The sequence below is a fragment of the Strix aluco genome, chromosome 13 (assembly GCF_031877795.1).
Source record: "Strix aluco isolate bStrAlu1 chromosome 13, bStrAlu1.hap1, whole genome shotgun sequence".
Taxonomy (NCBI): Eukaryota; Metazoa; Chordata; class Aves; order Strigiformes; family Strigidae; genus Strix; species Strix aluco.
In genome coordinates, this window is record NC_133943.1 from 22,141,857 (window position 1) to 22,207,387 (window position 65,531).

Genomic DNA, 65,531 nt, shown 5'->3' on the forward strand with positions numbered 1-65,531 from the left:
CCACGACATCTGCTTTGGTTTCCATCCCCCTCATCCTCACCCCGAGGCTCCCAACCACGTCCTCGCTGACTGTCAGCCCTGCAGCATCGCACCTCTCCCTCACATCGCCTGCCAGCCCTCCCCTCGCCTGCCCTGCCTGCCCCTCCTGCCCCACCTGCCCCCTCCAGCCCAGCACTCCAGGTGTGGGGCTCCTGCCACCAAGTCCCCCTGATCCCAAGGCTGTCTCAGCTCTGCCAACGGACCAAGGCTTCCCGTCCAAGGCACCTGCACCCACAGGCCCCTTTTAACCCTTTCCCTCCCCAGGAGGAGCCGGGGAGGTTGCTGGGGGCGGGGCGTAACCTGGGGACCCCCAACATTCCGTCCCGGGACACCCCAGAGAGTCCTTAGCAACCAACACCCACCACAAACCATGGTGCTGCCACCAGGGTGGGTGTCTCTGCGCGGCTCCTGGGACCCCCCAGGGCCCCGGTTCCTGCGGCTCTCTCTGCTCCCCAAAATCTTCTCCCACCAAGGTAGGCACCGACCCCGACCCCGACCCCTGCAGCCCGGGGACGCTCTTGGGGGCCAGAGCGGAGGTGAGCGCCGGCCATGGCCCCCGTCTCTCTTCCAGGCTCAGCCAACCTGTGCCCACTGCCCGGGCAGGAGCAGCCCTTCCCCACAGCCTGGGCACCCCCGGCGGGGGGAGCACCCCACGCCCCCCAGGCCCCTCCACAAGGTATGGCACCCCTCTCTGCTCCACCACCCCGGCACCTTTCGCACCTTCAGCACCCCCGACCACGGGCACCCCAGAGTCCCCATCACTCCCGTGCCCCCTCCCCAGGCAGTTTTTGCACGGGGGTTTGGCAAGCCTGGGCGAGCGTCCCTGCCCTCACCTGGCTGATGTGTGCCCAGTACAGCCCACGGCCAGAGAATTTACCACATACTTGGCGCCATCTCTCCCCTTTTCACCTCGGAGAAGCCAGACTCGTCCCCGATTTCTGAGCCCGTCCCTTTGGCACAGCAGCTCATCCCGCGGGCATCGCCCTGGCAACGAGCTCCCCACGTGCGTGGCGCGGAGCCGGGGGATGTTGGTGATGGGAGGCCGGCTCGGTGGGTGCCCCCAGAGGGTCCCCCTTGCCCAGCACAGCTCCCTCTCACCTACACAGGGCTGCTGAGGGCTCCGTGTGGCTGCCGTTTTGACCCCCGACTCTTTGGCTACGAGTGGACCAACATGCCACCACCATCCACCTCCATCCCCAGCTACGGGCACATCGAGGGGCTGTCTGCTCCCTTCAACATCGCCAGCACGGCCACCTCTGCAGGGGCACCCCTGGGCACTGACATCGCCCCAGGCAGCAACGTCCCCCTAGCAGCCGGTGCTGACCCCTACAACCAAGGCCCTGGGGACGCCACGGACGACCTGGTTGTGACTGAAGACATGCTTCAGCAAGAGGCCCTCAGGCTCTTCAGTCACTCCCTGGATGCGGTGGGTGTCAGCCAGGATGGTCTCAGCAGCGGCCCCATGCCTGGGGACAGTGGAGTCACCAGAGAAGAGGGGAGAGCGATGGCCCCAGGCTCCCCAGTGCTGTCGACGTCCATCCCCACCTACGAGGACGTCCAGGGGCAACCGGAAAACAACATCTCCGGCGCGGCCACCCCCATGGGGCCAGTCCCAGGCAGCAACATCCCCCCGGGCAGTGACGTCCCCACCAGCCCCGCTGCTGTCCCCCACAATGAAGACCTTGGGGGCACACCAGAAGATCTCAGTCTCAGCGATGAGATGCTGCTCCAAGAGGCCCTGAGCCTCTTTGGTTGGTCACTGGACTCGGTGGGGCTCAGCCAGGACGGTGCCAGCAGCAGCCCCATGCCTGGGGACCTGGCTGACACCTGCGCAGCCATCCCCCCCTGTGACTCCCCCTCGCTTTTGCTGCCCGATGAGCTGCTTGGCCTCGACAACACCATCGACACCGTCCTGGGCCTGGAGGACTTTCTGATGGGGCTGGAGGCCCAGGAGCCGTGGGGGGATGCGGGGATGGAGCCGCCCCCGTCCCAGCCGGCCATGCCAGAGAAGCGGGACTGGAAGCGGGGGCAGAGCACCCTGTCACCGCCCCCCAGCAAGCGCAGGGCACTTGCAGTCAGCCCGGGGAGGGCAGGGGGGAGTAAAGATTGATGTAGGGAACGGGGCAGTGGGTGATGAGAGTGGGGTATCTTGGGGGTGCGGGAGGAGGGTGGTGTATTGGGGGGGTATGTTATTGTATTTGGGGGGTGGGGGCTCAAGGGTGGGGTGTTTGGGGCGTGGGTGGGGATGTTCATGTATTTGGGGGGAGGGAGGGTATTAGAGTAGTTTTGATGGGACATTCTCTGTTGTTTATTGCAATTAAAATTTGTTTTCTTCAAAACCTCTCCGTGTCTGTGTAGGAGGGGGAGGCAGCGCAGGGGGCATCGGGAAACGGCACCCAACGGTGCAACAGCCCCGCTGAGCCCCAAATCAGAGCCGGTGAGCCCTGAAGGGCACCCAGCCGCCCCCAGGACCGAGTCACCACCAGCGGGGCAGGCAATGGTGGGGGGCGGGGGGGGACTCCCCCGGCCCATTCCCCGGGGCAAGGAGCCCTTTGGCGGGGCAGCCAGGACAGACGGCTCCCTGCAGGACTCACGGACACGGCCCCACGCAGAAAGCAGCACGGAGCCCCCGGCACCAGGACAGACCTTGGGGGGCCAGGGGGGGCACGGGCACACACCCCAGCCAGGGCCGCAAGGCCTTTGTCCTGAACACGGCCAGCATCCCCTCCCGCAGGGACAGGGCTCGCTGCAGAGCCCTTCCCAGCCTCGAGACGTTCACGCCCTTCCTCGCCTCCCACCCTGCTCTGCTCCGCAGCCCGGCATCACCTCACTACCGCAGCAAAAGAACCCCAAATCACCCCAGGAATGTTAAACTCAGTTATCCACAATTATTCTTCTAACCTCAAGGCCAGTTTACATTTTGCTAACTACCAATTCTTAATTCCCACAGGCACCTGCGGGCAGAGGCCCCCTGTTCAGCGACACCCCGGGATCCCACACAGCTCCTGGGGGACCAACGCCCCCCAGCCCCCGCTGTGCTCTCCGTCCTGGCACAGAGGAAAAGCAGCTGGCCAGGAGTGAAGCCAGTGAGGAGTCAGGACGGGGCTCCCTGTCCCCCCGCTCTCCTCTCCTGTGCCCTGGGTGGCGCCTTCCACCCCTCCAAACCGGCAGCAGATACGGCAGGGACAGAGTAGTTGCGGCTTCATCACTGGCGTTAGCCAGCCTGTGCCTCAGCTTCCTCCTGCGTGAGCTGGTACCAGGGCAGCTGGTGCCCACATCTGGGGAGCTTTACACCAGGCCAGATAACACTGAAAAGTTGCAGGGGAGTCACAGGCTGGTTTTGCTCAGAGCAGCCATCGACAGGGTGTAGGTACAGGGCCCAGTGTCGTCTGGGCTGTGGGTAAGCAAAGGCTGAGGGCAGCCATGGAGCGAGGGGCCGGAGTGTCCAGGACCCCATTGCCTGCGGAGCGGCTCACAGCCGGTCCCCGGTTACGGGGTGTCGTTAGGGGTGATGTCATAATGGGGCAGATCCAAACCACCCGACGACAGGGTGTCAGAGCGTCAGTGCTGCAGCCGCGCCGCCACCGGTCACAGCAGACATGCTGCGCTCTGTCCCGGGTCTGCCGGCGGCCTCTGAGCCTGCCCAGCTGCCCCCCATCACCTACCAGCTGCCCCAGGCCAGTGTCTGGCAGGGGGGGCCAGGGCCCATGGGGGCCCCGGGGCAGCTGGTGCAGCTCCACCCCGGCATGTGGCTCCCTCCCATGGTGCAGCTCCCCCCAGGGGTGCAGTTCTGCTCCATGGCTGCTCCCTGTCCCCCTGCCCATGGCTGGGGACAGCAGGTGGTGGGGAGGACGCTGGTGCCCCCCCAGCCGATGGGGCTGGGGCCGGGGGCCGTGGTCCAGGAGGAGCCCCTGTACCCCACGGGCTCCTGCCTGCTGCACGTCCCTGCCCGCCCCAGCCCCCCGTCACCCTGCCACCCCGCAGCTCAGCGCTGGGTGCAGGGCCCCCCTCTGCTCCACAACACGCCCGGCAGCGCCCAGAAGCTGCCGGAGGCCTCCAACATGGAGGCAGTGGCCGTCGAGGACAGCGTCCCTGCTGCCAGCGCCCACCAGCCCGCCCTGGCTCCGCTGACTGGCAGAGCCACCATAAAGCCCAAAGGTGAGTTTAGGGGCTGGCAGAGCCCACAGGCAGACAGCCAAGCTGAGGAAAGGTTGCATCGCCTGGACTTGGGTTGGCTTTGCTTTTGCAGCAGCAGTGACCGCCCTGGCAGCCCCGGGGAAGCCCGCAGACCTGCCCGAGCAGGGGCTGGACGCCTTCGCGGAGGCCTTTCGTGAGGAGGCAGAGGACACCACTGCCCAACAGATCCTCGCTTGGCTTAACACCGTGGATGGCGAGGACACCATCCCCGACGTCCTCGACAGCCCCAGCGTGACTGCCTTCCTCCAGCAGCTCCCTGACGTCTCTGCCTACGTGGCGGAGGGCAGCAGCCCCAAGGAGCAGGCAGTGGCGGCAAGGCTGGGGGACAGTGAGGACGCTGTCTCCGATGTCCCAGAGCTGACGGCCCTCCTCGGTGAGCTCCCGGACCTCTCCAGGTATGTGGAAGCGGGTGGTGGTGGGAGTGGGGAACAGTGAGGACACTGTCCCTGATGTCCTTGATTTCCCCAACAGCCTCACCAGCACCATGTGCTGTGATGAGCTCCCCGACCTCTCTGTGTACGTGGTGGACGGTGACTGCCCCCAGGACCGAGCGATGGTGGCACATCTAGGGGACAGTGGGGACACCGTCTTGACCGCCAGTGTCCCCAACTTGCCTGCTGAGGTCCTCAAGGAGCTCCCTGACCTCTGCAGGTACGTGACGGAGGGCGGCTGCCCCAAGGAGCGAGCCGTGGCGGCAGGGCTGGGGGATGGCAAGGACACCGTCCCCAGTGTCCCCCACGTCTCCAACTTGAGCACCTCCCTTAACGAGCTCCCCCACCTCTCGGAGTACAGGGCAGAGGGCGGCTGCGACAATGAGCAAGTGGCGGTGGTGATGCTGGTGGACGGTGAAAACATCTTCCCTGACAGCCTCTCCAGCACCGTCTCCTCCAATGAAGCCCCCAACTTCTTGGGGTACGGGACGCAGGGCAACTGGGCCAAGGACCACCTGTCAGCAGCGATGCTGGGGGACGCCGACCCCTTCTGGGGGGTGCCAGCCTCCCCCTCGCAGGACCCCACAGGGCAGCAGGGCAGGATGGCGGCAGAACTGCCCACCTGGCTGCCACCGAGTCCTTCGGAGACATCTGAGGAGAGCTCGGAGGAGAGCTCAGATGAGAGCTCGGATGAGAGCTCCGAGGACAGTCCTGCGAAGAGACCCCAGAAGGGTCCCCTGAAGGCTCTTCCAGACAGTCACCTGCTGAGCCCACAGGGGGTCCCGCTGCTGAGTCCCCTGCCCAGCCCCTCGCGTCCTTCCCGGCGTCACCCGCCCCGCACGGCCCGGCTGATGGAGGAGGTGCTGCGGAGGCAGCCCCGGGTGCTTCTGACTCGCCTGCCCCTGGAGAATGCGCTGAAGGGTCCTCAGGAGACCCCTCTGCCCAGCCGCTCACGTCCCTCCCGGAATCACCCAGCCCACACAGCCCGGCTGATGGAGGAGGTGCTGCGGAGGCAGCCCCGGGTGCTTCTGACCCGCCTGCCGCTGCCCTTGGGCGCTGTCTCTGGCCGGGGGGTGCCCGGATCGGGCCGGGCGGGGGGCAAGGGGGCCAAGTGCCCCGCCCCGGCCAGGAGTGCCAAGAAACGAGAGACCTCCCTGCGGGACAACATCCCACCCAAGAGGAGGAAGATGGTGGTGTGACGGGTGGGAAAACACTCAAAAACCTCGCAGGAGGTGAAGCCGGACAGGGACGGCGTGGTGGCGGGCAGCAGCAAGTGGAGAGCACCTGATGGCAACAACGTGCCCGCCAAGGGAGCCAGAACCCTGAGGGACACCACGGGACAGCGTGCCGCCCGCTCCAGCCCCAGCCCTCTCCCATATCTCCAACTATTTCTTAATTCATTAAAGTTTCAGTGTTTGTTTCACAGCGACCCTGCCAGTGGTCATTCGTGCAGCGGGAGGTGGGGGGTTAATGCAGCCCCTGCCCCATGAGCTGATACGAACGAAAATTGTCTGGAAGCAACAATCAGTGTGTTGAAGGGGTGATTGTGCACCGGGTGAAAGAACCCGCTTTTGGGACAACACACAGCCCCCTGACTGCACACCAGCACACACACACACAGACACAGACACTCCCTGACTGCACACCAGCACACACACACACACACACAGACACTCCCTGACTGCACACCAGCGCGCACACACACACACACACACTCCCTGACTGCACACCAGCACACACACTCCCATGGACTCCTCAGCCTCCTGCTGCCACTGCTCCCAGCCTCTCGCTGCTCCATCGCCTTCGGTTGCTCCACACTGGAACCCTGTCCCAAACCCACCAGACCCCCCCTGCCCCCAGCTAACCCAGCTCAGCCCTAGAGCTACCCCGCAGCTCTGTCCCAGTGACCCCTCTGGCTAACGGGGCGCTGGGGCAGCCAGCTGTGGGCTGGGGAGATGACCAGCCCTGCTCGGAGGGCAGCTCAGTGCGGCCTGGGCTCCGTGCTGGGTGTCCAAGCCGAGGCCTCTTGACAGAAACCTGGACTTGGTGGGACCGTGACACAGCATCATCTCCAGAGCCAGGACAGCTCCCTTCAAGCCATGGTCCAGAAGCAAAGGGCCCGCCCCAGTGCCCAGAGATCCCAGCTCAGCTGGAGGCGTGCGGGGCACCCCTGGGCGGGAGCCGAGCTGGGAGCTGCAGCACCATCACGTGCCAGGGGCCAGGAGCGCAGCAAGGTGGGGTTGGGATAGATGGTCCTGGCAGCTTCAGAGGCAGGACCTGGTGCAGCCAGTGCAGAGCCGACAGGCCTCGGTGGGAAGCAGCTCAGGGTATGATCCATCGTTTTGTTTACATGCCAGTGACTTGCCTTAGAAACTAACTCTCCAGATTTGTTTGATGTCTGTGAAGACAATCATGCCTCGTTACCCCTTTTTTGTTTCCACTCTGGAAGCCAATAGGGCTTCTCTGCACCCTCCCTGTAGGTATTTACAGACACTGCCAGGATCCCCCTGAGCCTTCCCCAGGCTGAACAGGCCCAGCTCTCTCACCTTTCCTCATGTGAGATGCTCCCGTCCCTTCATCATCTTTGTGGCCCTTTGCTGGACTCTCTGTCCATGTCTCTCCCGCACTGGGGAGCTCAGAACTGGACCCAGCACTCCAGCTCTCGCAGCACTCACCAGCGCTGAACGAAGGGGTGGGAGCATCTCCCCTGACCTGCCGGCAGCTCTCCTCCTGACGCAGCCCGCGATGCCGTTGCCCTTCTTTGCAGCAGCGGTACATTATTGGCTCACGTTCAACTTGGTGTCCCCCAGGTCCCCCTCTTCTGCAACGCCGCTTTCCAGCTGGGCAGCCCCAGGATATACCGGTGTGTGGGGCTGTTCCTCCCCAGAGCACTTGTGCTCTATTCAACTGATACCCAAAAAGCGGTCGAGGAAATCCAAAGAAGCACTGACACCTGCCTTCTGAACAGACTATCCCTCATATAGAGAGAGATGCTTGTTTTCAATCCGTTTGTGAAGTGCACAGGGAGGAGACCTCCAGCCATCTAATACCAGACGGATAGAAAAATGAATTCCCCTTAAAAGTCAATCAGTACACATTTAAACGGATCAACTGAAAACTGAAGAGTGGCAATGACCTGGTGAAGTGAAGGCCTCATTTGCATGGGACACTTATCACGGCACATATTTGTATGACTTGAAGTAGCCCACCAGCTTGGTCACCGAGCCAGAGAATTTGTGGAGGAGGGTTTACAAACAGCGGAGTGCGCTGCCGAGGTAGTTCTGTGAAGGGACCTGACACCCGTTGGCTTTCACACATTTATTTTTCCTTCGCCTCAATTAACTGAGTTCATTTTGGTGATGAAATCTTAGTAAAGGTGAAGTCAAACAATGTAGACTTAAAAGTTAACTTTTTAGTTTTGGAGCGTTATTCCTGAAGTCCCTGGAAATGTCTGTTTGCTCGCTTTGAATTTAACAGCTGCCAGCTTAGTCTAACAGCTCTCAGACAAAACCGGCATCTGCCAGCAGGAGCCTGTTCCCCGCAGGCAGCGACATCCCCTAAGCAGAGCCCTGGAAACTACCGAGACCCGCGAAGCGGTGTCACTCTGCCTCGCCACGACTCCACATCTCCAGATTGAGCAGCGACATCACGCTCAACAGGGCTACTTTTCACACTCGTCCAAGCAGAGCTCCGACAGGAATGTTCAACCACGCTGGAGCCAGCACCGTTGTTGATTCCTTCTCCCTTCTAGCACAAAACTTGTCTTGCTGCCAGTGATGGCCAGTAAGTAGCTACTGGGCTTTTGCAAGCACTAGACGTTGCACATCGACCACGTAGTCTCCTACGCCCAGCTCCGTGTCTAACAACAGATCGGAACGGCTCTGTGAGGTCTCCACACAAGCCTCAGCTACCGATGGTGGCCGAATCGCACTGTCCCTTCCCGCCCCACTGAATCGCTGGTGCCACTTGCCCTCCCGGTTCCCCGCACGCCGGCGGGACGGGCCCCAGGCTGACTCACGCCCCGTGGGGACAAGCCACAGAGAGCAGAGTGTGGCTCCCGCAGGCCGCGGCCGCCGCCAGCCGGGCAGTGCCCGAGGCCCCGTGCCCACCGCCCCACGCACCTTCTCCGGTCTGGGCGTTGCTGATCCGCAGGTCGCAGGTGGCCGCCTTCAGCTTCTGGCGGCCCATGATCTGGCGCTTGAGGTCGCTGAGGGAGATGTGGAGGCCGCTGAAGGTGACCGTGTCGCAGCGCAGCTGGGAGGAGAACTGGTCATGGACGCACGGCATGGCTGGGCCAGGCGACGCCTGCTCCTGACAGCGTCCGCCGTGCGCGGCAGGTGGTATCTGCCAGCCCCTGGCCCCCGCCCCTGCCACGCCTCCGGCCCGGGGCCCTCAGCGATGGAGCTGGGCTGCGGTGGCAGCGCCCACCCGGCTCCTCCTGGCAGCCCGGGCCAGCAGAGGGGTGATGGGGAGAGGCCCCGCGGCCCCGGCTCGGCCACCGATCCCGAGCTCAGCCTCCGCGGCCCCGGCTCAGGCCCGTTGTCCTGTCACCCCCTGGGCCTGTCCCTGCCTGGTGTCCTGCCACCCCCTGGGCCCGTGGTGTCCCTCCTGTCACCGTCCCGGCCTTCACCACACAGCATTACCTCCCGCCAGCCCCTGGGCCTGTGGCGTCCCCCCCTACAGCCCTGGGCCCATCACCGCCTGACGTCCTGTCACCCCCCAGGCCTGTCCCTGCCCATGTCCCTCCTGTCCCCCCAGGCTGTCACCACCCGCTGTCCCCTCCTGCCAGCAGCCAGCCAGGGCGAGGCAGCCTGGGGGAGAGGCAGCGGGCTTTGCCATGTGGCCTCGGCTGCCGGCGCTGCCGGGCGGTGAAGGGAGGGGACATCTCGGGGTGCCTGAGAAAGGCCCCGCTCCCCGCGGACGGGGCAGCCCCTTGTTCCCCGGCCGGGGAGGGGCCGCCAGCCCGGCCTGCGCTGGGAGGGGCCGGGGCCGGGCGGGGCCGCGCGCTCTAAAGGGGCCGCCGCGGGGCCTTTCTCCGGGGCTCTCACCGACGGTGCGAAGCCGGGACCCGCCCCGCGCCCGCCCCGATCCGCCCCCGCCGGGACGCGCCGAGCCGCGGCGGCTCCAGCGGCGCGGGCCGGGGCCCGAGAGCGGCGGCGGCGCTGGCCCTGGCCGTGGTGCTGGCGGCCCGGGGCGGCTGGAGCCGCGGGAACGGTGAGTCGGGGCCGGGGGCGCGGCCGAGGCGGGCGGCGGGGCCCGGGCGGCGGCGGCCCCGCGGCGGGAGGGGCCGAGGCGGGCGGCGCGGGGCGGCCCCGCCGCGCTTTGACCCTCCGTAGCCGTGGGGGGGGGCGGCCGCCGCGCCAGGCCGCACCGCGGGGCCGGCGGCTGGGGCGGCTCGGCCGGGGCCTGCGGCGCCGGGAGCGGGGCCCGCGGCCCTCCCGCGGGGAGCGGCTCGGGTCACCTTCGTCCCGGGGCCGGCGTGTTCGGGCCCAGGCGGGGCAGAGCGGGCCGGGAGGGACGGGCTCGGCGGCGGCCGGGGGGAGCTGGGGCGGGACCGGGCCGGGCTGCAGCTCCCGCCGTTTCGCCTGAGGATTGACCGTGCGGCGCCTCCCGACCCGCCGGGACTGTCGCTCGCGGGAGCGGGGAGGGTCCGGCCGTGCCGCCCGGTGCCGGGGCTCAGGGGTGGGGAAGGGCACGGCCCCCCCCGGCCCTGCTGCTGGGAAGGGGCTGAGCGGTGGCACCCGGCCCTGCTCTCCTGGGCCGCTTTCAGCCCCGGCTGCAGTTCCAGACGGGTTTAGCGAGGCGTGGGGCTGCGGGTTTGTCTTTAACCGCGGGAACGCTTCGGGGGAGCCGTTCAAATCCACGGGTGTTACGGGGGGTGAAGCTCGGAGGTCGGGATCGGTGTTTGCACGGGGTCTGGTAAAACACCAGACGGGTGTAAAGGTGTTGTGCTGGAGGTGTGAGCTTGTTAAATCCCGGCTGACACGAGTTTAAGCCTTACAAGCTGTTTTGATGTCAAACAAACTTGCTCAGGAAATGATTCTAGTTAGAGGTTTTAAGTTCGGATGATGTTTACAGCTGTTTTTAAATAAAAGTATTTATGTGAGGCGAGCTGCCTGGATACGTAAATCCCCTGTGCCCCGGACAGCCCCCTACCCCTGTCAGCTTTCCCTCCGCAGAGGCAATAGCAGTTCCAGTGCAGACAGTGCAGCGATGGCTGGTTTGAGCTGTGGCTGCTGCTCAGAGAACAAAGCAGCAGGTACCCTTAAGGCAGCCCCTTGTTCCCAGCAATCGGACAAGTTGCATATTTCACAAATCGCCCAGTTTCTTCCTCATACGTGTTTTTAAAATTACAAGCCTTGAGAGAGACCCGTGGTACGGCTTTAACCTGGGCGGGTAAGTTCCAGCTGGCAAAGCGAGTCCAAACCTGCCCCTCGCCAGCAGAGACGTGGAAAAGGGAGTTGACATCCAGCACTAATAATAAATACGTCTAGAGCTCTGGTCCAACAGCTCCTAATCTGAAAATGTTATTACTACTCCTACAGTGAAGCTTCTTATTTATTTATCTATTTAAATCACATTTGGCTTTTTGGGTTGCAAGCGTGTTTACGATCTTAACCCCCTAATCTTTGCTGTATTGCTACGTGGTGGGAAAATATACTCAACAATTTATGGATGGAGAAACAGCAGCAATGCACAAGATGCCAAACCAAAGTCTGGGGTGGAATATTTTTATATCGTTCACGCAGTGCAAATACTTTGTATTTTGTGGACAATTTGGACGATCAAGGTCCCTAACCGAAAAGGTTTTCAGCCACTCTGATGTTTGATTCCGATTTTTGAGCATGATGAGCTCACACAGCGCTGCAGTGCAGGTGGAGAGCAGCACGCTAAGGCGAAGGCCGGCGTCAGCGGGGCTCGGAATGCACAGACAATAGTGGCGTGAGCAAACAGGCTGTTCCCTGCGCAGCGGAACTAACGGAGTCTGCTTTCTTGCAGATTTGTGGCCTGCATTCTCTACAAACATGCCCCAGGATAACGCTGCTCTCCAGTGACAACATTCCCCCCGTCTCTGAGCCAACCGTACGTGGTTTTTCTTGTGCCCCGTACCTGTCTCTTCCCTTTACTCCTTTTAGACAGTATCTGGTAAGAGGCTGGGCAGCATGTAGTGTGTGTGGCTCAGCAGGCAAACTGGGAGGGTGGTTTGAGTTCACATTTAAAGCACCCTTTGGCTGGAGACGCTGAGTTTTTCCTCCTTAACCCATGCCCAGTTTTCATACATCTTTTAGGAATATGATGCGTGAGAACTCTCTTCCTCTTTTACATGTGACTGAAGTTAGTTGTGAGCTCAGAAGTTACTGAGAGGAGTAGAAGCAAGGGTTGAGGAAAGGAGACCTGACCTTGTTTTGCTGATCAGGGATATTAATTAAATTCAGACACCAGAGTGAAAAGAGCAGGCGTATTTTACTAGAAATAACTAAATAATATAACAGAATAATACAGAAAACATACAGTAAGAAAAGACAAAGTAGCGCGCTTAAACAAATAGGAAAATACAGGGTAATGCATCAAATCATTACTACAAGAGAGAGAGAGAATAGTGATTAAGAAAGATCCATCACCACTTGCATACGTTACCATCATCCAGACCCGCAGGCGCTGGGCAGCCCCGGTTACAGCGAGGATTTGTTGAGCCTTTCCCTGCAAGTGGGAAATCCTACGCGGTGCGTGCACCCATAGGTGAGGCATCCAAAGTCGCTGTGAGCGGGGCCAGCCTTATATACCTGAAATCAGTAAGCCAGAATAGCTGGCACCTTTGTTTTAAGCAGAAATATCTGGAGTCAGTCTCACGTTAGATTTTCCCAGAGCCTGGCCGGGGCTCAGGGAAAAAACTAAGGGAGTTTTCCCAGCTTATCGAGGTGATTTATGAGCAAGGTCACACACCAGGTCACAGGGCCAGACAATTGTCTTTGTGGCCCTGTTTACACACACAAAGAAGGATACATGTCTTACGATGTTTAAGTTACATTTTCTATACATATTTCACTAATGACTACATACTGAGTTAGCAATTTCGGTTCAAGACCTATTGTTCAGGTTTCAATATTCCCACCTTTTACATCCAGACAGGTGGTTTGTTATAATTTAGTACAATACCTATTGATACAATGCTTGTCAATTATAAAACATACAGGATTCATCTATAGGTCAACTCTGGCTTGGGCTTATTGTCCAAGCCTTAGCACTTCAGACCTGTGCATCAAATGAAGATCCATATTTCTTGTTCTGTGAAGAAAAACAGGTTTGTGTTTGGTTTTTTTTATCACTGTGTATTTTATCACTTGATAGGATTTTTATACAGAGTGTTGATGTCTATATGCCATTCTGGAATGTGAAAAGATCAAAACTGTTACTGTGTGAAATCTGTTATATTTTCAGTGTACAGCTTCCCTTACAGTTAGTGCTGTGTGATAGGAGAAACATGATTCATTTTGAACTGAAAGTTTGATCTGTAAGTGTAAGAATATTGTGTTTGTTCCTGTAGCAGAAAGATTTGCAGCACAGACCTTCTGGATCTCCACAAAGTTCAGCCCAGTGCATTTCCCCAGGTTTGTTCTAAAGAATGATTTCTGTGCTCAAGGCTTATCTGTTGGATTGTATTTTTTTCTTTAACATGCTTTAAAGGCTATACACGGTGTGTTATTGAAGCACAGAAAAAGTCCCTTTTAATAAGATGGCTTCATTCTTTTTTCTACTGGGTATGGCTTAGAGGCTCCTAGCAATCTCCTGTGTGGTTTTGTCTTTTTATGTTTCCTTATACCTTCTTGCTGTGTAACCTCAAAATATCATGGTGAAAAGGGATCAATAAGCTAGTTTTTCACTGATTGTCTGTTCTCTGGCCTCTGAAAAGACTAGAACTGTGAACTTTGTTTTACATCAGATTTTCATAATTGTCTATTTAAAACTTGCCTGCAGCTAGTGGTTGCTGGAAATCTCTACGACAAGCTAGCACTAATGGTCTGGACGTAAATCTTTGTTGCAACAAAGTGGGAAAAGAGACCTGGGAGAAAAAAAAAACCAAGAAGAAAGAACAGCTCTATTGCAGCATAGGCTTTGAAATAGCTTTTTGCTGCTGGAAGAGACCATCACGGCCACAGGTGTATAATTGAAATGGCATTTTAATTTGTAGACGTTGCAAGGTCTGCACTAACAGAACAGGCTTCTTGGCTCTCAGGTGACCGACGGGAACTAGAGCAGAATTACCTGCTGCCCTGCAGATGGTCCGTTTGGTTGCTTTGGCTGTAAGAAACAAGCTGACGTGAATCTCCAAGTATTGCTGTGTGTATTTCGTACGTTTTCGTTAGGTACCATTCGACTTGCAGTGCAAGGTGTACTTCTTTATGAAACGGCTCTTACCAAGAGGCAGTGCAACGGGAGTAACTGTTATAAGAAGGTAAGTGGCTGTTTGTGTTATCGAGAATGGTTTTGTGCGTTTAGGGGAACGTGCAGAGGCTAAAATAGGAAGCAAGAAGGAAAGTGAAAATAGGAAAAGTTGGCTGTAGGGCTTGTTGTTGAAACAGCTCTGTGGTATGGTCTGGTGTGATGGGTTAACAGCGATAGGTAGGGCCTCTCAGCAGTGTGCGGGCAGTGCTGATGGATCTCAGAAGATGGCTTTTGGTTGGTGCAGACTCTGCTAGGCAGCCAGTACTTATTTTCCACAGCCAAAAGCAGAAGCTGGAAGGGAACAGCTAATAGCATGGGCACTGGTTGTCTTTACCCACAGCGTGACACTGCAGGCTGCAGTGCCCAGCAAAAAAAGCCAAGGGTATCGTATCAGTGTAAGAGAAATACATTTTAAGAAAGGTATAAACTGTGGTGTTTGCATCCCCTCCGTCCCTCTCCCCACGTTTTGTCTCTGGAGAGTTTTAGATTTGGCCTAACGAGAACCGGAACTTCATGTTCTTGGCTTGTGGAGTACAGAAGGAGAACTTCATGGCTGATGATTTCAATACTTCTCCAAATGGAAATGGGAGGACATTTGTTATTAAGCCTTTGTTTAAGAAATCTGCCTTTACAAATCTTGCTACTGTCTAATTAGTGTCCTCCTTCAGAACAATGGGCTTGGAGCTCATCACTTAGCTGTTTCATTGAGCAAGGTGGAAGTGGAAGGAGAGATAATTGTTAGTGGAGGTACAGACTAAGAAAGGGGAACTTCTGGGGGTGAGTAGACACCAGTGCTTTTACAAGAAAAGTTGTAAATTAGCGATGCATAAACCTTGGCTGGGAACTGGAGACCCTCTTGAACTGCTGCAGCAGCGTGGTCCTGAAGCAGCCTCCCAGACACTGTGCTGGAAGAGGAGTTTGGTCGGGGTGGAAGACAAAGCTTGCGTGCAGTGGAGGGTCCTGGGCTCAGGGGTCCGTGAGATCTTGTCCACTCCCATGTCCTTAAAAGCACTTTGCAAAAGGGGCAGCTGCAGACCTTGTCAGTGATAAGTTTTAAAGATCGTCTGGCTGATTCTTCATCTTTGACTTCCCTGAAGTTCCTTTTTTAAAAGGATGTGTTTTGTCTCCTGCTCCTTATCATTCATTACAGACATTAGTGCTAAATAATTGTATCCCTTTTTCAGAAGTCTATTACAGGCTTCCATGTATTGTGTAATAGTGATTAAAGTTTTAAATATCTTTCCAGTTCACAGACTGTCTAGATTTAAAAAGCATTTAAAGCTGCTGTATTAAAATGAAACTTAGCCGTGGTATCTGTTATGTTCAGTGTGTGTGCATGCAGATATCAATCACTGTGTAGCAATGAGCATTGCAAAGAACTTGGGGGTTTTATGTGATCTCAGATTTTTCTTGTTTGCCATGAAATGTCCTTGTACGGTAGGGTGTGAATAATTGCGTGTAGGTTCTGGTGTTGTACTAAAGGAGCAGCTACTTTGCAATTTCCACACTAAATGGGCACAGTAGGGACCAATTTCCTGCCCTTCAGACCTGCTGATTTAGCCAATACGGCAAGTGAAGTGGCAGCTTTACATTTCTAGAAGGATCACAGGTAGTATATAAACAGTGCATCTCTGGGGCCACTTCAGTGTGCCCAGTCTGAGGGCAGCCGGGAGTGAGCATGGGGAATACAAATTCAAAAAGCAGCGGCAGAAGCAACACAATTCCAGGGAGACAATTTAATAAGAATTGCAATTGAATGTGCTTGTGGTCTAGATGCATATTCTGTATCCCTCCAGAGTGAAATAGAAACAGATGCTCATGAGTTTGAAGCAGAGTGTTGGAGTGCTGCAGTGGAACAGTCTTGCGCAAAAAGACAAAAGACCTTATAAAAAGGCGAGATGTCATTTATGGTAAGAGTATTTTTTGTCCATCCCTCCGTCCGTCTGCAGCTCGGCTCCAGCCGGAGTTTGTATCCTCAGGCCTTAGCAACCTCTCTCCCCCCAGGACTTGTGCTGCGACCCCCTGCACGCCCGCAGCCGGGAGGAGCGGGGCTGGTGGGACCCGACCCCCTCTGCCCCCCGGGAAAGGCTCCCCTGGACACCCGGGTTTCAGGCAGCGACTGGCAGGTGGCCGGGCTGCCCCAGGCTCCAGCGCTGCAGGGAGCAGCCTGCGCCCAGCCTCCAGTCAGGCCCGGCTGCCCAAAGGGCGCCTGCGCCCAGCAGGGAAAATCCCAATCCATGTTCCTGAAAGTAAAGCTTTGGATGCCCAGGTCTTTATGTTCCAGAGGCAAGCCGAGTTACAGCAGGTACCTGCAGGAGTAGAAGGTGCTGTGATTCCTATTGTATGGGCCGGAGGAGTCCCGGGAAAATCCAAAAGAGCAGACCCAGTAAGAATTGACCTTAAACCAAGATCATCCCCGGTAGTAAGAATTAAACAGTGTCCTCTAAAGCTAGAAGCTGGAAAGGGGTTGGTGCCAATAATTGAGAAATTCTTAAAGTATAAGTTACTAGTGGAGTGTGAGTCAAAACACCCCCCCCCCCCCCCCCCCCCCCATTTTGCTGGTTAAAAAGGCCAATGGTAAGGATTGCTGGTTGGTCCAGGACCTGAGGGCAATAAATCAGATAACCCAGGATATTCATCCTGTAGTGGCAAACCCAGACACATTGTTAACTGGAACAGCAAAGTACATGGGGATTCCAACGCCTGATGGTACCCCCTTATACGATATCACCATTGCTGGAGGCCAGAGCTATGGACAGATTACAGTGAGCGCAGCCTTTCAGCGGGGCAGTGCTAAGATGACTACTCAACAAGAAATCCAAATGGAAGAACCACCACAGGTATCCTATAACTGTGCTTGCATACAGCGATGTCATCTGAATGATGCAACTCCAGACTGCACAAACAACAATACTATAGCTGTAGGACTAGCCAAGGGCTGTAACAGTTACATGAATTCTGTAGACAGCCAATTTGATCTAGCCCTGTTACATAGATTTAAACCCTCAGTTAGGTGGCCTGTACCCCGAGCAGAAGGAACAGGATGGTACTGGCTATGCGGTAACCGAGCTCGGAAAATACTGCCCCTAGGATGGGAAGGAGTGTGCACCAGGAGCCCTCGCCCCGAGCACGACAGCAGTTAATAAGCTGCATGAACAGAGTGGATGGGCGAGGACCCTCCTTAAACGAAGCAGAAGGACTCACAGTGCTATAGCAGACTGTCCTTAGGCATTCCACAGTTTCGTTAGATGGTTTCTCTCTCGGCTTGGAGTAAGTGAATTGGAAAAGACAACTGTAAATATATCCACCATAATCGAGAACATAGAAAACAGAACTATGGACGCCACACAAGCGTTGCAAATTGAAGTGTCCAGTTTGTCTCAGGTAGTGTAACAAAATCGAATGGCCCTTGGCCTCGCAAGGGGGTGTCTGCACCGTGATTAACACAAGCTGTTGTGTATACGTAGATCAGAATGGCAGAATTTCCACGGGTTTGGCAGAAATTTGGGAACAGACCAAAGTCCTGCCTCAGGCCACCAAGGATGATACGTCCTGGGGCTTTGAAGAATTGTGGCACAAACTTAGCTCATGGCTACTGAATTGGGTATGGTTAAGAAATCTGTTTCTAATGATAATAGTAATGGTCTGCATCTATATCTTAGCTTGCATTATGATTCAGTGTTGTTGTAGACAAATCTGCATGAAAATGAGGTATTAAGTATTGAGACCTTGGATTTATGAGTCCAAAGTCTCAAGAAAAGGGGGAGTTGCTGCCTGTAGCTGATGCCTGCAAGCAGTTGGTGCTACTGGCTGTAAGGGGCCTCAGACGAGAATGCACCCAAGGGCATAATTTTTGCCACTGTGATGGGTCCATCCCGGGGAGGGCAGAGAAGCCAACAGACACCTGTGGGAGCTGAAGGTAAGAAAGCTGAGAAACTTTACAGACAGAGCAATGAGCCAAGATGAGGTCTTATATGAAAAAAACCTCAGAGTTCATGGAAAGGACACTAAGACACCTCTTCAGCCACCACTAGGGACCACCACAGACCACCGAAAACCCCCATGGAAGCCCCTCAGAGACCCTTCCCCAAATTTTAGTACACTTGTGCAATGTATTAACAGATGCATTAGATCCTCTGGAAATAGGTGTGCACTGCTCGGAAATTACATGAATATTTGTTGGTCTCGGTCCAGCTGGGATCGGGGCGACGCGCAGTTTGTTGAAGGGGGGGCATTGCCAAGAGCAAATGCTGCTGCACTGTGTGCCCGCTCCCAATTTATGACCACCTGTTTACATAGGTTCATTTTCACTTTTACATCCTACTGACCTTCAGGTTTTGCCTGTTTATAACTTACATGCTCACCACACTCTGCAGGTGGTGCTTTTTCCCGCTGTTTTTCACACAACAGGGTGTTCCATAATGCTGCCTCAGGTATCCACAATCATTCTTCTAACCTCAAGGCCAGTTTACATTTTGCTAACTACCAATTCTTAATTCCCACAGGCACCTGCGGGCAGAGACCCCCTGTTCAGCGACACCCCGGGATCCCACACAGCTCCTGGGGGACCAACGCCCCCCAGCCCCCGCTGTGCTCTCCGTCCTGGCACAGAGGAAAAGCAGCTGGCCAGGAGTGAAGCCAGTGAGGAGTCAGGACGGGGCTCCCTGTCCCCCCGCTCTCCTCTCCTGTGCCCTGGGTGGCGCCTTCCACCCCTCCAAACCGGCAGCAGATACGGCAGGGACAGAGTAGTTGCGGCTTCATCACTGGCGTTAGCCAGCCTGTGCCTCAGCTTCCTCCTGCGTGAGCTGGTACCAGGGCAGCTGGTGCCCACATCTGGGGAGCTTTACACCAGGCCAGATAACACTGAAAAGTTGCAGGGGAGTCACAGGCTGGTTTTGCTCAGAGCAGCCATCGACAGGGTGTAGGTACAGGGCCCAGTGTCGTCTGGGCTGTGGGTAAGCAAAGGCTGAGGGCAGCCATGGAGCGAGGGGCCGGAGTGTCCAGGACCCCATTGCCTGCGGAGCGGCTCACAGCCGGTCCCCGGTTACGGGGTGTCGTTAGGGGTGATGTCATAATGGGGCAGATCCAAACCACCCGACGACAGGGTGTCAGAGCGTCAGTGCTGCAGCCGCGCCGCCACCGGTCACAGCAGACATGCTGCGCTCTGTCCCGGGTCTGCCGGCGGCCTCTGAGCCTGCCCAGCTGCCCCCCATCACCTACCAGCTGCCCCAGGCCAGTGTCTGGCAGGGGGGGCCAGGGCCCATGGGGGCCCCGGGGCAGCTGGTGCAGCTCTACCCCAGCATGTGGCTCCCTCCCATGGTGCAGCTCCCCCCAGGGGTGCAGTTCTGCTCCATGGCTGCTCCCTGTCCCCCTGCCCATGGCTGGGGACAGCAGGTGGTGGGGAGGACGCTGGTGCCCCCCCAGCCGATGGGGCTGGGGCCGGGGGCCGTGGTCCAGGAGGAGCCCCTGTACCCCACGGGCTCCTGCCTGCTGCACGTCCCTGCCCGCCCCAGCCCCCCGTCACCCTGCCACCCCGCAGCTCAGCGCTGGGTGCAGGGCCCCCCTCTGCTCCACAACACGCCCGGCAGCGCCCAGAAGCTGCCGGAGGCCTCCAACATGGAGGCAGTGGCCGTCGAGGACAGCGTCCCTGCTGCCAGCGCCCACCAGCCCGCCCTGGCTCCGCTGACTGGCAGAGCCACCATAAAGCCCAAAGGTGAGTTTAGGGGCTGGCAGAGCCCACAGGCAGACAGCCAAGCTGAGGAAAGGTTGCATCGCCTGGACTTGGGTTGGCTTTGCTTTTGCAGCAGCAGTGACCGCCCTGGCAGCCCCGGGGAAGCCCGCAGACCTGCCCGAGCAGGGGCTGGACGCCTTCGCGGAGGCCTTTCGTGAGGAGGCAGAGGACACCACTGCCCAACAGATCCTCGCTTGGCTTAACACCGTGGATGGCGAGGACACCATCCCCGACGTCCTCGACAGCCCCAGCGTGACTGCCTTCCTCCAGCAGCTCCCTGACGTCTCTGCCTACGTGGCGGAGGGCAGCAGCCCCAAGGAGCAGGCAGTGGCGGCAAGGCTGGGGGACAGTGAGGACGCTGTCTCCGATGTCCCAGAGCTGACGGCCCTCCTCGGTGAGCTCCCCGACCTCTCCAGGTATGTGGAAGCGGGTGGTGGTGGGAGTGGGGAACAGTGAGGACACTGTCCCTGATGTCCTTGATTTCCCCAACAGCCTCACCAGCACCATGTGCTGTGATGAGCTCCCCGACCTCTCTGTGTACGTGGTGGACGGTGACTGCCCCCAGGACCGAGCGATGGTGGCACATCTAGGGGACAGTGGGGACACCGTCTTGACCGCCAGTGTCCCCAACTTGCCTGCTGAGGTCCTCAAGGAGCTCCCTGACCTCTGCAGGTACGTGACGGAGGGCGGCTGCCCCAAGGAGCGAGCCGTGGCGGCAGGGCTGGGGGATGGCAAGGACACCGTCCCCAGTGTCCCCCACGTCTCCAACTTGAGCACCTCCCTTAACGAGCTCCCCCACCTCTCGGAGTACAGGGCAGAGGGCGGCTGCGACAATGAGCAAGTGGCGGTGGTGATGCTGGTGGACGGTGAAAACATCTTCCCTGACAGCCTCTCCAGCACCGTCTCCTCCAATGAAGCCCCCAACTTCTTGGGGTACGGGACGCAGGGCAACTGGGCCAAGGACCACCTGTCAGCAGCGATGCTGGGGGACGCCGACCCCTTCTGGGGGGTGCCAGCCTCCCCCTCGCAGGACCCCACAGGGCAGCAGGGCAGGATGGCGGCAGAACTGCCCACCTGGCTGCCACCGAGTCCTTCGGAGACATCTGAGGAGAGCTCGGAGGAGAGCTCAGATGAGAGCTCGGATGAGAGCTCCGAGGACAGTCCTGCGAAGAGACCCCAGAAGGGTCCCCTGAAGGCTCTTCCAGACAGTCACCTGCTGAGCCCACAGGGGATCCCGCTGCTGAGTCCCCTGCCCAGCCCCTCGCGTCCTTCCCGGCGTCACCCGCCCCGCACGGCCCGGCTGATGGAGGAGGTGCTGCGGAGGCAGCCCCGGGTGCTTCTGACTCGCCTGCCCCTGGAGAATGCGCTGAAGGGTCCTCAGGAGACCCCTCTGCCCAGCCGCTCACGTCCCTCCCGGAATCACCCAGCCCACACAGCCCGGCTGATGGAGGAGGTGCTGCGGAGGCAGCCCCGGGTGCTTCTGACCCGCCTGCCGCTGCCCTTGGGCGCTGTCTCTGGCCGGGGGGTGCCCGGATCGGGCCGGGCGGGGGGCAAGCGGGCCAAGCGCCCCGCCCCGGCCAGGAGTGCCAAGAAACGAGAGACCTCCCTGCGGGACAACATCCCACCCAAGAGGAGGAAGATGGTGGTGTGACGGGTGGGAAAACACTCAAAAACCTCGCAGGAGGTGAAGCCGGACAGGGACGGCGTGGTGGCGGGCAGCAGCAAGTGGAGAGCACCTGATGGCAACAACGTGCCCGCCAAGGGAGCCAGAACCCTGAGGGACACCACGGGACAGCGTGCCGCCCGCTCCAGCCCCAGCCCTCTCCCATATCTCCAACTATTTCTTAATTCATTAAAGTTTCAGTGTTTGTTTCACAGCGACTCTGCCAGTGGTCATTCGTGCAGCGGGAGGTGGGGGGTTAATGCAGCCCCTGCCCCATGAGCTGATACGAACGAAAATTGTCTGGAAGCAACAATCAGTGTGTTGAAGGGGTGATTGTGCACCGGGTGAAAGAACCCGCTTTTGGGACAACACACAGCCCCCTGACTGCACACCAGCACACACACATACAGACACTCCCTGCCTGCACACCAGCACACACACACACACACATACAGACACTCCCTGACTGCACACCAGCGCGCACACACACACACATACAGACACTCCCTGACTGCACACCAGCGCGCACACACACACACACACACAGACACTCCCTGACTGCACACCAGCACACACACACACACACACACACACACACACACAGAAACTCCCTGCCTGCACACCAGCACACACACACACAGACACAGACACTCCCTGACTGCACACCAGCACACACACACACACACACAGACACTCCCTGACTGCACACCAGCGCGCACACACACACACACACACTCCCTGACTGCACACCAGCACACACACTCCCATGGACTCCTCAGCCTCCTGCTGCCACTGCTCCCAGCCTCTCGCTGCTCCATCGCCTTCGGTTGCTCCACACTGGAACCCTGTCCCAAACCCACCAGACCCCCCCTGCCCCCAGCTAACCCAGCTCAGCCCTAGAGCTACCCCGCAGCTCTGTCCCAGTGACCCCTCTGGCTAACGGGGTGCTGGGGCAGCCAGCTGTGGGCTGGGGAGATGACCAGCCCTGCTCGGAGGGCAGCTCAGTGCGGCCTGGGCTCCGTGCTGGGTGTCCAAGCCGAGGCCTCTTGACAGAAACCTGGACTTGGTGGGACCGTGACACAGCATCATCTCCAGAGCCAGGACAGCTCCCTTCAAGCCATGGTCCAGAAGCAAAGGGCCCGCCCCAGTGCCCAGAGATCCCAGCTCAGCTGGAGGCGTGCGGGGCACCCCTGGGCGGGAGCCGAGCTGGGAGCTGCAGCACCATCACGTGCCAGGGGCCAGGAGCGCAGCAAGGTGGGGTTGGGATAGATGGTCCTGGCAGCTTCAGAGGCAGGACCTGGTGCAGCCAGTGCAGAGCCGACAGGCCTCGGTGGGAAGCAGCTCAGGGTATGATCCATCGTTTTGTTTACATGCCAGTGACTTGCCTTAGAAACTAACTCTCCAGATTTGTTTGATGTCTGTGAAGACAATCATGCCTCGTTACCCCTTTTTTGTTTCCACTCTGGAAGCCAATAGGGCTTCTCTGCACCCTCCCTGTAGGTATTTACAGACACTGCCAGGATCCCCCTGAGCCTTCCCTAGGCTGAACAGGCCCAGCTCTCTCACCTTTCCTCATGTGAGATGCTCCCGTCCCTTCATCATCTTTGTGGCCCTTTGCTGGACTCTCTGTCCATGTCTCTCCCGCACTGGGGAGCTCAGAACTGGACCCAGCACTCCAGCTCTCGCAGCACTCACCAGCGCTGAACGAAGGGGTGGGAGCATCTCCCCTGACCTGCCGGCAGCTCTCCTCCTGACGCAGCCCGCGATGCCGTTGCCCTTCTTTGCAGCAGCGGTACATTATTGGCTCACGTTCAACTTGGTGTCCCCCAGGTCCCCCTCTTCTGCAACGCCGCTTTCCAGCTGGGCAGCCCCAGGATATACCGGTGTGTGGGGCTGTTCCTCCCCAGAGCACTTGTGCTCTATTCAACTGATACCCAAAAAGCGGTCGAGGAAACTCTCTCAGACTCATTTGGAGGGTCAGAAAGCAGGCATTCTGTATTGCAGCGCTGGGCGCACACGTGAATAATTTCGCAGAGGTGAGCGCACCGACTCCTAGCGCTGCACAGCTTAGAGTGAAAGCAATTCGGTCATAGGCACTAAATTTCCACAAAGCCATGAGCATATTCATACTTTTCCCAGAACTAGGTAACATATGCATTAGTACTTTGCACATGCTCACTTCCGTTGATCTAAATGAGTCGGTGCTCCTCTGGTGGTCTCTAGTGGCTAATTAGAGTCTTCCTCACTGTGTCCGTTTGATGAGCCTTTACTCCGCGCATGCTCGCTTCTCCTGGAGGCTCTTTGCCGAAATAGAGTCTGGCCTGGGCTTGTTCACAGCCACAATTTTCACTCTGCGGACACTGGAGCATCCTGTTATCTACTGTTAGGGGTCTAAACTGAGAGGCGTACATTTTGTTATCTATAGATAAGCGAGTTGTTTTACAGATGATCCCGTGGTTCCAGTCCCCTGGTATCAGGGGGACTGGGGAAGAGCAGGCTGGGGTTAACTGGGAGAACTGGGGGAGACTGGAAAGGGAGGACTGGACAGGGGACTGGGGAAGCAGGGGGCTGGGGGTTCCTGGGGAAGGGCAGGAGGTAACTGGGTGCATGGGTGTAAGTGGGGCAGGGACACCTCAACATGGATCCCCAGCATCGCCCCCCCTGCATTGGGAGCCCCAGTATGGGGGTGCTGCAGCCGCCCAGCATGGGGACCCCCTGCATTGGGAATGCCAAGATCCGGGCAATGCAGCCCCCAGCATGGTGTCCCCCAACCCCCCTTACTGGGGTCCCCCAACACTGGGGTGATGCAGCCCCCCAGAACTGGGTCCCCCATACACCCCCCCTCAAGGTGACACAGCCCCCAGCATTGGGACTCCCCTGATCAGGGCCCCCCAGCACTGGAGCCCCCGCTGTCGGGGGGACACAGACACCAGCAGTGGGGACCCCCATCCCCCCCCCATTTCTGCCCCATTTCTCCCTTAACCCCTCATGGGTTAAAGCCTCCTGGGTGGACCCTTCCCGGGGGCGGGGCCTCTCCTGGGGGTGTCACAGCACAGGGGCGGAGCCTTCACTGTCTTTCCTTTTCCAAACCAGGGGATAAATGGGGGGTCGAGGGGTGGGGCTTGTCTTGGAGGGTGGGGCCTCTCCAGGGGGTGTGTCCCACCTCGGGGCGGGCCTTTCCCCACTCTCCCGGGCCATAATGACCAGACAGGGTGTTCTCTGGAGGGTGCGGCCCCTCCCGGGGGGTGTGTCCCCAGAGGGGGCGAGGCCTATGCAGGAGTGGCGTGGGCGGGTCCAGGGGCGCCGCTGTCCAATGAGGCGCTGCTGTTCCACGAGAAGTGCGGGGCCCTCGCCAAGCTGTGCAATGGGCACAAGACAGCCAAGGCAGCACGGAGCCCCCGGCACCAGGACACACCTTGGGGGGCCAGGGCGGGGCACGGGCACACACCCCAGCCAGGGCCGCAAGGCCTTCGTCCTGAACACGGCCAGCGTCCCCTCCCGCGGGGACAGGGCTCGCTGCAAAGCCCTTCCCAGCCTCGAGACGTTCACACCCTTCCTCGCCTCCCACCCCGCTCAGCTCCGCAGCCCGGCATCGCCTCACTGCCGCAGCAAAAGAACCCCAAATCACCCCAGGAACGGCCAGGGAGGGAGCTGCCGGCCAGGCTGGGACCCTCCTCCCCTGGCCTGGCTGCACCCCGGGCAGACACAAGACCGGACGGGGGGGGAAACATAAACAAGAGTTGGCAGCTGCCACAAGGGCCAGGGTCAGCGCTCCAGAGATTTCTCCAAGTGCCCCCAGAGGAACTGCGCAGTGCTGGCGTCCCGGCTGGGCGAGCGGCAGGAGACACCCACCACGACATCTGCTTTGGTTTCCATCCCCCTCATCCTCACCCCGAGGCTCCCAACCACGTCCTCGCTGACTGTCAGCCCTGCAGCATCGCACCTCTCCCTCACATCGCCTGCCAGCCCTCCCCTCGCCTGCCCTGCCTGCCCCTCCTGCCCCACCTGCCCCCTCCAGCCCAGCACTCCAGGTGTGGGGCTCCTGCCACCAAGTCCCCCTGATCCCAAGGCTGTCTCAGCTCTGCCAACGGACCAAGGCTTCCCGTCCAAGGCACCTGCACCCACAGGCCCCTTTTAACCCTTTCCCTCCCCAGGAGGAGCCGGGGAGGTTGCTGGGGGCGGGGCGTAACCTGGGGACCCCCAACATTCCGTCCCGGGACACCCCAGAGAGTCCTTAGCAACCAACACCCACCACAAACCATGGTGCTGCCACCAGGGTGGGTGTCTCTGCGCGGCTCCTGGGACCCCCCAGGGCCCTGGTTCCTGCGGCTCTCTCTGCTCCCCAAAATCTTCTCCCACCAAGGTAGGCACCGACCCCGACCCCGACCCCTGCAGCCCGGGGACGCTCTTGGGGGCCAGAGCGGAGGTGAGCGCCGGCCATGGCTCCCGTCTCTCTTCCAGGCTCAGCCAACCTGTGCCCACTGCCCGGGCAGGAGCAGCCCTTCCCCACAGCCTGGGCACCCCCGGCGGGGGGAGCACCCCACGCCCCCCAGGCCCCTCCACAAGGTATGGCACCCCTCTCTGCTCCACCACCCCGGCACCTTTCGCACCTTCAGCACCCCCGACCACGGGCACCCCAGAGTCCCCATCACTCCCGTGCCCCCTCCCCAGGCAGTTTTTGCACGGGGGTTTGGCAAGCCTGGGCGAGCGTCCCTGCCCTCACCTGGCTGATGTGTGCCCAGTACAGCCCACGGCCAGAGAATTTACCACATACTTGGCGCCATCTCTCCCCTTTTCACCTCGGAGAAGCCAGACTCGTCCCCGATTTCTGAGCCCGTCCCTTTGGCACAGCAGCTCATCCCGCGGGCATCGCCCTGGCAACGAGCTCCCCACGTGCGTGGCGCGGAGCCGGGGGATGTTGGTGATGGGAGGCCGGCTCGGTGGGTGCCCCCAGAGGGTCCCCCTTGCCCAGCACAGCTCCCTCTCACCTACACAGGGCTGCTGAGGGCTCCGTGTGGCTGCCGTTTTGACCCCCGACTCTTTGGCTACGAGTGGACCAACATGCCACCACCATCCACCTCCATCCCCAGCTACGGGCACATCGAGGGGCTGTCTGCTCCCTTCAACATCGCCAGCACGGCCACCTCTGCAGGGGCACCCCTGGGCACTGACATCGCCCCAGGCAGCAACGTCCCCCTAGCAGCCGGTGCTGACCCCTACAACCAAGGCCCTGGGGACGCCACGGACGACCTGGTTGTGACTGAAGACATGCTTCAGCAAGAGGCCCTCAGGCTCTTCAGTCACTCCCTGGATGCGGTGGGTGTCAGCCAGGATGGTCTCAGCAGCGGCCCCATGCCTGGGGACAGTGGAGTCACCAGAGAAGAGGGGAGAGCGATGGCCCCAGGCTCCCCAGTGCTGTCGACGTCCATCCCCACCTACGAGGACGTCCAGGGGCAACCGGAAAACAACATCTCCGGCGCGGCCACCCCCATGGGGCCAGTCCCAGGCAGCAACATCCCCCCGGGCAGTGACGTCCCCACCAGCCCCGCTGCTGTCCCCCACAATGAAGACCTTGGGGGCACACCAGAAGATCTCAGTCTCAGCGATGAGATGCTGCTCCAAGAGGCCCTGAGCCTCTTTGGTTGGTCACTGGACTCGGTGGGGCTCAGCCAGGACGGTGCCAGCAGCAGCCCCATGCCTGGGGACCTGGCTGACACCTGCGCAGCCATCCCCCCCTGTGACTCCCCCTCGCTTTTGCTGCCCGATGAGCTGCTTGGCCTCGACAACACCATCGACACCGTCCTGGGCCTGGAGGACTTTCTGATGGGGCTGGAGGCCCAGGAGCCGTGGGGGGATGCGGGGATGGAGCCGCCCCCGTCCCAGCCGGCCATGCCAGAGAAGCGGGACTGGAAGCGGGGGCAGAGCACCCTGTCACCGCCCCCCAGCAAGCGCAGGGCACTTGCAGTCAGCCCGGGGAGGGCAGGGGGGAGTAAAGATTGATGTAGGGAACGGGGCAGTGGGTGATGAGAGTGGGGTATCTTGGGGGTGCGGGAGGAGGGTGGTGTATTGGGGGGGTATGTTATTGTATTTGGGGGGTGGGGGCTCAAGGGTGGGGTGTTTGGGGCGTGGGTGGGGATGTTCATGTATTTGGGGGGAGGGAGGGTATTAGAGTAGTTTTGATGGGACATTCTCTGTTGTTTATTGCAATTAAAATTTGTTTTCTTCAAAACCTCTCCGTGTCTGTGTAGGAGGGGGAGGCAGCGCAGGGGGCATCGGGAAACGGCACCCAACGGTGCAACAGCCCCGCTGAGCCCCAAATCAGAGCCGGTGAGCCCTGAAGGGCACCCAGCCGCCCCCAGGACCGAGTCACCACCAGCGGGGCAGGCAATGGTGGGGGGCGGGGGGGGACTCCCCCGGCCCATTCCCCGGGGCAAGGAGCCCTTTGGCGGGGCAGCCAGGACAGACGGCTCCCTGCAGGACTCACGGACACGGCCCCACGCAGAAAGCAGCACGGAGCCCCCGGCACCAGGACAGACCTTGGGGGGCCAGGGGGGGCACGGGCACACACCCCAGCCAGGGCCGCAAGGCCTTTGTCCTGAACACGGCCAGCATCCCCTCCCGCAGGGACAGGGCTCGCTGCAGAGCCCTTCCCAGCCTCGAGACGTTCACGCCCTTCCTCGCCTCCCACCCTGCTCTGCTCCGCAGCCCGGCATCACCTCACTACCGCAGCAAAAGAACCCCAAATCACCCCAGGAATGTTAAACTCAGTTATCCACAATTATTCTTCTAACCTCAAGGCCAGTTTACATTTTGCTAACTACCAATTCTTAATTCCCACAGGCACCTGCGGGCAGAGGCCCCCTGTTCAGCGACACCCCGGGATCCCACACAGCTCCTGGGGGACCAACGCCCCCCAGCCCCCGCTGTGCTCTCCGTCCTGGCACAGAGGAAAAGCAGCTGGCCAGGAGTGAAGCCAGTGAGGAGTCAGGACGGGGCTCCCTGTCCCCCCGCTCTCCTCTCCTGTGCCCTGGGTGGCGCCTTCCACCCCTCCAAACCGGCAGCAGATACGGCAGGGACAGAGTAGTTGCGGCTTCATCACTGGCGTTAGCCAGCCTGTGCCTCAGCTTCCTCCTGCGTGAGCTGGTACCAGGGCAGCTGGTGCCCACATCTGGGGAGCTTTACACCAGGCCAGATAACACTGAAAAGTTGCAGGGGAGTCACAGGCTGGTTTTGCTCAGAGCAGCCATCGACAGGGTGTAGGTACAGGGCCCAGTGTCGTCTGGGCTGTGGGTAAGCAAAGGCTGAGGGCAGCCATGGAGCGAGGGGCCGGAGTGTCCAGGACCCCATTGCCTGCGGAGCGGCTCACAGCCGGTCCCCGGTTACGGGGTGTCGTTAGGGGTGATGTCATAATGGGGCAGATCCAAACCACCCGACGACAGGGTGTCAGAGCGTCAGTGCTGCAGCCGCGCCGCCACCGGTCACAGCAGACATGCTGCGCTCTGTCCCGGGTCTGCCGGCGGCCTCTGAGCCTGCCCAGCTGCCCCCCATCACCTACCAGCTGCCCCAGGCCAGTGTCTGGCAGGGGGGGCCAGGGCCCATGGGGGCCCCGGGGCAGCTGGTGCAGCTCCACCCCGGCATGTGGCTCCCTCCCATGGTGCAGCTCCCCCCAGGGGTGCAGTTCTGCTCCATGGCTGCTCCCTGTCCCCCTGCCCATGGCTGGGGACAGCAGGTGGTGGGGAGGACGCTGGTGCCCCCCCAGCCGATGGGGCTGGGGCCGGGGGCCGTGGTCCAGGAGGAGCCCCTGTACCCCACGGGCTCCTGCCTGCTGCACGTCCCTGCCCGCCCCAGCCCCCCGTCACCCTGCCACCCCGCAGCTCAGCGCTGGGTGCAGGGCCCCCCTCTGCTCCACAACACGCCCGGCAGCGCCCAGAAGCTGCCGGAGGCCTCCAACATGGAGGCAGTGGCCGTCGAGGACAGCGTCCCTGCTGCCAGCGCCCACCAGCCCGCCCTGGCTCCGCTGACTGGCAGAGCCACCATAAAGCCCAAAGGTGAGTTTAGGGGCTGGCAGAGCCCACAGGCAGACAGCCAAGCTGAGGAAAGGTTGCATCGCCTGGACTTGGGTTGGCTTTGCTTTTGCAGCAGCAGTGACCGCCCTGGCAGCCCCGGGGAAGCCCGCAGACCTGCCCGAGCAGGGGCTGGACGCCTTCGCGGAGGCCTTTCGTGAGGAGGCAGAGGACACCACTGCCCAACAGATCCTCGCTTGGCTTAACACCGTGGATGGCGAGGACACCATCCCCGACGTCCTCGACAGCCCCAGCGTGACTGCCTTCCTCCAGCAGCTCCCTGACGTCTCTGCCTACGTGGCGGAGGGCAGCAGCCCCAAGGAGCAGGCAGTGGCGGCAAGGCTGGGGGACAGTGAGGACGCTGTCTCCGATGTCCCAGAGCTGACGGCCCTCCTCGGTGAGCTCCCGGACCTCTCCAGGTATGTGGAAGCGGGTGGTGGTGGGAGTGGGGAACAGTGAGGACACTGTCCCTGATGTCCTTGATTTCCCCAACAGCCTCACCAGCACCATGTGCTGTGATGAGCTCCCCGACCTCTCTGTGTACGTGGTGGACGGTGACTGCCCCCAGGACCGAGCGATGGTGGCACATCTAGGGGACAGTGGGGACACCGTCTTGACCGCCAGTGTCCCCAACTTGCCTGCTGAGGTCCTCAAGGAGCTCCCTGACCTCTGCAGGTACGTGACGGAGGGCGGCTGCCCCAAGGAGCGAGCCGTGGCGGCAGGGCTGGGGGATGGCAAGGACACCGTCCCCAGTGTCCCCCACGTCTCCAACTTGAGCACCTCCCTTAACGAGCTCCCCCACCTCTCGGAGTACAGGGCAGAGGGCGGCTGCGACAATGAGCAAGTGGCGGTGGTGATGCTGGTGGACGGTGAAAACATCTTCCCTGACAGCCTCTCCAGCACCGTCTCCTCCAATGAAGCCCCCAACTTCTTGGGGTACGGGACGCAGGGCAACTGGGCCAAGGACCACCTGTCAGCAGCGATGCTGGGGGACGCCGACCCCTTCTGGGGGGTGCCAGCCTCCCCCTCGCAGGACCCCACAGGGCAGCAGGGCAGGATGGCGGCAGAACTGCCCACCTGGCTGCCACCGAGTCCTTCGGAGACATCTGAGGAGAGCTCGGAGGAGAGCTCAGATGAGAGCTCGGATGAGAGCTCCGAGGACAGTCCTGCGAAGAGACCCCAGAAGGGTCCCCTGAAGGCTCTTCCAGACAGTCACCTGCTGAGCCCACAGGGGGTCCCGCTGCTGAGTCCCCTGCCCAGCCCCTCGCGTCCTTCCCGGCGTCACCCGCCCCGCACGGCCCGGCTGATGGAGGAGGTGCTGCGGAGGCAGCCCCGGGTGCTTCTGACTCGCCTGCCCCTGGAGAATGCGCTGAAGGGTCCTCAGGAGACCCCTCTGCCCAGCCGCTCACGTCCCTCCCGGAATCACCCAGCCCACACAGCCCGGCTGATGGAGGAGGTGCTGCGGAGGCAGCCCCGGGTGCTTCTGACCCGCCTGCCGCTGCCCTTGGGCGCTGTCTCTGGCCGGGGGGTGCCCGGATCGGGCCGGGCGGGGGGCAAGCGGGCCAAGCGCCCCGCCCCGGCCAGGAGTGCCAAGAAACGAGAGACCTCCCTGCGGGACAACATCCCACCCAAGAGGAGGAAGATGGTGGTGTGACGGGTGGGAAAACACTCAAAAACCTCGCAGGAGGTGAAGCCGGACAGGGACGGCGTGGTGGCGGGCAGCAGCAAGTGGAGAGCACCTGATGGCAACAACGTGCCCGCCAAGGGAGCCAGAACCCTGAGGGACACCACGGGACAGCGTGCCGCCCGCTCCAGCCCCAGCCCTCTCCCATATCTCCAACTATTTCTTAATTCATTAAAGTTTCAGTGTTTGTTTCACAGCGACTCTGCCAGTGGTCATTCGTGCAGCGGGAGGTGGGGGGTTAATGCAGCCCCTGCCCCATGAGCTGATACGAACGAAAATTGTCTGGAAGCAACAATCAGTGTGTTGAAGGGGTGATTGTGCACCGGGTGAAAGAACCCGCTTTTGGGACAACACACAGCCCCCTGACTGCACACCAGCACACACACACACAGACACAGACACTCCCTGACTGCACACCAGCACACACACACACACACACAGACACTCCCTGACTGCACACCAGCGCGCACACACACACACACACACTCCCTGACTGCACACCAGCACACACACTCCCATGGACTCCTCAGCCTCCTGCTGCCACTGCTCCCAGCCTCTCGCTGCTCCATCGCCTTCGGTTGCTCCACACTGGAACCCTGTCCCAAACCCACCAGACCCCCCCTGCCCCCAGCTAACCCAGCTCAGCCCTAGAGCTACCCCGCAGCTCTGTCCCAGTGACCCCTCTGGCTAACGGGGCGCTGGGGCAGCCAGCTGTGGGCTGGGGAGATGACCAGCCCTGCTCGGAGGGCAGCTCAGTGCGGCCTGGGCTCCGTGCTGGGTGTCCAAGCCGAGGCCTCTTGACAGAAACCTGGACTTGGTGGGACCGTGACACAGCATCATCTCCAGAGCCAGGACAGCTCCCTTCAAGCCATGGTCCAGAAGCAAAGGGCCCGCCCCAGTGCCCAGAGATCCCAGCTCAGCTGGAGGCGTGCGGGGCACCCCTGGGCGGGAGCCGAGCTGGGAGCTGCAGCACCATCACGTGCCAGGGGCCAGGAGCGCAGCAAGGTGGGGTTGGGATAGATGGTCCTGGCAGCTTCAGAGGCAGGACCTGGTGCAGCCAGTGCAGAGCCGACAGGCCTCGGTGGGAAGCAGCTCAGGGTATGATCCATCGTTTTGTTTACATGCCAGTGACTTGCCTTAGAAACTAACTCTCCAGATTTGTTTGATGTCTGTGAAGACAATCATGCCTCGTTACCCCTTTTTTGTTTCCACTCTGGAAGCCAATAGGGCTTCTCTGCACCCTCCCTGTAGGTATTTACAGACACTGCCAGGATCCCCCTGAGCCTTCCCCAGGCTGAACAGGCCCAGCTCTCTCACCTTTCCTCATGTGAGATGCTCCCGTCCCTTCATCATCTTTGTGGCCCTTTGCTGGACTCTCTGTCCATGTCTCTCCCGCACTGGGGAGCTCAGAACTGGACCCAGCACTCCAGCTCTCGCAGCACTCACCAGCGCTGAACGAAGGGGTGGGAGCATCTCCCCTGACCTGCCGGCAGCTCTCCTCCTGACGCAGCCCGCGATGCCGTTGCCCTTCTTTGCAGCAGCGGTACATTATTGGCTCACGTTCAACTTGGTGTCCCCCAGGTCCCCCTCTTCTGCAACGCCGCTTTCCAGCTGGGCAGCCCCAGGATATACCGGTGTGTGGGGCTGTTCCTCCCCAGAGCACTTGTGCTCTATTCAACTGATACCCAAAAAGCGGTCGAGGAAATCCAAAGAAGCACTGACACCTGCCTTCTGAACAGACTATCCCTCATATAGAGAGAGATGCTTGTTTTCAATCCGTTTGTGAAGTGCACAGGGAGGAGACCTCCAGCCATCTAATACCAGACGGATAGAAAAATGAATTCCCCTTAAAAGTCAATCAGTACACATTTAAACGGATCAACTGAAAACTGAAGAGTGGCAATGACCTGGTGAAGTGAAGGCCTCATTTGCATGGGACACTTATCACGGCACATATTTGTATGACTTGAAGTAGCCCACCAGCTTGGTCACCGAGCCAGAGAATTTGTGGAGGAGGGTTTACAAACAGCGGAGTGCGCTGCCGAGGTAGTTCTGTGAAGGGACCTGACACCCGTTGGCTTTCACACATTTATTTTTCCTTCGCCTCAATTAACTGAGTTCATTTTGGTGATGAAATCTTAGTAAAGGTGAAGTCAAACAATGTAGACTTAAAAGTTAACTTTTTAGTTTTGGAGCGTTATTCCTGAAGTCCCTGGAAATGTCTGTTTGCTCGCTTTGAATTTAACAGCTGCCAGCTTAGTCTAACAGCTCTCAGACAAAACCGGCATCTGCCAGCAGGAGCCTGTTCCCCGCAGGCAGCGACATCCCCTAAGCAGAGCCCTGGAAACTACCGAGACCCGCGAAGCGGTGTCACTCTGCCTCGCCACGACTCCACATCTCCAGATTGAGCAGCGACATCACGCTCAACAGGGCTACTTTTCACACTCGTCCAAGCAGAGCTCCGACAGGAATGTTCAACCACGCTGGAGCCAGCACCGTTGTTGATTCCTTCTCCCTTCTAGCACAAAACTTGTCTTGCTGCCAGTGATGGCCAGTAAGTAGCTACTGGGCTTTTGCAAGCACTAGACGTTGCACATCGACCACGTAGTCTCCTACGCCCAGCTCCGTGTCTAACAACAGATCGGAACGGCTCTGTGAGGTCTCCACACAAGCCTCAGCTACCGATGGTGGCCGAATCGCACTGTCCCTTCCCGCCCCACTGAATCGCTGGTGCCACTTGCCCTCCCGGTTCCCCGCACGCCGGCGGGACGGGCCCCAGGCTGACTCACGCCCCGTGGGGACAAGCCACAGAGAGCAGAGTGTGGCTCCCGCAGGCCGCGGCCGCCGCCAGCCGGGCAGTGCCCGAGGCCCCGTGCCCACCGCCCCACGCACCTTCTCCGGTCTGGGCGTTGCTGATCCGCAGGTCGCAGGTGGCCGCCTTCAGCTTCTGGCGGCCCATGATCTGGCGCTTGAGGTCGCTGAGGGAGATGTGGAGGCCGCTGAAGGTGACCGTGTCGCAGCGCAGCTGGGAGGAGAACTGGTCATGGACGCACGGCATGGCTGGGCCAGGCGACGCCTGCTCCTGACAGCGTCCGCCGTGCGCGGCAGGTGGTATCTGCCAGCCCCTGGCCCCCGCCCCTGCCACGCCTCCGGCCCGGGGCCCTCAGCGATGGAGCTGGGCTGCGGTGGCAGCGCCCACCCGGCTCCTCCTGGCAGCCCGGGCCAGCAGAGGGGTGATGGGGAGAGGCCCCGCGGCCCCGGCTCGGCCACCGATCCCGAGCTCAGCCTCCGCGGCCCCGGCTCAGGCCCGTTGTCCTGTCACCCCCTGGGCCTGTCCCTGCCTGGTGTCCTGCCACCCCCTGGGCCCGTGGTGTCCCTCCTGTCACCGTCCCGGCCTTCACCACACAGCATTACCTCCCGCCAGCCCCTGGGCCTGTGGCGTCCCCCCCTACAGCCCTGGGCCCATCACCGCCTGACGTCCTGTCACCCCCCAGGCCTGTCCCTGCCCATGTCCCTCCTGTCCCCCCAGGCTGTCACCACCCGCTGTCCCCTCCTGCCAGCAGCCAGCCAGGGCGAGGCAGCCTGGGGGAGAGGCAGCGGGCTTTGCCATGTGGCCTCGGCTGCCGGCGCTGCCGGGCGGTGAAGGGAGGGGACATCTCGGGGTGCCTGAGAAAGGCCCCGCTCCCCGCGGACGGGGCAGCCCCTTGTTCCCCGGCCGGGGAGGGGCCGCCAGCCCGGCCTGCGCTGGGAGGGGCCGGGGCCGGGCGGGGCCGCGCGCTCTAAAGGGGCCGCCGCGGGGCCTTTCTCCGGGGCTCTCACCGACGGTGCGAAGCCGGGACCCGCCCCGCGCCCGCCCCGATCCGCCCCCGCCGGGACGCGCCGAGCCGCGGCGGCTCCAGCGGCGCGGGCCGGGGCCCGAGAGCGGCGGCGGCGCTGGCCCTGGCCGTGGTGCTGGCGGCCCGGGGCGGCTGGAGCCGCGGGAACGGTGAGTCGGGGCCGGGGGCGCGGCCGAGGCGGGCGGCGGGGCCCGGGCGGCGGCGGCCCCGCGGCGGGAGGGGCCGAGGCGGGCGGCGCGGGGCGGCCCCGCCGCGCTTTGACCCTCCGTAGCCGTGGGGGGGGGCGGCCGCCGCGCCAGGCCGCACCGCGGGGCCGGCGGCTGGGGCGGCTCGGCCGGGGCCTGCGGCGCCGGGAGCGGGGCCCGCGGCCCTCCCGCGGGGAGCGGCTCGGGTCACCTTCGTCCCGGGGCCGGCGTGTTCGGGCCCAGGCGGGGCAGAGCGGGCCGGGAGGGACGGGCTCGGCGGCGGCCGGGGGGAGCTGGGGCGGGACCGGGCCGGGCTGCAGCTCCCGCCGTTTCGCCTGAGGATTGACCGTGCGGCGCCTCCCGACCCGCCGGGACTGTCGCTCGCGGGAGCGGGGAGGGTCCGGCCGTGCCGCCCGGTGCCGGGGCTCAGGGGTGGGGAAGGGCACGGCCCCCCCCGGCCCTGCTGCTGGGAAGGGGCTGAGCGGTGGCACCCGGCCCTGCTCTCCTGGGCCGCTTTCAGCCCCGGCTGCAGTTCCAGACGGGTTTAGCGAGGCGTGGGGCTGCGGGTTTGTCTTTAACCGCGGGAACGCTTCGGGGGAGCCGTTCAAATCCACGGGTGTTACGGGGGGTGAAGCTCGGAGGTCGGGATCGGTGTTTGCACGGGGTCTGGTAAAACACCAGACGGGTGTAAAGGTGTTGTGCTGGAGGTGTGAGCTTGTTAAATCCCGGCTGACACGAGTTTAAGCCTTACAAGCTGTTTTGATGTCAAACAAACTTGCTCAGGAAATGATTCTAGTTAGAGGTTTTAAGTTCGGATGATGTTTACAGCTGTTTTTAAATAAAAGTATTTATGTGAGGCGAGCTGCCTGGATACGTAAATCCCCTGTGCCCCGGACAGCCCCCTACCCCTGTCAGCTTTCCCTCCGCAGAGGCAATAGCAGTTCCAGTGCAGACAGTGCAGCGATGGCTGGTTTGAGCTGTGGCTGCTGCTCAGAGAACAAAGCAGCAGGTACCCTTAAGGCAGCCCCTTGTTCCCAGCAATCGGACAAGTTGCATATTTCACAAATCGCCCAGTTTCTTCCTCATACGTGTTTTTAAAATTACAAGCCTTGAGAGAGACCCGTGGTACGGCTTTAACCTGGGCGGGTAAGTTCCAGCTGGCAAAGCGAGTCCAAACCTGCCCCTCGCCAGCAGAGACGTGGAAAAGGGAGTTGACATCCAGCACTAATAATAAATACGTCTAGAGCTCTGGTCCAACAGCTCCTAATCTGAAAATGTTATTACTACTCCTACAGTGAAGCTTCTTATTTATTTATCTATTTAAATCACATTTGGCTTTTTGGGTTGCAAGCGTGTTTACGATCTTAACCCCCTAATCTTTGCTGTATTGCTACGTGGTGGGAAAATATACTCAACAATTTATGGATGGAGAAACAGCAGCAATGCACAAGATGCCAAACCAAAGTCTGGGGTGGAATATTTTTATATCGTTCACGCAGTGCAAATACTTTGTATTTTGTGGACAATTTGGACGATCAAGGTCCCTAACCGAAAAGGTTTTCAGCCACTCTGATGTTTGATTCCGATTTTTGAGCATGATGAGCTCACACAGCGCTGCAGTGCAGGTGGAGAGCAGCACGCTAAGGCGAAGGCCGGCGTCAGCGGGGCTCGGAATGCACAGACAATAGTGGCGTGAGCAAACAGGCTGTTCCCTGCGCAGCGGAACTAACGGAGTCTGCTTTCTTGCAGATTTGTGTCCTGCATTCTCTACAAACATGCCCCAGGATAACGCTGCTCTCCAGTGACAACATTCCCCCCGTCTCTGAGCCAACCGTACGTGGTTTTTCTTGTGCCCCGTACCTGTCTCTTCCCTTTACTCCTTTTAGACAGTATCTGGTAAGAGGCTGGGCAGCATGTAGTGTGTGTGGCTCAGCAGGCAAACTGGGAGGGTGGTTTGAGTTCACATTTAAAGCACCCTTTGGCTGGAGACGCTGAGTTTTTCCTCCTTAACCCATGCCCAGTTTTCATACATCTTTTAGGAATATGATGCGTGAGAACTCTCTTCCTCTTTTACATGTGACTGAAGTTAGTTGTGAGCTCAGAAGTTACTGAGAGGAGTAGAAGCAAGGGTTGAGGAAAGGAGACCTGACCTTGTTTTGCTGATCAGGGATATTAATTAAATTCAGACACCAGAGTGAAAAGAGCAGGCGTATTTTACTAGAAATAACTAAATAATATAACAGAATAATACAGAAAACATACAGTAAGAAAAGACAAAGTAGCGCGCTTAAACAAATAGGAAAATACAGGGTAATGCATCAAATCATTACTACAAGAGAGAGAGAGAATAGTGATTAAGAAAGATCCATCACCACTTGCATACGTTACCATCATCCAGACCCGCAGGCGCTGGGCAGCCCCGGTTACAGCGAGGATTTGTTGAGCCTTTCCCTGCAAGTGGGAAATCCTACGCGGTGCGTGCACCCATAGGTGAGGCATCCAAAGTCGCTGTGAGCGGGGCCAGCCTTATATACCTGAAATCAGTAAGCCAGAATAGCTGGCACCTTTGTTTTAAGCAGAAATATCTGGAGTCAGTCTCACGTTAGATTTTCCCAGAGCCTGGCCGGGGCTCAGGGAAAAAACTAAGGGAGTTTTCCCAGCTTATCGAGGTGATTTATGAGCAAGGTCACACACCAGGTCACAGGGCCAGACAATTGTCTTTGTGGCCCTGTTTACACACACAAAGAAGGATACATGTCTTACGATGTTTAAGTTACATTTTCTATACATATTTCACTAATGACTACATACTGAGTTAGCAATTTCGGTTCAAGACCTATTGTTCAGGTTTCAATATTCCCACCTTTTACATCCAGACAGGTGGTTTGTTATAATTTAGTACAATACCTATTGATACAATGCTTGTCAATTATAAAACATACAGGATTCATCTATAGGTCAACTCTGGCTTGGGCTTATTGTCCAAGCCTTAGCACTTCAGACCTGTGCATCAAATGAAGATCCATATTTCTTGTTCTGTGAAGAAAAACAGGTTTGTGTTTGGTTTTTTTTATCACTGTGTATTTTATCACTTGATAGGATTTTTATACAGAGTGTTGATGTCTATATGCCATTCTGGAATGTGAAAAGATCAAAACTGTTACTGTGTGAAATCTGTTATATTTTCAGTGTACAGCTTCCCTTACAGTTAGTGCTGTGTGATAGGAGAAACATGATTCATTTTGAACTGAAAGTTTGATCTGTAAGTGTAAGAATATTGTGTTTGTTCCTGTAGCAGAAAGATTTGCAGCACAGACCTTCTGGATCTCCACAAAGTTCAGCCCAGTGCATTTCCCCAGGTTTGTTCTAAAGAATGATTTCTGTGCTCAAGGCTTATCTGTTGGATTGTATTTTTTTCTTTAACATGCTTTAAAGGCTATACACGGTGTGTTATTGAAGCACAGAAAAAGTCCCTTTTAATAAGATGGCTTCATTCTTTTTTCTACTGGGTATGGCTTAGAGGCTCCTAGCAATCTCCTGTGTGGTTTTGTCTTTTTATGTTTCCTTATACCTTCTTGCTGTGTAACCTCAAAATATCATGGTGAAAAGGGATCAATAAGCTAGTTTTTCACTGATTGTCTGTTCTCTGGCCTCTGAAAAGACTAGAACTGTGAACTTTGTTTTACATCAGATTTTCATAATTGTCTATTTAAAACTTGCCTGCAGCTAGTGGTTGCTGGAAATCTCTACGACAAGCTAGCACTAATGGTCTGGACGTAAATCTTTGTTGCAACAAAGTGGGAAAAGAGACCTGGGAGAAAAAAAAAACCAAGAAGAAAGAACAGCTCTATTGCAGCATAGGCTTTGAAATAGCTTTTTGCTGCTGGAAGAGACCATCACGGCCACAGGTGTATAATTGAAATGGCATTTTAATTTGTAGACGTTGCAAGGTCTGCACTAACAGAACAGGCTTCTTGGCTCTCAGGTGACCGACGGGAACTAGAGCAGAATTACCTGCTGCCCTGCAGATGGTCCGTTTGGTTGCTTTGGCTGTAAGAAACAAGCTGACGTGAATCTCCAAGTATTGCTGTGTGTATTTCGTACGTTTTCGTTAGGTACCATTCGACTTGCAGTGCAAGGTGTACTTCTTTATGAAACGGCTCTTACCAAGAGGCAGTGCAACGGGAGTAACTGTTATAAGAAGGTAAGTGGCTGTTTGTGTTATCGAGAATGGTTTTGTGCGTTTAGGGGAACGTGCAGAGGCTAAAATAGGAAGCAAGAAGGAAAGTGAAAATAGGAAAAGTTGGCTGTAGGGCTTGTTGTTGAAACAGCTCTGTGGTATGGTCTGGTGTGATGGGTTAACAGCGATAGGTAGGGCCTCTCAGCAGTGTGCGGGCAGTGCTGATGGATCTCAGAAGATGGCTTTTGGTTGGTGCAGACTCTGCTAGGCAGCCAGTACTTATTTTCCACAGCCAAAAGCAGAAGCTGGAAGGGAACAGCTAATAGCATGGGCACTGGTTGTCTTTACCCACAGCGTGACACTGCAGGCTGCAGTGCCCAGCAAAAAAAGCCAAGGGTATCGTATCAGTGTAAGAGAAATACATTTTAAGAAAGGTATAAACTGTGGTGTTTGCATCCCCTCCGTCCCTCTCCCCACGTTTTGTCTCTGGAGAGTTTTAGATTTGGCCTAACGAGAACCGGAACTTCATGTTCTTGGCTTGTGGAGTACAGAAGGAGAACTTCATGGCTGATGATTTCAATACTTCTCCAAATGGAAATGGGAGGACATTTGTTATTAAGCCTTTGTTTAAGAAATCTGCCTTTACAAATCTTGCTACTGTCTAATTAGTGTCCTCCTTCAGAACAATGGGCTTGGAGCTCATCACTTAGCTGTTTCATTGAGCAAGGTGGAAGTGGAAGGAGAGATAATTGTTAGTGGAGGTACAGACTAAGAAAGGGGAACTTCTGGGGGTGAGTAGACACCAGTGCTTTTACAAGAAAAGTTGTAAATTAGCGATGCATAAACCTTGGCTGGGAACTGGAGACCCTCTTGAACTGCTGCAGCAGCGTGGTCCTGAAGCAGCCTCCCAGACACTGTGCTGGAAGAGGAGTTTGGTCGGGGTGGAAGACAAAGCTTGCGTGCAGTGGAGGGTCCTGGGCTCAGGGGTCCGTGAGATCTTGTCCACTCCCATGTCCTTAAAAGCACTTTGCAAAAGGGGCAGCTGCAGACCTTGTCAGTGATAAGTTTTAAAGATCGTCTGGCTGATTCTTCATCTTTGACTTCCCTGAAGTTCCTTTTTTAAAAGGATGTGTTTTGTCTCCTGCTCCTTATCATTCATTACAGACATTAGTGCTAAATAATTGTATCCCTTTTTCAGAAGTCTATTACAGGCTTCCATGTATTGTGTAATAGTGATTAAAGTTTTAAATATCTTTCCAGTTCACAGACTGTCTAGATTTAAAAAGCATTTAAAGCTGCTGTATTAAAATGAAACTTAGCCGTGGTATCTGTTATGTTCAGTGTGTGTGCATGCAGATATCAATCACTGTGTAGCAATGAGCATTGCAAAGAACTTGGGGGTTTTATGTGATCTCAGATTTTTCTTGTTTGCCATGAAATGTCCTTGTACGGTAGGGTGTGAATAATTGCGTGTAGGTTCTGGTGTTGTACTAAAGGAGCAGCTACTTTGCAATTTCCACACTAAATGGGCACAGTAGGGACCAATTTCCTGCCCTTCAGACCTGCTGATTTAGCCAATACGGCAAGTGAAGTGGCAGCTTTACATTTCTAGAAGGATCACAGGTAGTATATAAACAGTGCATCTCTGGGGCCACTTCAGTGTGCCCAGTCTGAGGGCAGCCGGGAGTGAGCATGGGGAATACAAATTCAAAAAGCAGCGGCAGAAGCAACACAATTCCAGGGAGACAATTTAATAAGAATTGCAATTGAATGTGCTTGTGGTCTAGATGCATATTCTGTATCCCTCCAGAGTGAAATAGAAACAGATGCTCATGAGTTTGAAGCAGAGTGTTGGAGTGCTGCAGTGGAACAGTCTTGCGCAAAAAGACAAAAGACCTTATAAAAAGGCGAGATGTCATTTATGGTAAGAGTATTTTTTGTCCATCCCTCCGTCCGTCTGCAGCTCGGCTCCAGCCGGAGTTTGTATCCTCAGGCCTTAGCAACCTCTCTCCCCCCAGGACTTGTGCTGCGACCCCCTGCACGCCCGCAGCCGGGAGGAGCGGGGCTGGTGGGACCCGACCCCCTCTGCCCCCCGGGAAAGGCTCCCCTGGACACCCGGGTTTCAGGCAGCGACTGGCAGGTGGCCGGGCTGCCCCAGGCTCCAGCGCTGCAGGGAGCAGCCTGCGCCCAGCCTCCAGTCAGGCCCGGCTGCCCAAAGGGCGCCTGCGCCCAGCAGGGAAAATCCCAATCCATGTTCCTGAAAGTAAAGCTTTGGATGCCCAGGTCTTTATGTTCCAGAGGCAAGCCGAGTTACAGCAGGTACCTGCAGGAGTAGAAGGTGCTGTGATTCCTATTGTATGGGCCGGAGGAGTCCCGGGAAAATCCAAAAGAGCAGACCCAGTAAGAATTGACCTTAAACCAAGATCATCCCCGGTAGTAAGAATTAAACAGTGTCCTCTAAAGCTAGAAGCTGGAAAGGGGTTGGTGCCAATAATTGAGAAATTCTTAAAGTATAAGTTACTAGTGGAGTGTGAGTCAAAACACCCCCCCCCCCCCCCCCCCATTTTGCTGGTTAAAAAGGCCAATGGTAAGGATTGCTGGTTGGTCCAGGACCTGAGGGCAATAAATCAGATAACCCAGGATATTCATCCTGTAGTGGCAAACCCAGACACATTGTTAACTGGAACAGCAAAGTACATGGGGATTCCAACGCCTGATGGTACCCCCTTATACGATATCACCATTGCTGGAGGCCAGAGCTATGGACAGATTACAGTGAGCGCAGCCTTTCAGCGGGGCAGTGCTAAGATGACTACTCAACAAGAAATCCAAATGGAAGAACCACCACAGGTATCCTATAACTGTGCTTGCATACAGCGATGTCATCTGAATGATGCAACTCCAGACTGCACAAACAACAATACTATAGCTGTAGGACTAGCCAAGGGCTGTAACAGTTACATGAATTCTGTAGACAGCCAATTTGATCTAGCCCTGTTACATAGATTTAAACCCTCAGTTAGGTGGCCTGTACCCCGAGCAGAAGGAACAGGATGGTACTGGCTATGCGGTAACCGAGCTCGGAAAATACTGCCCCTAGGATGGGAAGGAGTGTGCACCAGGAGCCCTCGCCCCGAGCACGACAGCAGTTAATAAGCTGCATGAACAGAGTGGATGGGCGAGGACCCTCCTTAAACGAAGCAGAAGGACTCACAGTGCTATAGCAGACTGTCCTTAGGCATTCCACAGTTTCGTTAGATGGTTTCTCTCTCGGCTTGGAGTAAGTGAATTGGAAAAGACAACTGTAAATATATCCACCATAATCGAGAACATAGAAAACAGAACTATGGACGCCACACAAGCGTTGCAAATTGAAGTGTCCAGTTTGTCTCAGGTAGTGTAACAAAATCGAATGGCCCTTGGCCTCGCAAGGGGGTGTCTGCACCGTGATTAACACAAGCTGTTGTGTATACGTAGATCAGAATGGCAGAATTTCCACGGGTTTGGCAGAAATTTGGGAACAGACCAAAGTCCTGCCTCAGGCCACCAAGGATGATACGTCCTGGGGCTTTGAAGAATTGTGGCACAAACTTAGCTCATGGCTACTGAATTGGGTATGGTTAAGAAATCTGTTTCTAGTGGTAATAGTAATGGTCTGCATCTATATCTTAGCTTGCATTATGATTCAGTGTTGTTGTAGACAAATCTGCATGAAAATGAGGTATTAAGTATTGAGACCTTGGATTTATGAGTCCAAAGTCTCAAGAAAAGGGGGAGTTGCTGCCTGTAGCTGATGCCTGCAAGCAGTTGGTGCTACTGGCTGTAAGGGGCCTCAGACGAGAATGCACCCAAGGGCATAATTTTTGCCACTGTGATGGGTCCATCCCGGGGAGGGCAGAGAAGCCAACAGACACCTGTGGGAGCTGAAGGTAAGAAAGCTGAGAAACTTTACAGACAGAGCAATGAGCCAAGATGAGGTCTTATATGAAAAAAACCTCAGAGTTCATGGAAAGGACACTAAGACACCTCTTCAGCCACCACTAGGGACCACCACAGACCACCGAAAACCCCCATGGAAGCCCCTCAGAGACCCTTCCCCAAATTTTAGTACACTTGTGCAATGTATTAACAGATGCATTAGATCCTCTGGAAATAGGTGTGCACTGCTCGGAAATTACATGAATATTTGTTGGTCTCGGTCCAGCTGGGATCGGGGCGACGCGCAGTTTGTTGAAGGGGGGGCATTGCCAAGAGCAAATGCTGCTGCACTGTGTGCCCGCTCCCAATTTATGACCACCTGTTTACATAGGTTCATTTTCACTTTTACATCCTACTGACCTTCAGGTTTTGCCTGTTTATAACTTACATGCTCACCACACTCTGCAGGTGGTGCTTTTTCCCGCTGTTTTTCACACAACAGGGTGTTCCATAATGCTGCCTCAGGTATCCACAATCATTCTTCTAACCTCAAGGCCAGTTTACATTTTGCTAACTACCAATTCTTAATTCCCACAGGCACCTGCGGGCAGAGACCCCCTGTTCAGCGACACCCCGGGATCCCACACAGCTCCTGGGGGACCAACGCCCCCCAGCCCCCGCTGTGCTCTCCGTCCTGGCACAGAGGAAAAGCAGCTGGCCAGGAGTGAAGCCAGTGAGGAGTCAGGACGGGGCTCCCTGTCCCCCCGCTCTCCTCTCCTGTGCCCTGGGTGGCGCCTTCCACCCCTCCAAACCGGCAGCAGATACGGCAGGGACAGAGTAGTTGCGGCTTCATCACTGGCGTTAGCCAGCCTGTGCCTCAGCTTCCTCCTGCGTGAGCTGGTACCAGGGCAGCTGGTGCCCACATCTGGGGAGCTTTACACCAGGCCAGATAACACTGAAAAGTTGCAGGGGAGTCACAGGCTGGTTTTGCTCAGAGCAGCCATCGACAGGGTGTAGGTACAGGGCCCAGTGTCGTCTGGGCTGTGGGTAAGCAAAGGCTGAGGGCAGCCATGGAGCGAGGGGCCGGAGTGTCCAGGACCCCATTGCCTGCGGAGCGGCTCACAGCCGGTCCCCGGTTACGGGGTGTCGTTAGGGGTGATGTCATAATGGGGCAGATCCAAACCACCCGACGACAGGGTGTCAGAGCGTCAGTGCTGCAGCCGCGCCGCCACCGGTCACAGCAGACATGCTGCGCTCTGTCCCGGGTCTGCCGGCGGCCTCTGAGCCTGCCCAGCTGCCCCCCATCACCTACCAGCTGCCCCAGGCCAGTGTCTGGCAGGGGGGGCCAGGGCCCATGGGGGCCCCGGGGCAGCTGGTGCAGCTCCACCCCGGCATGTGGCTCCCTCCCATGGTGCAGCTCCCCCCAGGGGTGCAGTTCTGCTCCATGGCTGCTCCCTGTCCCCCTGCCCATGGCTGGGGACAGCAGGTGGTGGGGAGGACGCTGGTGCCCCCCCAGCCGATGGGGCTGGGGCCGGGGGCCGTGGTCCAGGAGGAGCCCCTGTACCCCACGGGCTCCTGCCTGCTGCACGTCCCTGCCCGCCCCAGCCCCCCGTCACCCTGCCACCCCGCAGCTCAGCGCTGGGTGCAGGGCCCCCCTCTGCTCCACAACACGCCCGGCAGCGCCCAGAAGCTGCCGGAGGCCTCCAACATGGAGGCAGTGGCCGTCGAGGACAGCGTCCCTGCTGCCAGCGCCCACCAGCCCGCCCTGGCTCCGCTGACTGGCAGAGCCACCATAAAGCCCAAAGGTGAGTTTAGGGGCTGGCAGAGCCCACAGGCAGACAGCCAAGCTGAGGAAAGGTTGCATCGCCTGGACTTGGGTTGGCTTTGCTTTTGCAGCAGCAGTGACCGCCCTGGCAGCCCCGGGGAAGCCCGCAGACCTGCCCGAGCAGGGGCTGGACGCCTTCGCGGAGGCCTTTCGTGAGGAGGCAGAGGACACCACTGCCCAACAGATCCTCGCTTGGCTTAACACCGTGGATGGCGAGGACACCATCCCCGACGTCCTCGACAGCCCCAGCGTGACTGCCTTCCTCCAGCAGCTCCCTGACGTCTCTGCCTACGTGGCGGAGGGCAGCAGCCCCAAGGAGCAGGCAGTGGCGGCAAGGCTGGGGGACAGTGAGGACGCTGTCTCCGATGTCCCAGAGCTGACGGCCCTCCTCGGTGAGCTCCCGGACCTCTCCAGGTATGTGGAAGCGGGTGGTGGTGGGAGTGGGGAACAGTGAGGACACTGTCCCTGATGTCCTTGATTTCCCCAACAGCCTCACCAGCACCATGTGCTGTGATGAGCTCCCCGACCTCTCTGTGTACGTGGTGGACGGTGACTGCCCCCAGGACCGAGCGATGGTGGCACATCTAGGGGACAGTGGGGACACCGTCTTGACCGCCAGTGTCCCCAACTTGCCTGCTGAGGTCCTCAAGGAGCTCCCTGACCTCTGCAGGTACGTGACGGAGGGCGGCTGCCCCAAGGAGCGAGCCGTGGCGGCAGGGCTGGGGGATGGCAAGGACACCGTCCCCAGTGTCCCCCACGTCTCCAACTTGAGCACCTCCCTTAACGAGCTCCCCCACCTCTCGGAGTACAGGGCAGAGGGCGGCTGCGACAATGAGCAAGTGGCGGTGGTGATGCTGGTGGACGGTGAAAACATCTTCCCTGACAGCCTCTCCAGCACCGTCTCCTCCAATGAAGCCCCCAACTTCTTGGGGTACGGGACGCAGGGCAACTGGGCCAAGGACCACCTGTCAGCAGCGATGCTGGGCGACGCCGATCCCTTCTGGGGGGTGCCAGCCTCCCCCTCGCAGGACCCCACAGGGCAGCAGGGCAGGATGGCGGCAGAACTGCCCACCTGGCTGCCACCGAGTCCTTCGGAGACATCTGAGGAGAGCTCGGAGGAGAGCTCAGATGAGAGCTCGGATGAGAGCTCCGAGGACAGTCCTGCGAAGAGACCCCAGAAGGGTCCCCTGAAGGCTCTTCCAGACAGTCACCTGCTGAGCCCACAGGGGATCCCGCTGCTGAGTCCCCTGCCCAGCCCCTCGCGTCCTTCCCGGCGTCACCCGCCCCGCACGGCCCGGCTGATGGAGGAGGTGCTGCGGAGGCAGCCCCGGGTGCTTCTGACTCGCCTGCCCCTGGAGAATGCGCTGAAGGGTCCTCAGGAGACCCCTCTGCCCAGCCGCTCACGTCCCTCCCGGAATCACCCAGCCCACACAGCCCGGCTGATGGAGGAGGTGCTGCGGAGGCAGCCCCGGGTGCTTCTGACCCGCCTGCCGCTGCCCTTGGGCGCTGTCTCTGGCCGGGGGGTGCCCGGATCGGGCCGGGCGGGGGGCAAGCGGGCCAAGCGCCCCGCCCCGGCCAGGAGTGCCAAGAAACGAGAGACCTCCCTGCGGGACAACATCCCACCCAAGAGGAGGAAGATGGTGGTGTGACGGGTGGGAAAACACTCAAAAACCTCGCAGGAGGTGAAGCCGGACAGGGACGGCGTGGTGGCGGGCAGCAGCAAGTGGAGAGCACCTGATGGCAACAACGTGCCCGCCAAGGGAGCCAGAACCCTGAGGGACACCACGGGACAGCGTGCCGCCCGCTCCAGCCCCAGCCCTCTCCCATATCTCCAACTATTTCTTAATTCATTAAAGTTTCAGTGTTTGTTTCACAGCGACTCTGCCAGTGGTCATTCGTGCAGCGGGAGGTGGGGGGTTAATGCAGCCCCTGCCCCATGAGCTGATACGAACGAAAATTGTCTGGAAGCAACAATCAGTGTGTTGAAGGGGTGATTGTGCACCGGGTGAAAGAACCCGCTTTTGGGACAACACACAGCCCCCTGACTGCACACCAGCACACACACATACAGACACTCCCTGCCTGCACACCAGCACACACACACACACACATACAGACACTCCCTGACTGCACACCAGCGCGCACACACACACACATACAGACACTCCCTGACTGCACACCAGCGCGCACACACACACACACACACAGACACTCCCTGACTGCACACCAGCACACACACACACACACACACACACACACACACACACACACAGAAACTCCCTGCCTGCACACCAGCACACACACACACAGACACAGACACTCCCTGACTGCACACCAGCACACACACACACACACACAGACACTCCCTGACTGCACACCAGCGCGCACACACACACACACACACTCCCTGACTGCACACCAGCACACACACTCCCATGGACTCCTCAGCCTCCTGCTGCCACTGCTCCCAGCCTCTCGCTGCTCCATCGCCTTCGGTTGCTCCACACTGGAACCCTGTCCCAAACCCACCAGACCCCCCCTGCCCCCAGCTAACCCAGCTCAGCCCTAGAGCTACCCCGCAGCTCTGTCCCAGTGACCCCTCTGGCTAACGGGGCGCTGGGGCAGCCAGCTGTGGGCTGGGGAGATGACCAGCCCTGCTCGGAGGGCAGCTCAGTGCGGCCTGGGCTCCGTGCTGGGTGTCCAAGCCGAGGCCTCTTGACAGAAACCTGGACTTGGTGGGACCGTGACACAGCATCATCTCCAGAGCCAGGACAGCTCCCTTCAAGCCATGGTCCAGAAGCAAAGGGCCCGCCCCAGTGCCCAGAGATCCCAGCTCAGCTGGAGGCGTGCGGGGCACCCCTGGGCGGGAGCCGAGCTGGGAGCTGCAGCACCATCACGTGCCAGGGGCCAGGAGCGCAGCAAGGTGGGGTTGGGATAGATGGTCCTGGCAGCTTCAGAGGCAGGACCTGGTGCAGCCAGTGCAGAGCCGACAGGCCTCGGTGGGAAGCAGCTCAGGGTATGATCCATCGTTTTGTTTACATGCCAGTGACTTGCCTTAGAAACTAACTCTCCAGATTTGTTTGATGTCTGTGAAGACAATCATGCCTCGTTACCCCTTTTTTGTTTCCACTCTGGAAGCCAATAGGGCTTCTCTGCACCCTCCCTGTAGGTATTTACAGACACTGCCAGGATCCCCCTGAGCCTTCCCCAGGCTGAACAGGCCCAGCTCTCTCACCTTTCCTCATGTGAGATGCTCCCGTCCCTTCATCATCTTTGTGGCCCTTTGCTGGACTCTCTGTCCATGTCTCTCCCGCACTGGGGAGCTCAGAACTGGACCCAGCACTCCAGCTCTCGCAGCACTCACCAGCGCTGAACGAAGGGGTGGGAGCATCTCCCCTGACCTGCCGGCAGCTCTCCTCCTGACGCAGCCCGCGATGCCGTTGCCCTTCTTTGCAGCAGCGGTACATTATTGGCTCACGTTCAACTTGGTGTCCCCCAGGTCCCCCTCTTCTGCAACGCCGCTTTCCAGCTGGGCAGCCCCAGGATATACCGGTGTGTGGGGCTGTTCCTCCCCAGAGCACTTGTGCTCTATTCAACTGATACCCAAAAAGCGGTCGAGGAAACTCTCTCAGACTCATTTGGAGGGTCAGAAAGCAGGCATTCTGTATTGCAGCGCTGGGCGCACACGTGAATAATTTCGCAGAGGTGAGCGCACCGACTCCTAGCGCTGCACAGCTTAGAGTGAAAGCAATTCGGTCATAGGCACTAAATTTCCACAAAGCCATGAGCATATTCATACTTTTCCCAGAACTAGGTAACATATGCATTAGTACTTTGCACATGCTCACTTCCGTTGATCTAAATGAGTCGGTGCTCCTCTGGTGGTCTCTAGTGGCTAATTAGAGTCTTCCTCACTGTGTCCGTTTGATGAGCCTTTACTCCGCGCATGCTCGCTTCTCCTGGAGGCTCTTTGCCGAAATAGAGTCTGGCCTGGGCTTGTTCACAGCCACAATTTTCACTCTGCGGACACTGGAGCATCCTGTTATCTACTGTTAGGGGTCTAAACTGAGAGGCGTACATTTTGTTATCTATAGATAAGCGAGTTGTTTTACAGATGATCCCGTGGTTCCAGTCCCCTGGTATCAGGGGGACTGGGGAAGAGCAGGCTGGGGTTAACTGGGAGAACTGGGGGAGACTGGAAAGGGAGGACTGGACAGGGGACTGGGGAAGCAGGGGGCTGGGGGTTCCTGGGGAAGGGCAGGAGGTAACTGGGTGCATGGGTGTAAGTGGGGCAGGGACACCTCAACATGGATCCCCAGCATCGCCCCCCCTGCATTGGGAGCCCCAGTATGGGGGTGCTGCAGCCCCCCAGCATGGGGACCCCCTGCATTGGGAATGCCAAGATCCGGGCAATGCAGCCCCCAGCATGGTGTCCCCCAACCCCCCTTACTGGGGTCCCCCAACACTGGGGTGATGCAGCCCCCCAGAACTGGGTCCCCCATACACCCCCCCTCAAGGTGACACAGCCCCCAGCATTGGGACTCCCCTGATCAGGGCCCCCCAGCACTGGAGCCCCCGCTGTCGGGGGGACACAGACACCAGCAGTGGGGACCCCCATCCCCCCCCCATTTCTGCCCCATTTCTCCCTTAACCCCTCATGGGTTAAAGCCTCCTGGGTGGACCCTTCCCGGGGGCGGGGCCTCTCCTGGGGGTGTCACAGCACAGGGGCGGAGCCTTCACTGTCTTTCCTTTTCCAAACCAGGGGATAAATGGGGGGTCGAGGGGTGGGGCTTGTCTTGGAGGGTGGGGCCTCTCCAGGGGGTGTGTCCCACCTCGGGGCGGGCCTTTCCCCACTCTCCCGGGCCATAATGACCAGACAGGGTGTTCTCTGGAGGGTGCGGCCCCTCCCGGGGGGTGTGTCCCCAGAGGGGGCGAGGCCTATGCAGGAGTGGCGTGGGCGGGTCCAGGGGCGCCGCTGTCCAATGAGGCGCTGCTGTTCCACGAGAAGTGCGGGGCCCTCGCCAAGCTGTGCAATGGGCACAAGACAGCCAAGGCAGCACGGAGCCCCCGGCACCAGGACACACCTTGGGGGGCCAGGGCGGGGCACGGGCACACACCCCAGCCAGGGCCGCAAGGCCTTCGTCCTGAACACGGCCAGCGTCCCCTCCCGCGGGGACAGGGCTCGCTGCAAAGCCCTTCCCAGCCTCGAGACGTTCACACCCTTCCTCGCCTCCCACCCCGCTCAGCTCCGCAGCCCGGCATCGCCTCACTGCCGCAGCAAAAGAACCCCAAATCACCCCAGGAACGGCCAGGGAGGGAGCTGCCGGCCAGGCTGGGACCCTCCTCCCCTGGCCTGGCTGCACCCCGGGCAGACACAAGACCGGACGGGGGGGGAAACATAAACAAGAGTTGGCAGCTGCCACAAGGGCCAGGGTCAGCGCTCCAGAGATTTCTCCAAGTGCCCCCAGAGGAACTGCGCAGTGCTGGCGTCCCGGCTGGGCGAGCGGCAGGAGACACCCACCACGACATCTGCTTTGGTTTCCATCCCCCTCATCCTCACCCCGAGGCTCCCAACCACGTCCTCGCTGACTGTCAGCCCTGCAGCATCGCACCTCTCCCTCACATCGCCTGCCAGCCCTCCCCTCGCCTGCCCTGCCTGCCCCTCCTGCCCCACCTGCCCCCTCCAGCCCAGCACTCCAGGTGTGGGGCTCCTGCCACCAAGTCCCCCTGATCCCAAGGCTGTCTCAGCTCTGCCAACGGACCAAGGCTTCCCGTCCAAGGCACCTGCACCCACAGGCCCCTTTTAACCCTTTCCCTCCCCAGGAGGAGCCGGGGAGGTTGCTGGGGGCGGGGCGTAACCTGGGGACCCCCAACATTCCGTCCCGGGACACCCCAGAGAGTCCTTAGCAACCAACACCCACCACAAACCATGGTGCTGCCACCAGGGTGGGTGTCTCTGCGCGGCTCCTGGGACCCCCCAGGGCCCCGGTTCCTGCGGCTCTCTCTGCTCCCCGAAATCTTCTCCCACCAAGGTAGGCACCGACCCCGACCCCGACCCCTGCAGCCCGGGGACGCTCTTGGGGGCCAGAGCGGAGGTGAGCGCCGGCCATGGCTCCCGTCTCTCTTCCAGGCTCAGCCAACCTGTGCCCACTGCCCGGGCAGGAGCAGCCCTTCCCCACAGCCTGGGCACCCCCGGCGGGGGGGGCACCCCACGCCCCCCAGGCCCCTCCACAAGGTATGGCACCCCTCTCTGCTCCACCACCCCGGCACCTTTCGCACCTTCAGCACCCCCGACCACGGGCACCCCAGAGTCCCCATCACTCCCGTGCCCCCTCCCCAGGCAGTTTTTGCACGGGGGTTTGGCAAGCCTGGGCGAGCGTCCCTGCCCTCACCTGGCTGATGTGTGCCCAGTACAGCCCACGGCCAGAGAATTTACCACATACTTGGCGCCATCTCTCCCCTTTTCACCTCGGAGAAGCCAGACTCGTCCCCGATTTCTGAGCCCGTCCCTTTGGCACAGCAGCTCATCCCGCGGGCATCGCCCTGGCAACGAGCTCCCCACGTGCGTGGCGCGGAGCCGGGGGATGTTGGTGATGGGAGGCCGGCTCGGTGGGTGCCCCCAGAGGGTCCCCCTTGCCCAGCACAGCTCCCTCTCACCTACACAGGGCTGCTGAGGGCTCCGTGTGGCTGCCGTTTTGACCCCCGACTCTTTGGCTACGAGTGGACCAACATGCCACCACCATCCACCTCCATCCCCAGCTACGGGCACATCGAGGGGCTGTCTGCTCCCTTCAACATCGCCAGCACGGCCACCTCTGCAGGGGCACCCCTGGGCACTGACATCGCCCCAGGCAGCAACGTCCCCCTAGCAGCCGGTGCTGACCCCTACAACCAAGGCCCTGGGGACGCCACGGACGACCTGGTTGTGACTGAAGACATGCTTCAGCAAGAGGCCCTCAGGCTCTTCAGTCACTCCCTGGATGCGGTGGGTGTCAGCCAGGATGGTCTCAGCAGCGGCCCCATGCCTGGGGACAGTGGAGTCACCAGAGAAGAGGGGAGAGCGATGGCCCCAGGCTCCCCAGTGCTGTCGACGTCCATCCCCACCTACGAGGACGTCCAGGGGCAACCGGAAAACAACATCTCCGGCGCGGCCACCCCCATGGGGCCAGTCCCAGGCAGCAACATCCCCCCGGGCAGTGACGTCCCCACCAGCCCCGCTGCTGTCCCCCACAATGAAGACCTTGGGGGCACACCAGAAGATCTCAGTCTCAGCGATGAGATGCTGCTCCAAGAGGCCCTGAGCCTCTTTGGTTGGTCACTGGACTCGGTGGGGCTCAGCCAGGACGGTGCCAGCAGCAGCCCCATGCCTGGGGACCTGGCTGACACCTGCGCAGCCATCCCCCCCTGTGACTCCCCCTCGCTTTTGCTGCCCGATGAGCTGCTTGGCCTCGACAACACCATCGACACCGTCCTGGGCCTGGAGGACTTTCTGATGGGGCTGGAGGCCCAGGAGCCGTGGGGGGATGCGGGGATGGAGCCGCCCCCGTCCCAGCCGGCCATGCCAGAGAAGCGGGACTGGAAGCGGGGGCAGAGCACCCTGTCACCGCCCCCCAGCAAGCGCAGGGCACTTGCAGTCAGCCCGGGGAGGGCAGGGGGGAGTAAAGATTGATGTAGGGAACGGGGCAGTGGGTGATGAGAGTGGGGTATCTTGGGGGTGCGGGAGGAGGGTGGTGTATTGGGGGGGTATGTTATTGTATTTGGGGGGTGGGGGCTCAAGGGTGGGGTGTTTGGGGCGTGGGTGGGGATGTTCATGTATTTGGGGGGAGGGAGGGTATTAGAGTAGTTTTGATGGGACATTCTCTGTTGTTTATTGCAATTAAAATTTGTTTTCTTCAAAACCTCTCCGTGTCTGTGTAGGAGGGGGAGGCAGCGCAGGGGGCATCGGGAAACGGCACCCAACGGTGCAACAGCCCCGCTGAGCCCCAAATCAGAGCCGGTGAGCCCTGAAGGGCACCCAGCCGCCCCCAGGACCGAGTCACCACCAGCGGGGCAGGCAATGGTGGGGGGCGGGGGGGGACTCCCCCGGCCCATTCCCTGGGGCAAGGAGCCCTTTGGCGGGGCAGCCAGGACAGACGGCTCCCTGCAGGACTCACGGACACGGCCCCACGCAGAAAGCAGCACGGAGCCCCCGGCACCAGGACAGACCTTGGGGGGCCAGGGGGGGCACGGGCACACACCCCAGCCAGGGCCGCAAGGCCTTTGTCCTGAACACGGCCAGCATCCCCTCCCGCAGGGACAGGGCTCGCTGCAGAGCCCTTCCCAGCCTCGAGACGTTCACGCCCTTCCTCGCCTCCCACCCTGCTCTGCTCCGCAGCCCGGCATCACCTCACTACCGCAGCAAAAGAACCCCAAATCACCCCAGGAATGTTAAACTCAGTTATCCACAATTATTCTTCTAACCTCAAGGCCAGTTTACATTTTGCTAACTACCAATTCTTAATTCCCACAGGCACCTGCGGGCAGAGGCCCCCTGTTCAGCGACACCCCGGGATCCCACACAGCTCCTGGGGGACCAACGCCCCCCAGCCCCCGCTGTGCTCTCCGTCCTGGCACAGAGGAAAAGCAGCTGGCCAGGAGTGAAGCCAGTGAGGAGTCAGGACGGGGCTCCCTGTCCCCCCGCTCTCCTCTCCTGTGCCCTGGGTGGCGCCTTCCACCCCTCCAAACTGGCAGCAGATACGGCAGGGACAGAGTAGTTGCGGCTTCATCACTGGCGTTAGCCAGCCTGTGCCTCAGCTTCCTCCTGCGTGAGCTGGTACCAGGGCAGCTGGTGCCCACATCTGGGGAGCTTTACACCAGGCCAGATAACACTGAAAAGTTGCAGGGGAGTCACAGGCTGGTTTTGCTCAGAGCAGCCATCGACAGGGTGTAGGTACAGGGCCCAGTGTCGTCTGGGCTGTGGGTAAGCAAAGGCTGAGGGCAGCCATGGAGCGAGGGGCCGGAGTGTCCAGGACCCCATTGCCTGCGGAGCGGCTCACAGCCGGTCCCCGGTTACGGGGTGTCGTTAGGGGTGATGTCATAATGGGGCAGATCCAAACCACCCGACGACAGGGTGTCAGAGCGTCAGTGCTGCAGCCGCGCCGCCACCGGTCACAGCAGACATGCTGCGCTCTGTCCCGGGTCTGCCGGCGGCCTCTGAGCCTGCCCAGCTGCCCCCCATCACCTACCAGCTGCCCCAGGCCAGTGTCTGGCAGGGGGGGCCAGGGCCCATGGGGGCCCCGGGGCAGCTGGTGCAGCTCCACCCCGGCATGTGGCTCCCTCCCATGGTGCAGCTCCCCCCAGGGGTGCAGTTCTGCTCCATGGCTGCTCCCTGTCCCCCTGCCCATGGCTGGGGACAGCAGGTGGTGGGGAGGACGCTGGTGCCCCCCCAGCCGATGGGGCTGGGGCCGGGGGCCGTGGTCCAGGAGGAGCCCCTGTACCCCACGGGCTCCTGCCTGCTGCACGTCCCTGCCCGCCCCAGCCCCCCGTCACCCTGCCACCCCGCAGCTCAGCGCTGGGTGCAGGGCCCCCCTCTGCTCCACAACACGCCCGGCAGCGCCCAGAAGCTGCCGGAGGCCTCCAACATGGAGGCAGTGGCCGTCGAGGACAGCGTCCCTGCTGCCAGCGCCCACCAGCCCGCCCTGGCTCCGCTGACTGGCAGAGCCACCATAAAGCCCAAAGGTGAGTTTAGGGGCTGGCAGAGCCCACAGGCAGACAGCCAAGCTGAGGAAAGGTTGCATCGCCTGGACTTGGGTTGGCTTTGCTTTTGCAGCAGCAGTGACCGCCCTGGCAGCCCCGGGGAAGCCCGCAGACCTGCCCGAGCAGGGGCTGGACGCCTTCGCGGAGGCCTTTCGTGAGGAGGCAGAGGACACCACTGCCCAACAGATCCTCGCTTGGCTTAACACCGTGGATGGCGAGGACACCATCCCCGACGTCCTCGACAGCCCCAGCGTGACTGCCTTCCTCCAGCAGCTCCCTGACGTCTCTGCCTACGTGGCGGAGGGCAGCAGCCCCAAGGAGCAGGCAGTGGCGGCAAGGCTGGGGGACAGTGAGGACGCTGTCTCCGATGTCCCAGAGCTGACGGCCCTCCTCGGTGAGCTCCCGGACCTCTCCAGGTATGTGGAAGCGGGTGGTGGTGGGAGTGGGGAACAGTGAGGACACTGTCCCTGATGTCCTTGATTTCCCCAACAGCCTCACCAGCACCATGTGCTGTGATGAGCTCCCCGACCTCTCTGTGTACGTGGTGGACGGTGACTGCCCCCAGGACCGAGCGATGGTGGCACATCTAGGGGACAGTGGGGACACCGTCTTGACCGCCAGTGTCCCCAACTTGCCTGCTGAGGTCCTCAAGGAGCTCCCTGACCTCTGCAGGTACGTGACGGAGGGCGGCTGCCCCAAGGAGCGAGCCGTGGCGGCAGGGCTGGGGGATGGCAAGGACACCGTCCCCAGTGTCCCCCACGTCTCCAACTTGAGCACCTCCCTTAATGAGCTCCCCCACCTCTCGGAGTACAGGGCAGAGGGCGGCTGCGACAATGAGCAAGTGGCGGTGGTGATGCTGGTGGACGGTGAAAACATCTTCCCTGACAGCCTCTCCAGCACCGTCTCCTCCAATGAAGCCCCCAACTTCTTGGGGTACGGGACGCAGGGCAACTGGGCCAAGGACCACCTGTCAGCAGCGATGCTGGGGGACGCCGACCCCTTCTGGGGGGTGCCAGCCTCCCCCTCGCAGGACCCCACAGGGCAGCAGGGCAGGATGGCGGCAGAACTGCCCACCTGGCTGCCACCGAGTCCTTCGGAGACATCTGAGGAGAGCTCGGAGGAGAGCTCAGATGAGAGCTCGGATGAGAGCTCCGAGGACAGTCCTGCGAAGAGACCCCAGAAGGGTCCCCTGAAGGCTCTTCCAGACAGTCACCTGCTGAGCCCACAGGGGATCCCGCTGCTGAGTCCCCTGCCCAGCCCCTCGCGTCCTTCCCGGCGTCACCCGCCCCGCACGGCCCGGCTGATGGAGGAGGTGCTGCGGAGGCAGCCCCGGGTGCTTCTGACTCGCCTGCCCCTGGAGAATGCGCTGAAGGGTCCTCAGGAGACCCCTCTGCCCAGCCGCTCACGTCCCTCCCGGAATCACCCAGCCCACACAGCCCGGCTGATGGAGGAGGTGCTGCGGAGGCAGCCCCGGGTGCTTCTGACCCGCCTGCCGCTGCCCTTGGGCGCTGTCTCTGGCCGGGGGGTGCCCAGATCGGGCCGGGCGGGGGGCAAGGGGGCCAAGTGCCCCGCCCCGGCCAGGAGTGCCAAGAAACGAGAGACCTCCCTGCGGGACAACATCCCACCCAAGAGGAGGAAGATGGTGGTGTGACGGGTGGGAAAACACTCAAAAACCTCGCAGGAGGTGAAGCCGGACAGGGACGGCGTGGTGGCGGGCAGCAGCAAGTGGAGAGCACCTGATGGCAACAACGTGCCCGCCAAGGGAGCCAGAACCCTGAGGGACACCACGGGACAGCGTGCCGCCCGCTCCAGCCCCAGCCCTCTCCCATATCTCCAACTATTTCTTAATTCATTAAAGTTTCAGTGTTTGTTTCACAGCGACCCTGCCAGTGGTCATTCGTGCAGCGGGAGGTGGGGGGTTAATGCAGCCCCTGCCCCATGAGCTGATACGAACGAAAATTGTCTGGAAGCAACAATCAGTGTGTTGAAGGGGTGATTGTGCACCGGGTGAAAGAACCCGCTTTTGGGACAACACACAGCCCCCTGACTGCACACCAGCACACACACACACAGACACAGACACTCCCTGACTGCACACCAGCACACACACACACACACACAGACACTCCCTGACTGCACACCAGCGCACACACACACACACACACACACACTCCCTGACTGCACACCAGCACACACACTCCCATGGACTCCTCAGCCTCCTGCTGCCACTGCTCCCAGCCTCTCGCTGCTCCATCGCCTTCGGTTGCTCCACACTGGAACCCTGTCCCAAACCCACCAGACCCCCCCTGCCCCCAGCTAACCCAGCTCAGCCCTAGAGCTACCCCGCAGCTCTGTCCCAGTGACCCCTCTGGCTAACGGGGCGCTGGGGCAGCCAGCTGTGGGCTGGGGAGATGACCAGCCCTGCTCGGAGGGCAGCTCAGTGCGGCCTGGGCTCCGTGCTGGGTGTCCAAGCCGAGGCCTCTTGACAGAAACCTGGACTTGGTGGGACCGTGACACAGCATCATCTCCAGAGCCAGGACAGCTCCCTTCAAGCCATGGTCCAGAAGCAAAGGGCCCGCCCCAGTGCCCAGAGATCCCAGCTCAGCTGGAGGCGTGCGGGGCACCCCTGGGCGGGAGCCGAGCTGGGAGCTGCAGCACCATCACGTGCCAGGGGCCAGGAGCGCAGCAAGGTGGGGTTGGGATAGATGGTCCTGGCAGCTTCAGAGGCAGGACCTGGTGCAGCCAGTGCAGAGCCGACAGGCCTCGGTGGGAAGCAGCTCAGGGTATGATCCATCGTTTTGTTTACATGCCAGTGACTTGCCTTAGAAACTAACTCTCCAGATTTGTTTGATGTCTGTGAAGACAATCATGCCTCGTTACCCCTTTTTTGTTTCCACTCTGGAAGCCAATAGGGCTTCTCTGCACCCTCCCTGTAGGTATTTACAGACACTGCCAGGATCCCCCTGAGCCTTCCCCAGGCTGAACAGGCCCAGCTCTCTCACCTTTCCTCATGTGAGATGCTCCCGTCCCTTCATCATCTTTGTGGCCCTTTGCTGGACTCTCTGTCCATGTCTCTCCCGCACTGGGGAGCTCAGAACTGGACCCAGCACTCCAGCTCTCGCAGCACTCACCAGCGCTGAACGAAGGGGTGGGAGCATCTCCCCTGACCTGCCGGCAGCTCTCCTCCTGACGCAGCCCGCGATGCCGTTGCCCTTCTTTGCAGCAGCGGTACATTATTGGCTCACGTTCAACTTGGTGTCCCCCAGGTCCCCCTCTTCTGCAACGCCGCTTTCCAGCTGGGCAGCCCCAGGATATACCGGTGCGTGGGGCTGTTCCTCCCCAGAGCACTTGTGCTCTATTCAACTGATACCCAAAAAGCGGTCGAGGAAATCCAAAGAAGCACTGACACCTGCCTTCTGAACAGACTATCCCTCATATAGAGAGAGATGCTTGTTTTCAATCCGTTTGTGAAGTGCACAGGGAGGAGACCTCCAGCCATCTAATACCAGACGGATAGAAAAATGAATTCCCCTTAAAAGTCAATCAGTACACATTTAAACGGATCAACTGAAAACTGAAGAGTGGCAATGACCTGGTGAAGTGAAGGCCTCATTTGCATGGGACACTTATCACGGCACATATTTGTATGACTTGAAGTAGCCCACCAGCTTGGTCACCGAGCCAGAGAATTTGTGGAGGAGGGTTTATAAACAGCGGAGTGCGCTGCCGAGGTAGTTCTGTGAAGGGACCTGACACCCGTTGGCTTTCACACATTTATTTTTCCTTCGCCTCAATTAACTGAGTTCATTTTGGTGATGAAATCTTAGTAAAGGTGAAGTCAAACAATGTAGACTTAAAAGTTAACTTTTTAGTTTTGGAGCGTTATTCCTGAAGTCCCTGGAAATGTCTGTTTGCTCGCTTTGAATTTAACAGCTGCCAGCTTAGTCTAACAGCTCTCAGACAAAACCGGCATCTGCCAGCAGGAGCCTGTTCCCCGCAGGCAGCGACATCCCCTAAGCAGAGCCCTGGAAACTACCGAGACCCGCGAAGCGGTGTCACTCTGCCTCGCCACGACTCCACATCTCCAGATTGAGCAGCGACATCACGCTCAACAGGGCTACTTTTCACACTCGTCCAAGCAGAGCTCCGACAGGAATGTTCAACCACGCTGGAGCCAGCACCGTTGTTGATTCCTTCTCCCTTCTAGCACAAAACTTGTCTTGCTGCCAGTGATGGCCAGTAAGTAGCTACTGGGCTTTTGCAAGCACTAGACGTTGCACATCGACCACGTAGTCTCCTACGCCCAGCTCCGTGTCTAACAACAGATCGGAACGGCTCTGTGAGGTCTCCACACAAGCCTCAGCTACCGATGGTGGCCGAATCGCACTGTCCCTTCCCGCCCCACTGAATCGCTGGTGCCACTTGCCCTCCCGGTTCCCCGCACGCCGGCGGGACGGGCCCCAGGCTGACTCACGCCCCGTGGGGACAAGCCACAGAGAGCAGAGTGTGGCTCCCGCAGGCCGCGGCCGCCGCCAGCCGGGCAGTGCCCGAGGCCCCGTGCCCACCGCCCCACGCACCTTCTCCGGTCTGGGCGTTGCTGATCCGCAGGTCGCAGGTGGCCGCCTTCAGCTTCTGGCGGCCCATGATCTGGCGCTTGAGGTCGCTGAGGGAGATGTGGAGGCCGCTGAAGGTGACCGTGTCGCAGCGCAGCTGGGAGGAGAACTGGTCATGGACGCACGGCATGGCTGGGCCAGGCGACGCCTGCTCCTGACAGCGTCCGCCGTGCGCGGCAGGTGGTATCTGCCAGCCCCTGGCCCCCGCCCCTGCCACGCCTCCGGCCCGGGGCCCTCAGCGATGGAGCTGGGCTGCGGTGGCAGCGCCCACCCGGCTCCTCCTGGCAGCCCGGGCCAGCAGAGGGGTGATGGGGAGAGGCCCCGCGGCCCCGGCTCGGCCACCGATCCCGAGCTCAGCCTCCGCGGCCCCGGCTCAGGCCCGTTGTCCTGTCACCCCCTGGGCCTGTCCCTGCCTGGTGTCCTGCCACCCCCTGGGCCCGTGGTGTCCCTCCTGTCACCGTCCCGGCCTTCACCACACAGCATTACCTCCCGCCAGCCCCTGGGCCTGTGGCGTCCCCCCCTACAGCCCTGGGCCCATCACCGCCTGACGTCCTGTCACCCCCCAGGCCTGTCCCTGCCCATGTCCCTCCTGTCCCCCCAGGCTGTCACCACCCGCTGTCCCCTCCTGCCAGCAGCCAGCCAGGGCGAGGCAGCCTGGGGGAGAGGCAGCGGGCTTTGCCATGTGGCCTCGGCTGCCGGCGCTGCCGGGCGGTGAAGGGAGGGGACATCTCGGGGTGCCTGAGAAAGGCCCCGCTCCCCGCGGACGGGGCAGCCCCTTGTTCCCCGGCCGGGGAGGGGCCGCCAGCCCGGCCTGCGCTGGGAGGGGCCGGGGCCGGGCGGGGCCGCGCGCTCTAAAGGGGCCGCCGCGGGGCCTTTCTCCGGGGCTCTCACCGACGGTGCGAAGCCGGGACCCGCCCCGCGCCCGCCCCGATCCGCCCCCGCCGGGACGCGCCGAGCCGCGGCGGCTCCAGCGGCGCGGGCCGGGGCCCGAGAGCGGCGGCGGCGCTGGCCCTGGCCGTGGTGCTGGCGGCCCGGGGCGGCTGGAGCCGCGGGAACGGTGAGTCGGGGCCGGGGGCGCGGCCGAGGCGGGCGGCGGGGCCCGGGCGGCGGCGGCCCCGCGGCGGGAGGGGCCGAGGCGGGCGGCGCGGGGCGGCCCCGCCGCGCTTTGACCCTCCGTAGCCGTGGGGGGGGGCGGCCGCCGCGCCAGGCCGCACCGCGGGGCCGGCGGCTGGGGCGGCTCGGCCGGGGCCTGCGGCGCCGGGAGCGGGGCCCGCGGCCCTCCCGCGGGGAGCGGCTCGGGTCACCTTCGTCCCGGGGCCGGCGTGTTCGGGCCCAGGCGGGGCAGAGCGGGCCGGGAGGGACGGGCTCGGCGGCGGCCGGGGGGAGCTGGGGCGGGACCGGGCCGGGCTGCAGCTCCCGCCGTTTCGCCTGAGGATTGACCGTGCGGCGCCTCCCGACCCGCCGGGACTGTCGCTCGCGGGAGCGGGGAGGGTCCGGCCGTGCCGCCCGGTGCCGGGGCTCAGGGGTGGGGAAGGGCACGGCCCCCCCCGGCCCTGCTGCTGGGAAGGGGCTGAGCGGTGGCACCCGGCCCTGCTCTCCTGGGCCGCTTTCAGCCCCGGCTGCAGTTCCAGACGGGTTTAGCGAGGCGTGGGGCTGCGGGTTTGTCTTTAACCGCGGGAACGCTTCGGGGGAGCCGTTCAAATCCACGGGTGTTACGGGGGGTGAAGCTCGGAGGTCGGGATCGGTGTTTGCACGGGGTCTGGTAAAACACCAGACGGGTGTAAAGGTGTTGTGCTGGAGGTGTGAGCTTGTTAAATCCCGGCTGACACGAGTTTAAGCCTTACAAGCTGTTTTGATGTCAAACAAACTTGCTCAGGAAATGATTCTAGTTAGAGGTTTTAAGTTCGGATGATGTTTACAGCTGTTTTTAAATAAAAGTATTTATGTGAGGCGAGCTGCCTGGATACGTAAATCCCCTGTGCCCCGGACAGCCCCCTACCCCTGTCAGCTTTCCCTCCGCAGAGGCAATAGCAGTTCCAGTGCAGACAGTGCAGCGATGGCTGGTTTGAGCTGTGGCTGCTGCTCAGAGAACAAAGCAGCAGGTACCCTTAAGGCAGCCCCTTGTTCCCAGCAATCGGACAAGTTGCATATTTCACAAATCGCCCAGTTTCTTCCTCATACGTGTTTTTAAAATTACAAGCCTTGAGAGAGACCCGTGGTACGGCTTTAACCTGGGCGGGTAAGTTCCAGCTGGCAAAGCGAGTCCAAACCTGCCCCTCGCCAGCAGAGACGTGGAAAAGGGAGTTGACATCCAGCACTAATAATAAATACGTCTAGAGCTCTGGTCCAACAGCTCCTAATCTGAAAATGTTATTACTACTCCTACAGTGAAGCTTCTTATTTATTTATCTATTTAAATCACATTTGGCTTTTTGGGTTGCAAGCGTGTTTACGATCTTAACCCCCTAATCTTTGCTGTATTGCTACGTGGTGGGAAAATATACTCAACAATTTATGGATGGAGAAACAGCAGCAATGCACAAGATGCCAAACCAAAGTCTGGGGTGGAATATTTTTATATCGTTCACGCAGTGCAAATACTTTGTATTTTGTGGACAATTTGGACGATCAAGGTCCCTAACCGAAAAGGTTTTCAGCCACTCTGATGTTTGATTCCGATTTTTGAGCATGATGAGCTCACACAGCGCTGCAGTGCAGGTGGAGAGCAGCACGCTAAGGCGAAGGCCGGCGTCAGCGGGGCTCGGAATGCACAGACAATAGTGGCGTGAGCAAACAGGCTGTTCCCTGCGCAGCGGAACTAACGGAGTCTGCTTTCTTGCAGATTTGTGTCCTGCATTCTCTACAAACATGCCCCAGGATAACGCTGCTCTCCAGTGACAACATTCCCCCCGTCTCTGAGCCAACCGTACGTGGTTTTTCTTGTGCCCTGTACCTGTCTCTTCCCTTTACTCCTTTTAGACAGTATCTGGTAAGAGGCTGGGCAGCATGTAGTGTGTGTGGCTCAGCAGGCAAACTGGGAGGGTGGTTTGAGTTCACATTTAAAGCACCCTTTGGCTGGAGACGCTGAGTTTTTCCTCCTTAACCCATGCCCAGTTTTCATACATCTTTTAGGAATATGATGCGTGAGAACTCTCTTCCTCTTTTACATGTGACTGAAGTTAGTTGTGAGCTCAGAAGTTACTGAGAGGAGTAGAAGCAAGGGTTGAGGAAAGGAGACCTGACCTTGTTTTGCTGATCAGGGATATTAATTAAATTCAGACACCAGAGTGAAAAGAGCAGGCGTATTTTACTAGAAATAACTAAATAATATAACAGAATAATACAGAAAACATACAGTAAGAAAAGACAAAGTAGCGCGCTTAAACAAATAGGAAAATACAGGGTAATGCATCAAATCATTACTACAAGAGAGAGAGAGAATAGTGATTAAGAAAGATCCATCACCACTTGCATACGTTACCATCATCCAGACCCGCAGGCGCTGGGCAGCCCCGGTTACAGCGAGGATTTGTTGAGCCTTTCCCTGCAAGTGGGAAATCCTACGCGGTGCGTGCACCCATAGGTGAGGCATCCAAAGTCGCTGTGAGCGGGGCCAGCCTTATATACCTGAAATCAGTAAGCCAGAATAGCTGGCACCTTTGTTTTAAGCAGAAATATCTGGAGTCAGTCTCACGTTAGATTTTCCCAGAGCCTGGCCGGGGCTCAGGGAAAAAACTAAGGGAGTTTTCCCAGCTTATCGAGGTGATTTATGAGCAAGGTCACACACCAGGTCACAGGGCCAGACAATTGTCTTTGTGGCCCTGTTTACACACACAAAGAAGGATACATGTCTTACGATGTTTAAGTTACATTTTCTATACATATTTCACTAATGACTACATACTGAGTTAGCAATTTCGGTTCAAGACCTATTGTTCAGGTTTCAATATTCCCACCTTTTACATCCAGACAGGTGGTTTGTTATAATTTAGTACAATACCTATTGATACAATGCTTGTCAATTATAAAACATACAGGATTCATCTATAGGTCAACTCTGGCTTGGGCTTATTGTCCAAGCCTTAGCACTTCAGACCTGTGCATCAAATGAAGATCCATATTTCTTGTTCTGTGAAGAAAAACAGGTTTGTGTTTGGTTTTTTTTATCACTGTGTATTTTATCACTTGATAGGATTTTTATACAGAGTGTTGATGTCTATATGCCATTCTGGAATGTGAAAAGATCAAAACTGTTACTGTGTGAAATCTGTTATATTTTCAGTGTACAGCTTCCCTTACAGTTAGTGCTGTGTGATAGGAGAAACATGATTCATTTTGAACTGAAAGTTTGATCTGTAAGTGTAAGAATATTGTGTTTGTTCCTGTAGCAGAAAGATTTGCAGCACAGACCTTCTGGATCTCCACAAAGTTCAGCCCAGTGCATTTCCCCAGGTTTGTTCTAAAGAATGATTTCTGTGCTCAAGGCTTATCTGTTGGATTGTATTTTTTTCTTTAACATGCTTTAAAGGCTATACACGGTGTGTTATTGAAGCACAGAAAAAGTCCCTTTTAATAAGATGGCTTCATTCTTTTTTCTACTGGGTATGGCTTAGAGGCTCCTAGCAATCTCCTGTGTGGTTTTGTCTTTTTATGTTTCCTTATACCTTCTTGCTGTGTAACCTCAAAATATCATGGTGAAAAGGGATCAATAAGCTAGTTTTTCACTGATTGTCTGTTCTCTGGCCTCTGAAAAGACTAGAACTGTGAACTTTGTTTTACATCAGATTTTCATAATTGTCTATTTAAAACTTGCCTGCAGCTAGTGGTTGCTGGAAATCTCTACGACAAGCTAGCACTAATGGTCTGGACGTAAATCTTTGTTGCAACAAAGTGGGAAAAGAGACCTGGGAGAAAAAAAAAACCAAGAAGAAAGAACAGCTCTATTGCAGCATAGGCTTTGAAATAGCTTTTTGCTGCTGGAAGAGACCATCACGGCCACAGGTGTATAATTGAAATGGCATTTTAATTTGTAGACGTTGCAAGGTCTGCACTAACAGAACAGGCTTCTTGGCTCTCAGGTGACCGACGGGAACTAGAGCAGAATTACCTGCTGCCCTGCAGATGGTCCGTTTGGTTGCTTTGGCTGTAAGAAACAAGCTGACGTGAATCTCCAAGTATTGCTGTGTGTATTTCGTACGTTTTCGTTAGGTACCATTCGACTTGCAGTGCAAGGTGTACTTCTTTATGAAACGGCTCTTACCAAGAGGCAGTGCAACGGGAGTAACTGTTATAAGAAGGTAAGTGGCTGTTTGTGTTATCGAGAATGGTTTTGTGCGTTTAGGGGAACGTGCAGAGGCTAAAATAGGAAGCAAGAAGGAAAGTGAAAATAGGAAAAGTTGGCTGTAGGGCTTGTTGTTGAAACAGCTCTGTGGTATGGTCTGGTGTGATGGGTTAACAGCGATAGGTAGGGCCTCTCAGCAGTGTGCGGGCAGTGCTGATGGATCTCAGAAGATGGCTTTTGGTTGGTGCAGACTCTGCTAGGCAGCCAGTACTTATTTTCCACAGCCAAAAGCAGAAGCTGGAAGGGAACAGCTAATAGCATGGGCACTGGTTGTCTTTACCCACAGCGTGACACTGCAGGCTGCAGTGCCCAGCAAAAAAAGCCAAGGGTATCGTATCAGTGTAAGAGAAATACATTTTAAGAAAGGTATAAACTGTGGTGTTTGCATCCCCTCCGTCCCTCTCCCCACGTTTTGTCTCTGGAGAGTTTTAGATTTGGCCTAACGAGAACCGGAACTTCATGTTCTTGGCTTGTGGAGTACAGAAGGAGAACTTCATGGCTGATGATTTCAATACTTCTCCAAATGGAAATGGGAGGACATTTGTTATTAAGCCTTTGTTTAAGAAATCTGCCTTTACAAATCTTGCTACTGTCTAATTAGTGTCCTCCTTCAGAACAATGGGCTTGGAGCTCATCACTTAGCTGT

General features: G+C 58.8%; 8 protein-coding genes across 11 annotated transcripts; all 8 read left to right on the forward strand.

Annotated features, from left to right (window-relative positions):
• The first annotated feature begins 409 nt into the window (after positions 1 to 409).
• On the forward strand, positions 410 to 2,149 carry LOC141929217 (uncharacterized). The gene is made up of 3 exons (XM_074838399.1): positions 410 to 512; positions 611 to 715; positions 1,146 to 2,149. Exons 1-3 carry the CDS (start codon positions 410 to 412, stop codon positions 2,147 to 2,149), a joined length of 1,212 nt encoding a protein of 403 aa, XP_074694500.1.
• A 1,187-nt stretch (positions 2,150 to 3,336) lies between these two features.
• LOC141929219 (uncharacterized) lies at positions 3,337 to 6,531 on the forward strand. The gene is made up of 7 exons (XM_074838400.1): positions 3,337 to 4,197; positions 4,289 to 4,631; positions 4,708 to 4,887; positions 5,029 to 5,509; positions 5,576 to 5,860; positions 5,897 to 6,126; positions 6,450 to 6,531. The coding sequence occupies exons 1-7, from the start codon at positions 3,639 to 3,641 to the stop codon at positions 6,529 to 6,531; spliced, it is 2,160 nt and encodes a 719-aa protein (XP_074694501.1). The 5' UTR covers positions 3,337 to 3,638.
• A 6,016-nt stretch (positions 6,532 to 12,547) lies between these two features.
• On the forward strand, positions 12,548 to 21,614 carry LOC141929220 (uncharacterized). Its single transcript, XM_074838401.1, has 8 exons — positions 12,548 to 13,276; positions 14,033 to 14,121; positions 15,908 to 16,021; positions 16,116 to 16,530; positions 18,617 to 18,919; positions 19,392 to 19,824; positions 19,916 to 20,258; positions 20,335 to 21,614. Exons 3-8 carry the CDS (start codon positions 15,924 to 15,926, stop codon positions 21,491 to 21,493), a joined length of 2,751 nt encoding a protein of 916 aa, XP_074694502.1. The 5' UTR covers positions 12,548 to 13,276; positions 14,033 to 14,121; positions 15,908 to 15,923; the 3' UTR covers positions 21,494 to 21,614.
• A 4,151-nt stretch (positions 21,615 to 25,765) lies between these two features.
• Positions 25,766 to 27,505, forward strand: LOC141929221 (uncharacterized). Its single transcript, XM_074838402.1, has 3 exons — positions 25,766 to 25,868; positions 25,967 to 26,071; positions 26,502 to 27,505. The coding sequence occupies exons 1-3, from the start codon at positions 25,766 to 25,768 to the stop codon at positions 27,503 to 27,505; spliced, it is 1,212 nt and encodes a 403-aa protein (XP_074694503.1).
• Positions 27,506 to 28,692: 1,187 nt separating this feature from the next.
• On the forward strand, positions 28,693 to 31,887 carry LOC141929222 (uncharacterized). Its single transcript, XM_074838405.1, has 7 exons — positions 28,693 to 29,553; positions 29,645 to 29,987; positions 30,064 to 30,243; positions 30,385 to 30,865; positions 30,932 to 31,216; positions 31,253 to 31,482; positions 31,806 to 31,887. Exons 1-7 carry the CDS (start codon positions 28,995 to 28,997, stop codon positions 31,885 to 31,887), a joined length of 2,160 nt encoding a protein of 719 aa, XP_074694506.1. The 5' UTR covers positions 28,693 to 28,994.
• A 6,016-nt stretch (positions 31,888 to 37,903) lies between these two features.
• Positions 37,904 to 44,209, forward strand: LOC141929163 (uncharacterized). Of its 4 annotated transcripts, none has more exons than XR_012624977.1 (5): positions 37,904 to 39,477; positions 41,264 to 41,377; positions 41,472 to 42,847; positions 42,931 to 43,067; positions 43,969 to 44,209. XR_012624977.1 is itself a non-coding variant. In XM_074838339.1 (3 exons), the coding sequence occupies exons 2-3, from the start codon at positions 41,280 to 41,282 to the stop codon at positions 42,604 to 42,606; spliced, it is 1,233 nt and encodes a 410-aa protein (XP_074694440.1). In that variant the 5' UTR covers positions 37,904 to 39,477; positions 41,264 to 41,279; the 3' UTR covers positions 42,607 to 43,272. The 4 variants fall into 4 exon arrangements, 1 of the variants encoding a protein (XP_074694440.1); XR_012624976.1 differs by having other exon boundaries at positions 37,904 to 38,632; positions 39,389 to 39,477; positions 41,472 to 43,067; XR_012624975.1 differs by having other exon boundaries at positions 41,472 to 43,067.
• Positions 44,210 to 51,293: 7,084 nt separating this feature from the next.
• Positions 51,294 to 52,865, forward strand: LOC141929223 (uncharacterized). Its single transcript, XM_074838406.1, has 2 exons — positions 51,294 to 51,431; positions 51,862 to 52,865. Exons 1-2 carry the CDS (start codon positions 51,305 to 51,307, stop codon positions 52,863 to 52,865), a joined length of 1,131 nt encoding a protein of 376 aa, XP_074694507.1. The 5' UTR covers positions 51,294 to 51,304.
• A 1,192-nt stretch (positions 52,866 to 54,057) lies between these two features.
• Positions 54,058 to 56,582, forward strand: LOC141929224 (uncharacterized). Its single transcript, XM_074838407.1, has 4 exons — positions 54,058 to 54,913; positions 55,005 to 55,347; positions 55,424 to 55,603; positions 55,745 to 56,582. Exons 1-4 carry the CDS (start codon positions 54,355 to 54,357, stop codon positions 56,580 to 56,582), a joined length of 1,920 nt encoding a protein of 639 aa, XP_074694508.1. The 5' UTR covers positions 54,058 to 54,354.
• The last annotated feature ends 8,949 nt before the right edge of the window (positions 56,583 to 65,531 follow it).

What these genes read in the sequence shown, in the direction of transcription:
- LOC141929219 (XM_074838400.1), top strand. Translation starts at nt 3,639, where the DNA reads ATGCTGCGCTCTGTCCCGGGTCTGCCGGCGGCCTCTGAGCCTGCCCAG. An exon ending in GGCGTCACCCGCCCCGCACG is followed by an intron (nt 5,510 to 5,575) that starts GCCCGGCTGATG and finishes CTGCCCCTGGAG; the next exon opens with AATGCGCTGAAGGGTCCTCA. An exon ending in GGTCATTCGTGCAGCGGGAG is followed by an intron (nt 6,127 to 6,449) that starts GTGGGGGGTTAA and finishes CACTGCTCCCAG; the next exon opens with CCTCTCGCTGCTCCATCGCC.
- LOC141929224 (XM_074838407.1), top strand. Translation starts at nt 54,355, where the DNA reads ATGCTGCGCTCTGTCCCGGGTCTGCCGGCGGCCTCTGAGCCTGCCCAG. An exon ending in AGCCACCATAAAGCCCAAAG is followed by an intron (nt 54,914 to 55,004) that starts GTGAGTTTAGGG and finishes TTGCTTTTGCAG; the next exon opens with CAGCAGTGACCGCCCTGGCA. An exon ending in GAGCTCCCTGACCTCTGCAG is followed by an intron (nt 55,604 to 55,744) that starts GTACGTGACGGA and finishes CTCGGAGTACAG; the next exon opens with GGCAGAGGGCGGCTGCGACA.
- LOC141929221 (XM_074838402.1), top strand. Translation starts at nt 25,766, where the DNA reads ATGGTGCTGCCACCAGGGTGGGTGTCTCTGCGCGGCTCCTGGGACCCC. An exon ending in CAAAATCTTCTCCCACCAAG is followed by an intron (nt 25,869 to 25,966) that starts GTAGGCACCGAC and finishes TCTCTCTTCCAG; the next exon opens with GCTCAGCCAACCTGTGCCCA. An exon ending in CCCCCAGGCCCCTCCACAAG is followed by an intron (nt 26,072 to 26,501) that starts GTATGGCACCCC and finishes TCACCTACACAG; the next exon opens with GGCTGCTGAGGGCTCCGTGT.
- LOC141929222 (XM_074838405.1), top strand. Translation starts at nt 28,995, where the DNA reads ATGCTGCGCTCTGTCCCGGGTCTGCCGGCGGCCTCTGAGCCTGCCCAG. An exon ending in AGCCACCATAAAGCCCAAAG is followed by an intron (nt 29,554 to 29,644) that starts GTGAGTTTAGGG and finishes TTGCTTTTGCAG; the next exon opens with CAGCAGTGACCGCCCTGGCA. An exon ending in GGCGTCACCCGCCCCGCACG is followed by an intron (nt 30,866 to 30,931) that starts GCCCGGCTGATG and finishes CTGCCCCTGGAG; the next exon opens with AATGCGCTGAAGGGTCCTCA.
- LOC141929163 (XM_074838339.1), top strand. Translation starts at nt 41,280, where the DNA reads ATGCTCATGAGTTTGAAGCAGAGTGTTGGAGTGCTGCAGTGGAACAGT. An exon ending in AAGGCGAGATGTCATTTATG is followed by an intron (nt 41,378 to 41,471) that starts GTAAGAGTATTT and finishes CTCTCCCCCCAG; the next exon opens with GACTTGTGCTGCGACCCCCT.
- LOC141929220 (XM_074838401.1), top strand. Translation starts at nt 15,924, where the DNA reads ATGCTCATGAGTTTGAAGCAGAGTGTTGGAGTGCTGCAGTGGAACAGT. An exon ending in AAGGCGAGATGTCATTTATG is followed by an intron (nt 16,022 to 16,115) that starts GTAAGAGTATTT and finishes CTCTCCCCCCAG; the next exon opens with GACTTGTGCTGCGACCCCCT. An exon ending in GCTTCCTCCTGCGTGAGCTG is followed by an intron (nt 18,920 to 19,391) that starts GTACCAGGGCAG and finishes GCCCCGGGGCAG; the next exon opens with CTGGTGCAGCTCTACCCCAG.
- LOC141929223 (XM_074838406.1), top strand. Translation starts at nt 51,305, where the DNA reads ATGGCTCCCGTCTCTCTTCCAGGCTCAGCCAACCTGTGCCCACTGCCC. An exon ending in CCCCCAGGCCCCTCCACAAG is followed by an intron (nt 51,432 to 51,861) that starts GTATGGCACCCC and finishes TCACCTACACAG; the next exon opens with GGCTGCTGAGGGCTCCGTGT.
- LOC141929217 (XM_074838399.1), top strand. Translation starts at nt 410, where the DNA reads ATGGTGCTGCCACCAGGGTGGGTGTCTCTGCGCGGCTCCTGGGACCCC. An exon ending in CAAAATCTTCTCCCACCAAG is followed by an intron (nt 513 to 610) that starts GTAGGCACCGAC and finishes TCTCTCTTCCAG; the next exon opens with GCTCAGCCAACCTGTGCCCA. An exon ending in CCCCCAGGCCCCTCCACAAG is followed by an intron (nt 716 to 1,145) that starts GTATGGCACCCC and finishes TCACCTACACAG; the next exon opens with GGCTGCTGAGGGCTCCGTGT.